Source organism: Theropithecus gelada, chromosome 13 (genome assembly GCF_003255815.1).
Source record: "Theropithecus gelada isolate Dixy chromosome 13, Tgel_1.0, whole genome shotgun sequence".
NCBI lineage: Eukaryota > Metazoa > Chordata > Mammalia > Primates > Cercopithecidae > Theropithecus > Theropithecus gelada.
The window spans coordinates 89006724-89078812 of NC_037681.1; the positions used below are offsets into that span (position 1 = coordinate 89006724).

The 72089-nt window shown below is 41.7% G+C and overlaps 1 protein-coding gene and 1 long non-coding RNA gene across 2 annotated transcripts; one reads left to right on the forward strand and one right to left on the reverse strand.

Annotated features, from left to right (window-relative positions):
* Positions 1 to 16983: 16983 nt before the first annotated feature.
* Positions 16984 to 21348, reverse strand: LOC112605022. Its single transcript, XR_003115333.1, has 2 exons — positions 21180 to 21348; positions 16984 to 18230 (listed from the first exon to the last, which is right to left on the reverse strand). It is a non-coding gene; the product is annotated as an uncharacterized LOC112605022 (long non-coding RNA).
* Positions 20172 to 54336, forward strand: PLEK (pleckstrin). Its single transcript, XM_025354589.1, has 9 exons — positions 20172 to 21158; positions 35972 to 36127; positions 36367 to 36548; positions 39160 to 39251; positions 42988 to 43172; positions 44880 to 44984; positions 50023 to 50106; positions 50963 to 51032; positions 52573 to 54336. Exons 1-9 carry the CDS (start codon positions 21117 to 21119, stop codon positions 52707 to 52709), a joined length of 1053 nt encoding a protein of 350 aa, XP_025210374.1. The 5' UTR covers positions 20172 to 21116; the 3' UTR covers positions 52710 to 54336.
* Positions 54337 to 72089: the final 17753 nt, after the last annotated feature.

The window sequence follows — 72089 nt, forward strand, 5'->3', positions numbered from 1 at the left end:
CCCAGTCTGGGCCTTTTTCAAGTTGAGCGTTTACTTCTTTACTTAGGATCTGTTGAGAGATTTTTTTAAATGGCTATACAAAATCTAAGACTGCATTTATTATAGAGGTATTTTATTCAGTGCCTTCTGTATGAAATACACAGGAAGCGATTTTTTTCCCTAAAAATCAAGAGTCAAAGAAGCTTTGTTTATCCCGTGGAAATGTGGCTCTTTTGGCGAGTTGATGTTAATTTAATGACTGATTTCTTTTGGCTGCCAAATAACACAATCTAGGGTCATAGGCATGCTGGGTGTTGTTTGAAGCTTGCAGGCTCTAGAGTGGGGCAGACCTGGATCAAGTCCCTTCTGTTGCCCAGATAAGCTGAGTTGCTTTGGGCAAGTTATTTAACTTCTCTGTCCTAGCTGCCTTATGTGTAAGACAGGAATAATAATAATGACAGATGCCTTATTAAATTGGGAGGATTAGATGGGATTAAAAATAAGTAAAAGGTTTAGCACAATGCTAATACATAGTAAGCATTAAATATACACTAGCTGTTACTATTACTGTGGATTTATTTTGATCGAAGTGTTAAGAATCATACCATTTTTTAAAATGTTGATAGCATTTGGAAGATTAACAAAAGCCTTAGATGCATTGACATCTGTCCCTCCCAAGAGGAAGTGAATTATTTCTGTTTTGCTATTATTCTCAATAGCCTATAAACTATGCACTTGAAAAAGATTAAACTATCCAAAAATAAACAAAGTGTGAATGAATCCTATTTATTTTATAGAATTTCAGAATCTAGATGTTGGACTTGAACTTAGATATTATCTAGTCCAATCTCCCTTTCCAAAGTTATTTGGTAAATATGTAAATAAACTCAGAGTTTAACTTTTTCCCCTATGCATGAGATTAAAGTATCTTTTAAAGAAATGTGAAGTCTACTTGAATCAGAATAAAATATATACATATTATTCATATTACTTCTAAACTTTAGAATGTCAAAATATTCTCAGAACTGAATTGTGATCTGATATTTCATTTGATCTAAATGCCATTGGGAAGCAGTTTCCTCCACTTTTTATGGGGGGTGGGAAGTGACAGGGCATGAGATCTCACCACGTGGGGGCACCACATCTAGCTCCATGCCCTGTGCAGCGCAGCCAGGCAGTAGCCAGCGAGGACTGCCGCTGCTGCAGACAGGAGGTTGTGCTGACCCAGGAATAACAGCTATGAGCTGATGATGTCAGTAACTTTTAAAATAGCTTATTTAAAAATCTTTTCAGTGACCTCAGCTACACTTAATGCTAGTTAGCTCATCTGGACATAGGCAGGAAATGTAAGAAGGATAGGTGACAACTGGAACTCGAAGCAGCTGTTATCTTAAGAAGCTCATTTTAGGAAAGAACTTGTCTGAACAAGTTGGAGATTGAAGACACCCTCGGGATCTAGTGACCATGATGTAGTTATAGATCCAGTGTGTCTCCAGCCGTGCAAGTCTACGGAAAATCTAGCATCACAAGAACAGTTACACATGTGTTTCTATCGCTCTGCCCATATCTTCTGTGATGGTGACTCTGGTGCCCTTTCTGGGTCTCCTGTATATTTTGGAGATTCTGTGGATAACTCACATGGACTCATGGGCTTAATTCTATCTAATAGGGTTTCCTCTATTGCCCCTCCTTACGATTCTCTCCTGCAGTCGTGCAGTCAACACAAATGAAAGAGAGATAAAGGGTAAAGGAACACGTTGAGGGAAGATGGGATGGGTAAGTAATCCTCCAACCCTTGATTTAGATTTTCGAATGAAAAATAGATTAAGTTCCACTCCAGAACATACATTTAAAGAAGATGAATAATCCCGTGGTGGATTTTGAAGAGGAGTCAGAGTATTGCATTTGAGGTGCAGATCACAAGTGAAATCTTGAAGAATGAATGGACTTTTCTTACAAGGATCAATGCAATGATTCTTTCAGGGACAAGCAAATATGGGAAGTATATGACTCTTGAGATATATAGTTGATCTGTCTCATAGCATGCATTTAATTTTTTTTTTTTTTTTTTTTTGAGACAGAGTCTCGCTCTGCCGCCCAGGCTGGAGTGCAGTGGCGCCATCTCTGCTCACTGCAAGCTCCGCCTCCCAAGTTCACGCCATTCTCCTGCCTCAGCCTCCTGAGTAGCTGGGACTACAGGCACCCGCCATTACGCCAGGCTAATTTTTTTGTATTTTTAGTAGAGATGGGGTTTCACTGTGTCAGCCAGGATGGTCTCGATCTCCTGACCTCGTGATCCACCCGCCTCGGCCTCCCAAAGTGCTGGGATTACAGGCGTGAGCCACCGCGCCCGGCGCATTTAAAATTTTGAAAGGTACTAACACATTGCTCTCCAAACAGATTTTTACTAATTCATATTCTCACTATAGTATATGAGAGTGCCTGTGGGCTCTCGCCAATATGAAAAAATTTCCAAGCCTGAAGAGCAACAAATAACATATCCTCATTGTTTTAAGTTGCATTTAAAAAATTACTAGTGAAATCACAACAAACAGTCTCTCAGACCACAGTGCAATCAAATTAGAACTCAGGATTAAGCAACTCACTCAAAACCACACAATTACATGGAAATTGAACAACCTGATCCTGAATGACTCCTGGGTTAATAATGAAATTAAGGCAAAAATCAAGAAGTTTTTTGAAACCAATGAGAACAAAGAGACAGCATACCAGAATCTCTGGGACACAGCTAAAGCAGTGTTAAGAGGGAAATGTATAGCACTAAACGCCCACATGAGAAAGCTAGAAAGATCTCAAGTTGACATACTAACATCACAATTAGAAGAGCTAGAGAGGCAACAGCAAACTAATCCAACATCTGGCAGAAGACAAGAGATAACTAAGATCAGAGCAGAATCGAAGGAGATAGAGATACAAAAACCTACAAAAAATTAATGAATCCAGAAGCTGTTTTTTTGAAAAAATTAACAAAATAGATAGACTGCTAGCTAGACTAATGAAGAAGAAAAGAGAGAAGAATCAAATAGAATAAAAAATGATAAAGGGGATATCACCACCGACTCCACAGAAATACAAATTACCATCAGAGAATACTGTAAACACCTCTATGCAAATAAACTAGAAAATTTAGAAGAAATGGATAAATTCCTGGACACATAACACCCTCCCAAGACTAAACCAGGAAGAAGTTGCATACCTGAATAGACCAATAACAAGTTTTGAATTTGAGGCAGTAATTAATAGTCTACCAATAAAAAAAAAAAGTCCAGGACCAGGCAGATTCACAGCCAAATTCTACCAGAGGTACAAAGAGGAGCTGGTCCCATTCCTTCTGAAACTATGCCAAAAAATTGAAAAGGAGGGACGCCTCCTTAACTCATTTTCTGAAGTCAGCATCAACCTAATACCAAAACCTGGCAGTAACACAACAAAAAAAGAAAACTTCAGGCCAATATCTCTGATGAACATTGATGCGAAAATACTCAATAAAATACTGGCAAACTGAATCCAACAGCACATCCAAAAACTTGTCTACCAAGATCAACCCAGCTTCACCCAAGGCTGGCTCAACATACGTGAATCAACAAATGTAATCCATCACATAAACAGAACCAAAGAAAAAACCACAAGATTTTCTCAATAAATGCAGAAAAGGCCTTTGATAAAATTCAACATCACTTCATATTAAAAACTCTCAATAAACCAGCTATTGATGGAACATATCTCAAAATAACAAGAGCTATTTATGACAAATCCACAGCAAATATCATATTGAATGGGCAGAAGCTTGAAACATTCTCTTTGAAAACCAGTACAAGACAAGGGTGCCCTCTCACCACTCCTATTCAACATAATATTGGAAGTTCTGGCCAGGGCAATCAGGCGAGAGAAAGAAATAATGGGCATTCAAATAGGAAGAGAGGAAGTAAAATTGACTCTGTTTGCAAACGACCTGATTCTATGTTTAGAAAATCCCATCATCTCAGCCCAGAAACTCCTTAAGTTGATAAGCAACTTCAGCAGTCTCAGGATACAAAATCAATGTGCAAAAATCACAAGCATTCCTTTACACCAACAATAGACAAGCAGAGAGCCAAATCATGAATGAATTCCCATTCACAATTGCTACAAAGAGAATAAAATAGCTAGGAATACAGCTAACGAGGGATGTAAAGGACCTCTTCAAGGAGAACTACAAACTACTGCTCAAGGAAATAAGAGAGAATACAAATAAATGGAAAAACATTCCATCCTCATGGACAGAAAGAATCAGTATCATGAAAATGGCCATACTGCCCAAAGTAATTTATAGATTCAATGCTATTCCCATCAAACTACCATCGACATGTTTCACAGAATTAGAAAAAAAAACACACTTTATGGCATCAGAGAAGACTCCATATAGCCAAGACAATCCTAAGCAAAAACAACAAAGCTGGAGGCATCATGCTACCTGACTTCAAACTATACTACAAGGCTACAGTAACCAAAACAGCATGGTACTGGTACCAAAAACAGACATATAAACCAATGGAACAGAACAGAGACCTCAAAAATAACACTACACGTCTACAACCGTCTGATCTTTGACAAATCTGACAAAAACAAGTAATGGGGAAAGGATCTCCTATTCAATAAATGGTGCTGGGAAAACTGGCTAGCCATATGCAGAAAACTGAAACTGGACCCCTTCCTTACACCTTATACAAAAATTAACTCAAGATGAATTAAAGACTTAAATGTAAAACCCCAAACCATAAAAATGCTAGGAGAAAACCTAGGCAATACCATTCAGGACATAGGCATGGACAAAGACTTCATGACAAACATACCAAAAGCAATTGCAACAAAAGTCAGAATTGACAAATGGAATCTAATTAAACTAAAGAGTTTCTGCACAGCAAAAGAAACTATCATCAGAGTGAAGAGGCAATGGGAGAACTTTTTTGCAATCCACCCATCTGACAAAGGTCGAATATCCAGAGTCTACAAGGAACTTAAACAAATTTACAAGAAAGAAACAACCCCATCAAAAAGTGGGCAAAGGATATGAACAGACATTTCTCAAAAGAAGACATTTACGCAGCCAACAAACATGAAAAAAGCTCAACATCACTGATCATTAGAGAAATGCAAATCAAAACCACAATGAAATACCATCTCACGCCAGTCAGAATGGTGATTATTAAAAAGCCGAGAAACAATAGATGCTGGGAAGGCTGTGGAGAAATAGAAACACTTCTACACTATTGGTGGGAATGTAAATTAGTTCAACCATTGTGGAAGACAGTATGGTGATTCCTCCGGGATCTAGAACCAGAAATACCATTTGACCCAGCAATCCCATTACTGGGAATATACCCAAAGGAATATAAATCATTCTACTATAAAGACACATGCACAAGTATGCTTATTGCAGCACTACTTACAATAGTGAAGTCGTGGAACCAACCTAAATACCTGTCACTGATAGACTGGATAAAGAAAATGTGGTATATATACACCATGGAATACTATGCAGCCATAAAAAGAAATGAGATCATGTCTTTTGCAGGGACATGGACAAAGCTGGAAGCTATCATCCTCTGCAAACTAACACAGGAACAGAAAACCAAACACTGCATATTCTCACTTATAAGTGCTAATTGAACAATGAGAACACATGGACACAGGGAGGGGAACAACACACACCAGGACCTGCTGGCAGTGGGGGGCAAGGGAAGGGAACTTAGAGGTCAGGTTAATGGGTGCAGCAAACCGCCATGACACACGTATACCTATGTAACAAACCTGCACATTCTGCTCATGTATCCTGGAAGTTAAAGTGAAAAAAAAAATTACTAGTTAGATGGGCATTTTTCATCATTATTGTCCATCTATATTTCTTTTGTAAAATATGTTTTCCTGTCTTTTGTCCCGTTTTTTCTCTTAGATTTTCTTTTCATATTAGATTTGTAGGAGTTTTCCTATGTTGTAAATAGTAGCTTTTTGTATTTTATACTTATTTCAAATATTTTTCTAGGCTGTCATTTGGGTTTTAACTTTAAAAAAACACAAATAATAGCTAATATTAACTAAGCCCTTACTATCCACCAGACATTCAGCTAAGAGTTGTACACAAATTACCTCATTTACTCTTTTTTTTTTTTTTTGGACAGAGTCTCACTCTGTTGCCCAGGCTGGAGTGTAGTGGTGCAATCTCAGCTCACTGCAACCTCTGCCTCCTGGGTTCAAGTGATTCTCCTGCCTCACTCAGCCTCCCGGGTAGCTGGGATTACAAGTGTGTGCCACCAGGCCCAGCTAATATTTGTATTTTTGATAGAGATGGGGTTTCACCATGTAAGTCAGGCTAATCTCGAACTCCTGACCTCAGGTGATTCACCCTTCTCAGGTGATTTGCCCTCCTCGACCTCCCAAAGTCCTGGGATTACAGGTGTGAGCCATCGTGCCCAACCTACCTCATTTACTTCTCATCGTAACTTTATGAGGTAGGGAACTATTATTGCCCTGGTGTTACAAACAAAGAAACTGTATCACAAAAAAGCCAAGTAACTTGCCCGAGGTCACATGGCTAGGAAATATCAGCGCTAGGGTTAGAACCCAGGCAAAATCTTCACCACTCTTCTATATTGCCTTCCTCACAGGCATTACTTAAGATCTCATTTAATCTTCACAATGACCCTAGAGGTGGCTACGATTGCGCTCTGTGGTAGATCTCATTTCACAGGTGAGGAATCTGAGACTCAGAGAGGTGAAAACCCTTTGCCCAGGGTAAGAGGTAGGGCTGGAATTTGAATGCAACTCTGTCTGAGTCGAAAACACGTGATGTTTCTCCATGTTACAATTCCAAGGCATCTTTCTTTTACCTTGAGGGCCTCTCTTGAAAGATAAAAGAAAGGTAAAAACTGAGGTGAGCTTGGGAAGACCCTGCTAGAAACTGCTAGAGTCATAGGGCTTTTTGTTCAGGACTTCTAAGCTCCTTTAGAGACCTGCCCAGTTTTCTGACTGCGCTGATATAGAATACTCCCTTCCTCTATCCTAAACCTGAACGTGCATCATAGTATGATATGCCATACTGCACTGGTCAGTGTCTAATGGGACACTGGAGTCTGTAGGCCACTTGCATCTAAGAGGACCTCTTTCCCCTTGTTCTGGACCACGGCTTGCCCCCTACCCACTTCTGCTTTTGGAAACATGAGTTGAGAGCATGGGGGAAGGTGGTGCTAGAATACATCATCTCTGTAAAAAGAGATTTCAGGGTCTTTATCATGGGCACCCTTCAAGAAAATTTACCTTATGGTGAGGACCAGGCATCCAGATTGAGGGGACCTGGCTCCAGAGATTGTACAGTGATCCTGGCCTTAGATAGTTTGTCACATGAGAGATGCATTTTGGGTAAGCCTGTGTTTTATTTAACGAATACACACTTTCATCTGAGACAGCTAATAAGCATATAACTATTGGTAATTCGAGAAAAGACAAGTTAAAAAACCATGAGATACCGTTTATATCCACTAGATTGGCAAAAATTGTAAAGTCTGACAATACTAATTGTTGATAGAATCCTGCCGATGTGAGAATAAATGTGTAAATTTTGTGAAACAATTTGGTGGTTGTTATCCTGTAAAATACGATGCTGTGGGCCGGGCACGGTAGCTCACGACTGTAATCCCAGCACTTTTGGTGGGTGGATCACTTGAGGTCAGGAGTTTGAGACTAGCCTGGCTAACATGGTGAAATCCCGTCTCCACTAAAAATACAAAAAATTAGCTGGAGGTGGTGGCAGGCACTTGTAATCCCAGCTACATGGGAGGCTGAGGCAGGAGAAAGGAGAATCATTTGAACCTGTGAGGCGGAGGTTGCAGTAAGCAGAGATCGTCTCACTGTACTCCAGCCTAGGCAGCAAGAGCGAAACTCCGTTCCAGTCCTCAGTATATCTGTGGTTCCAGTCCTCAGTATATCTCCAACATAAATGAGAGCACATAGGCACAAGAGGACAATACTCATAGAATGAACATTTGTAAAAACAAAGAACTGGAAATAACTCCAATGTCTATTTGCAGGAGAACTATAAATAATATCAGGTATATTCACAGAACAGAATGTTATACAGAGGTGTAAATGAGTGAATACATGTACAGCTATATGCATTAACATAATGCCTATGATGTTTGAACTTTAGGAATGTAATATTGGGTAACAAAAGCAAGTTACAAAAGAATATATATATATAATATTATGTTTCCAGTTCTTGTGCAATGTATTCTGTTCATTCTCTGAGGTTATTATGAGAAATAGATTTTTTTTCTTTTCCTCCTCGCATTGTTCTCTGACACAGTTCTTTGTGATTTGCTTGTTTTCATGTCTACCTTCATCTTAATGGTTTTCTTCCTGTGCCTAGTTATCTTTTGGTGCCATTCATGTTCAGAAATAAGGCACTAAAAGTCTTACTTGTGCTTGGGTGGTATTTTTCAACTTATCTTGCTCCCAGTGGCTGGCTGGGCAGAGACCTGGTCGTTCGTTGGAGACCTCCTCAGTGTTCATATCTGATAGTCGTTTACCCAGAGAGGTATACCCTAATCATCCCCTGGATGGGTGTTGACCTGGCTACCAACATCCCAGACCCAAGAAGAGGGGGTGAGCTGACTGTTATCTCACTGTCTGGCATGCAAACTTTTCTATCTGTTTTCATATGTGCTTTATCTCCATTTTTAGCTGTGATGGTTGTCTTAGAATCCTCTCGTCTTCCTTATTCATTATCTCTGAAATGAGCAGTTCTCAAAGTATGGTCTACAGGCTCCTGAGGGTCTCTGAGACTCTTTCAAGAGTCTAAGAGGTCAAAACTATTTTCATAGTAATACCAAGATGTTATTTGATTTTTTTTTTTTTTTTACTATGTTAACATTTGCACTGACAGTGCAAAAAAATGGTGAGTAAAATTGCTGACACCTTGGCATGAATCAAGGCAGAAACTGTGTAATTTTCACTGTGATTCAGTCAGGGTGGAAAAAAAAAGCAATCAAACTTCGAAATGTCCTTGAAGTTGCAGTAAAAGTTATTAGTTTCATGAAATCTTTACCCTTGAGTGCATGTCTTTATAATACTCTGTGTTATTATAATATCTAAAGGAAAAACATACATGTGTGATTCTTGGAGCTGTGAGCTGAACTAGCCACTTTTTTTGTGGAAACATAATTTTTGCTTGAAAGAAATGGCAATCTGGTTATTCAGACTTGGGTATTCGGTAGACATTTTCTTGAAAATGAATAAAATGATCCTGTCACTTCAGACAAAATGGTATTGGTTGCCAATGATATGATTCAAACTTTCAAGTGAAAATTAGAATCTTGAAAAGCTTGTTTGCTACCATAGCCTTGACAGTTTCCCAATAATTTAATATTATTGTGATGAAATTGGGGATGATATTTTCAAAAATATGATTTTTAAAAATATTGTGGAATGAGCCATCAATATTTAGAAGATTTGTGTAACTTGGTGAGCCAATATTTTTCAAATGAGCAATGCATCATGCTACAAAATGGTGCAAGGATAACATAAATCTATTTGAAGTGCAAGGCAGATCAATAAATAACAGCACACCAAAAGTTTATTGATATGGCTTTAAATTTTACATCATGACTAGAAGCTTTGAGTTTTGGTGTGTTTGTAAGAAGAATATGCACAATTATCTCAAAAGACTATTAAAATACTGTTTCCTTTTCCATACTGTGTGAGGTCAGATTTTCTTCATTTACTTCAACCATGACAACATATCACAACTGTTCAAACACAGAAGCAGCTATGAGAACCCAGCTGTTTTATTGAGCTAGACATTAACATGCTTTAAAAAATGTAAAACAATATCACTCATTATTGACCTTTTTTTTTTGTTTCAGAAAACACAACATTTTCACCAAGAAATGTTATTTGTGTTAACTTGTAATGGATTATTATTGTTATTTTAAAATGAATGAGTGAATACCTTTTAAATTTCTCAGTTTTTAATTTCTAATTGGTAAATGTCAATAAGTAGAATCCACATAACTCAAAGCTCCTTGGGAGTCCTCAACAGTTTTTAAGAGTATAGGCCAGGCGCCTGATACCCGAGTACTTTGGGAAGCTGAGGTGGGTGGATTGTCTGAGGTCAGGAGTTTGAGACCAACCCCATCTCTACTAAAAATACAAAAATTAGCAGTGTGTGGTCGTGGGCACCTATAATCCCAGCTACTTGGTGAGCTGAGGCAGGAGAATCGCTTGAACCCGAGAGGCGGATGTTGCAGCGAGCCGAGCTCACGCCACTGCACTCCAGCCTGGGAGACAGAATGAGACCTTGTCTCAAGAAAGAAGAAAAAAAAAAAAAAGAGTATGAAAGGGTCCTGAGACCAGTAATGTTTGAGAACCATTGCTCTACGAGGTAAACTTCTCCTCTCCTATTATAACAGAAGTGGGCCAATTATTGGGCTGTGGTCGTGAGAGAGTGGAAATCAACTTAACTCCCGTAAACAGGCTTTCCAATATATTCTTTCGCCAGAGCCCATTCTCTGGGCGTGAGGAAACAGGCTTCTTACTGATATTTCTTCCTCCAAATGATTAGGGTTATTCTGAGTAATTAATTTTTTGGTTAGCTCATATAGTTCGTCAAGTTCTTTTTCTAAAAAGTCAAAAAGGCATATGCGTGTATACTTTCCAAGCCCTTAAACACATGAAAATGTCTTTTTGAAAAGTCTTCAAATATATATGATAGACTGGCTGTGAGTCTGGGAAATTTCGTTGCTAGTTTTCTGATTTGTTAGTTTGGCTTTCTGCAGTTCCATTCTGCTCTGCTTTTGAACTATTGAATTTGTAGCCATTTATCGGACCAGATCTTGGAGTTTTGCCGGAAGCTCCATGCAAGAAAGGAACTCACTAGTGTCAAATACTTTTACATTCTGACTAAGTTTCTAGACCAGGGGTCAGCACACTTCTCCTGAGAAAAGCACAATAATAAATATTTTAGGCTTTCTAGGTCATATAATTGCTGTCACAACTACTCAACCCTGCTTTTGTAGTGTGAAAATGGCCATTGATGATATGGAGACAAATAAGCACGGCTGTGTTCCAAGAACACTTTTTATTTATTTATTTATTTATTTATTTAGAAACAGGGTCTTGCTCTGTTGCCCAGGCTGGAGTGCAGTGGCATGATCTCAGCTCTCTACAGCCTCTGCCTCTGAGGCTTAAGTGGTTCTCCTGCCTCAGCCTACCAAGTAGCTGGGACTACAGGTGTGTGCCACCACACATGGCTAACTTTTGTATTTTTAGTAAAGATGACAGAGGTTTCACTATGTTGGCCAGGCTGGTCTTAAGCTCCTGACCTCAAGTAATCCACCTGCCTTGGCCTTCCAAAGTACTGGGATTACAGACATGAGCCACTGCACCTGGCCCAGGAACACTATTTATGGCACTGAAATGTGAGTTTCATATAATTTTTGTGTGTCACAAAATGTTATTCTTCTGTTGATTTTTAAAACCATTTAATAATGGAAAAACCATTCTTTGCTCATGGACAAGAATTAACAAGAAAGGAAGAGTGGAGGGGAATGTCATCTCCAGGCCATGGTTTGCTGACAACTGTGTTAAGCCATTCACCATTCACGTAGGACTTGCTAAACGGGTAAAAAGGTTCTACTAGGTCAGCCAAGTGCTGGGCTACTGCTGTGTACTGAGATTGGGAAGATCGAGGAGAGGATTGCTCTGGAGCCTGGTCAGTGTGCTGGAGTCTCCACTCCTCTACTTCTCCCTATTTGGGAGGGAAGGACATGCTTCCCTTGCCTCAGAGCAAGGGAGGGAGGTTTCAGGGGGACCTTCAGTGTTCCAAACCTGAAAGGTTTAAAGACGGGAGGCACGGGAACAGGGCTGCACTCCCATTGCTGGAGGCCTGGGAGCTGGGATTCTGAGGCCAGATGCAGATCGCTTCAGGGAAGCATACCTGGGGTTGGCTTAAAAAGGATCCTGTCCAAGAGGACCAACAGGAAGGATGAGGGACTCGTCACAGTTTTCCTGCAGGGACTCGCTCCAGAGGCTGAGCAGGGAGTGGGAATCAAACCACTGAAAGGGCCACCTTGTCCACACTGAAAGGTTTGTCATCATCTGTGTCCAATGGCAGAACCAGCATGAACATCCCAGAAGAGAAGGAGCCAGCCATGGTACACCAGCCATGAAGGTCACCAGGCAAGACCTAGTGCAGGGAGGGCTGTCCCTAGTGGGGCATGGGCCTGGGGCAACCGAATGAGTGGGGCCACTTGAAGGGCTCCACTGTAGGGCATCTTGATGGTCCCTTAGGTTATCGTGAAAAACTGAATTTTTCAAATTAAGTTGTAGTGATGTGTAGGAATGAGGAGTTAAGGCCCAAAGCCTAATAGACTGTCCCCTTTCCTCAGGCACTGCGACTGCTCAAGAGACAAGCCTGATGATGTATCTTTCACCTTCTGCCTTGGATCCTGGAGAAATCATAAAATCAGATCTAGCAAATGGGGCTGGACAGGGAGCTAGGCTGTGGTGAAGATGCTGATCATTACCTTCTCCTTCTACTCCGGTTTTTAAGTTGGAGATGGGGAAACATGTAAATTAAAAAAAAAAAAAAAAGGTAGGCCGGGTGCGGTGGCTCAAGCCTGTAATCCCAGCACTTTGGGAGGCCGAGGCGGGCGGATCACGAGGTCAGGAGATCAAGACCATCCTGGCGAACACGGTGAAACCCCGTCTCTACTAAAAATATAAAAAAATTAGCTGGGTGTGGTGGCAGGCGCCTATAGTCCCAGCTTCTAGGGAGGCTGAGGCAGGAGAATGGCTTGAACCCGGGAGGCGGCAGAACTTGCAGTGAGCCAGGATCGCGCCACTGCACTCCAGCCTGGGCAACAGAGCGAGACTCCGTCTCAAAAAAAAAAAAAAAAAAAAAGGATTATAGTGTTTTATATTACACTGGACTACAGTTATATGGCAAATAGACTGATCTGGATTTTATTAAAGCTAGGAGCTATTAGGAAATCTGTGAAACCTGCCTACGATTTCATCCAAGGGACAGAGAAAAACCTGATTGTCAGAATGGGGAGTACTGAGAAAAAAAATATGATTTTATGATTGTACCCTACGGGGTTCAGCTCCTTTATGGATGTGCTGCATTTTCAGCTATCAGCTCTTTATATGGGCTAGTTGTTGTTGTTGTTGTTGTTTACTCTTTGTCCTTCAAGAGGTGGAGCTCTATATTTCAATGTTAGAATTGGTGCTAACTTCTGTTCCTGTTCCTATTGCTGTAGGAAAAAAACCTGATTCTTGTCACACGACCAGGAAAGTTTAGACATGCAGACACTTTGAAGGGTGAAGGGTTACAGAATTTATTAGGAGAAAAGGAAAAAGACTCTCTCAGCAAAGCAAGAGGGGTTCCTGTTAACATGCCCCCATCTCACAGACTGAATCCCAGGTTGCCACCCAGGAATTGGAGAGGTCAGGCTCCTCCCTGCTGCAAATGGTGTGAACCTCCCGAGGCCCCACCCCATCCTCCCAGTGCACAGGCCGGTCAGAGGTTCTCTGGGGAGCCCTTTCTCTCACTGTCTCACTATCATTCGAGCCCAAACAGAAAGTAGAGTAAATTTTAGATTCATTAAATCTGGGCAGGAGCAACCCCATGAGCACAGGGTTTAGCTGGGGGAGGGTACTACTGCACACAATAACAAGGTACCTCTTCCCCAGGGCAGCCTTGACTTGTGCTGGAGTGCAGCACTTGGGGGCTTGCTAGACACGGCTTGTATCTCAGCCTTCAATTGCCTTCATGGCCATCACTGTTCAGTAAACAAACTACAGGGTGCTCTGTAAACCTGCAGCTCCCCCTAGCATGCCCTTTCATGAGAGCAATTGCCCTCATTCGCAGGCATAGTAGCCACACTTCTTTAGGTGGTTGACTCTGTGCAAGAGTGAGCTGGCAGCCAGTGCCCGGCAGTACTGTTCCACGCACTGGGCCTGCTGCACTCCCCTGAATTTCCAGCAGGACTGGTATTTGGTCCTCATCGACCCTCAGCAGTTCACACCTCCAGTAGTTAGAGCTCTGGGCTCACCTGTATTAATGAGATTCTTCTAGAGGATTCATTCTCTTAGTTATTGGTTGTTAGTGGTGTAATGCCTCTGTTTAAGAATACTATAAAAAACCTGAAATCTGAATGCTTTCCAACCAGAGAGTTATACCCCGAATTAAAATCTTCAACTTAACAAAGCCACATCCTTTAAAAAGCAACCTTCTATAACTCCATAATCCTCAAGGGGAGAGGAAGAACTGATCAAATAAAGATCCCACTGCAAAAAGAATTCTTACTTAATTTAAAGCCTTTCTGAATGAAGAGAATGTGAACATAACAATATGAAAATAGTTGCATTGGAATCTCCATCTGTACATGATGAATATGAGAAAGTAGAGAAGAATTGGAAATGCTTTCTTTCTTTTTACTAAAATGACCTTTTTATTTTTTACTTTATTTTACTTTTATTTTTATTTTTTTGAGATAGAATGTTGCTCTGTTGCCCAGGCTGGAGTGCAGTGGCATGATTTCGGCTCACTGCAACCTCCACCTCCCAGGTTCAAGTGATTTTCCCACCTCAGCTTCCCAAGTGGCTGGGATTACAGGCACCCACCACCACGCCTGGCTAATTTTTGTATTTTTAGTAGAGACGGGGTTTCACCATGCTAACCGGGCTGTTCTCAAACTCCTGACCTCAGGTGATCCGCCTGCCTTGGCCTCCCAAAATGTTAGGATTACAGGCATGAGCCACCACTCTCAGCCCTTTTTTATTTTAGAATAATTTTAGTTTTACAGAACAATTAAGATACTACAGCATACCCATTTACCCTGCATCCAGTTTCTCCTATTATTAACATTTACATTAGCATGGCACATTAGTCATTACTAATTAACCAAAATTGATATGTTTATCATTTTAAAAGTTCATACTTTCTTCTTCTTCTTCTTCTTTTTTTTTTTTTTTTTTTTGAGACAGAGTTTTGCTCTTGTTGCCCAGGCTGGCATGCAATGGCGTGATCTCGGTTCACCATAACCTCTGCCTCCTGGGTTCAAGCGATTCTCCTGCCTCAGCCTCCGGAGTAGCTGGGATTAGAGGCATGCACCACCATGCCTGGCTAATTTTGTATTTTTAGTAAAGACGGGGTTTCTCCATGTTGGTCAGGCTGGTCTTGAACTCCCAACTTCTGGTGAAAGTTCATACTTTCTTTAGATATACTTAGTTTCCCCCTAATGTCCTTTTTCTGTTCTGGGATCCCATGTAGATATTATATGATATTTAGTTGGCATGTCTCCTTACGCTTCTCTTGGGAGTGACAGCTTCTCAGACTTCCCTTGGTTTTGATGACCTTGACAGTCTTAAGGGGCACTAGTCAGGTCTTTCATAGACTATCACTCAATTGAGGTTTGGTCTAGTGTTTTTCTCATGATTAGATACCAAGGGTATATACTATAATCTGATTTATGACCATGATGTTAACCTTGATCACCTGGCTCTGGCTGAGGTTGCATTTATCATGTTTCTCCATCATAAAGTTACTCCTTTTTTCTCCTTTCTGTACCATACTTTTTAAAAAGTCACTATACACAGCCTATAGTTAAGGAGCGAGGATTCATGCTCCACCTCTTTGAGGGTGGAAAATCTAGATAACTTATTTGGAATTCTTGGAATCTTGGAATAGATTCGTGTATTCTCTCTTATTTATTTACTCAATCATAAATTTATTTATTTTTAGACTTTGGCTATAATCCAATACTATTTTCTTTATTTTCTTGCTCCAAATTTTCTAGCTTTGGCCACTAGGAGTTCATTCAGTTGGCTCTTGGGTCCCTTTGATCACCATCCTGGTTTCAGTCTTTCGTGTTTTTAGCTAAACATTTTTAGCACTTTCTTACTTTCTGGTACTGCAGGATGCTTCGGGGTCATCTTTTACATTTCCTGCTGAAATCTTAGAGCCATCCATTTCTCCAAGGACCTCTAATTCCTTTTATTGGAGAGTCGTATTAGTAATCAAGATCTGGGAGCTAGATGTGCTTGACACTACCAGACTGTTGTTGCTTCTAGGCCTTCTCCGCTAACAGAGCAAGGAAATGTATGTGTGAAAGTGCTTTTTTTTGAGCAAGTGGGTATGTATATGTTCACACTTTTATATATTCTTAAATCATTTCCATATGAATTTGTGTATCTGTTGAAAGGGGATTACTCAGTCTGTGGGCTCAGCTCCCTCTCTTGAACTGGAAGCCCATTGGGCACCAACTAGATATTCTCTAATATGTTTAAGTGAATTAGACAACTTAATGGTTTCTTTTTGTTGGGAGAAAGTTCTCCATGGGTCTTTTGTGTATATATACAACTTGCAAGCAGAGGCACTCTATTTTATGGATGCTTGTACAGTGAACAACAGCTTTGAAGATAGAGGTTGTCTCCTTCCAGAGTAAAGGGCAGTTTCACTTACTGTCCAGTATAATAAAGATAAGGTCTGCCTCTGAGACAAAGTTTGGGCAGGTTTGCTTGCAGCGCATTACAAAAGATTCATGTTCCCTAAGCTCTGGGTCCTCAGTTATGATGCAAACCCTCCGTATGTGCAGCATCCGTCTAGGCTGCTCCACTTTGTCCTTGGTAGACTTAGGGCCAACAAGCATCAAGACCAATATGGAGCTCATTCTGTTTACTGTGCTGTGAGTAGCAAAGTCCTTTGTCTTACCCCAAACCCCAGAAGTCTTGTGTCTTCTGTGAGCATCCCTGAAACAGGCAGGCTGACTTGTTAGCTTACAAGTAGGGTAACATCTCGGACTCTTCTCACAGGTTTTGACACCTTTTACTTAATTTGTATTTGGCTCTAGAGGTGGTCTGATATTTCTCAGCTAAATTTAATGTCTCTTTTGAATTACCAATGCTAAAGAATAACTTTTAAAAAGATAAAACTATGACTCTTACATATAATAGAATGAAAACATGTCAAAATTTTATTTAACTCATGAATTAAAGGGGAAATTAGCCAGAGGTCACAACCGGTTCAAAGGAAAGGTCAAAGGCCAATTTATATAAAGCAACGTTGAAATTCATTTACCAGTGGACACAAAATTGACTTTTTCCATGGGAGGTGGGGTGGAGCGAGGGTGTGGGGTGAGGTGGAGTCTACTGAACTTCCATCAGTCAGAATTTATTTGCATGTTTATAGACAAGAATTATTCGTATTTATCCACAATCTACAGAGTTCTAAAATAACTCCAAGACAAGAAAAGACACAGACTCCATAGAAACAAATAACTTAGAAAGGTGTGCTGTAAAGAATGCATAGTTTTCCACTGGAGATGCTAAGTAATCATTTTTGCTTATTCAGAAGTCTTAACTTTCACTTACAGCAATAAAATGTACTACAAGAATAATGTTTCCAAGGTTATTGATCAAATGTGTGCAGAAAGAGATCTTAAAAAGGTCATTCTAGGCTGGGTGTGGTGGCTCACACCTGTAATCCCAGAATTTTGGAAGGCAGAGGCAGGCAGATCACCTGAGGTCAGGAGTTCAAGACCAGCCTGGCCAACATGGTGAAACTCTACTAAAAATACAAAAATAGCCGTGTGTGGTGGCATGTCCCTGTAATTCCAGCTACTCGGGAGGCTGAGGTGGGAGGATCACTTCAACCTGGGAGGCAGAGGTTGCAGTGAGCCGAGATCGGGGCCACGGCACTCCATCCTGGACGACAGAGCAAGACTCTGTCTCAAAAAAAAAAAAAAAAAAAGTCATTCTAGACACACATACATAAGATATTGGAAGAGGTTCTAATGATCTGATCTGGGAGAGGGATCTGACACAGCAGGAGAAAACTTGCTCAAACTCTGTTGAGAGGAAGTTCTAAATGGCGTCATTGATTCAGATAGTTCTCTTTACTGACCACTAGGTGTCGCTAAGCAGGCGCGATGACACGTGGCAGGAGGGGAAGGGGCAAAGGCAGCAGCATCTAATCCATCAATGGTGACGTTCAGCAGATTCACCAATGCGGGACGTTCCTTGGTGGCAAGACGTTTTTACCCCTGCACCTATTCAGGCCCCTGGCACATAGTAAGGACTTAATACCATGTTTCTTGAAATGAATTATTCGGAACGCAGGGGTGCTTTTACACGGTAAGCATCCAAAGATACTATGAGGTTTCTGAGTGAGGGTTCTTTAAAGCCTTCCGATCATGCTGGGACAGACGGTGAAGACATTCCAAATTAGAAGTCACTTGGTCAGTTAAACAAAGGGAGATACGTTTAACTATGAAATCAGACTTGGTAAATCTATGAGTGGTTTCCATTGACTGTACAGACGTAGCAAAATACTTGTTTGAGTGCAGATACAGAATATTACCCTTTTATTTGTTCCTGTTTTGCTCAGGTGACATCAAATGTTGATCCCTCTACTCTCAGCCCCCAACACTTTATAATAATTTCTAATTAATTTTGGTGCGATGAGAAACTGATAAGAAACCATCAACGATTTTATGTAATGGATATTAGCATAAAATGAAAAGTGAGAAATACGGGGGCAGTGACTGTTGGCTGGAAACACAGCTGGAGGGAAGAGGAGAGGGAATCAGGAAGCTCTCAGAAAACCCCAAGAACAGAACTTCTTTCCCCTAACTTTCCTGGCTCCTCAGATGCCCTCGTGGATGTCTGTCAGTTTTGCCTTTCTCGGGGCCATCACTTGTCTATTGTTAATAGCATCTTGGTTTTACTTTAGGGCACACCCTCCCTTCCCCCATTGAGCATGGTCTTGCGAGGGCTGTCGGTTCATATGTTCCCCCTCCAGATACCCAAGAGAGAAGCTGAGTTAGGCCAATCAGAGGCCTGATCCCTGGAGACTACTGCAGAGTCTGAAAACCACTGGCGTTCTTTCATCTTGGTGTCTTGCTTCCTGGAACCCTACAACTGCCCTGATTCCTGTCCTTTCAAAGACCCCAGTCTTCATTTTCCCTTCAGTCTGTGGGCCACCCCATTCTCTTCCAGTAAATTCCTATTCACCTCTATTAGCCAGAGTTGTTATCTGTTGATTGCAGTGAAAGAACACTGACGGGTGTAATGAGGAAATTCTAGCCCTACGATTGCTTTTATCATCTCTGTTGAAGTTATCATTGAAAAGGATCAGCTCTAGGATAACGGAGATTTGCCTTGAAGATGAGGAGTAACTAATATTTATGGATACTAGTTATGTTTCAGACACTCTTCTAAATACTTCCATGTGTATCTTATTTAATCTTCAGAATGACCTCATTGGATAAGTGTTATTATCCCCATTTTACAGATGAGAAAACTGAGGCACAAAGTAATTAATGAATTTGCTCATTTTCACAGGGCCAGATTAACGTATCTCAAAGTTTATTCTATGGAATATTGGTTTTTCAGGATTGTATTGGTTTCCTGGGGCTGCCATAACAAACTACCACAAACTGGTGGCTTAAAACAATGGAAATTCATTGTCTCACAGTTCTGGAGGCCATAAGTCTGAAATCAAGGTGTCGGGAGCACCATGTTCTCTATAGCAGCTCTAGGAGAATTGTTGCGTGCCTCTTCCAGCTTCTGGGGGTTGCCGGCCATCCTTGGCATTCCTTGGCTTGTAAATGCATCACTCTGTTGTCACATGGCTGTTTTCTGTGTGCCCTTTTCTTATAAGGACACCAGTCACATTGGATTAAGGGCCCACTTGCTTCAGTATGACCTCATCTTAACTAATTATATCTACAATATATCTACCCTGTTTCCAAACAAGGATGCATTCTGAAGTGCTAAGGGTTAGGACTTCTTTTTTGGGAGATCTAATCCAATCTATGACAAAAAATGTTATATAAATTGTGCAGAAAAGAATTCTACAGCCAAGTCAGTTTGGGAAACACCATTATAGGATTCTTTGCTATAGTACTTTGGCGGGGTGAGGGTCTTTAGTTTGTTCATCGTTTAGAGGAGTTGCCAACCTGGGATTATTATGTACAGTTTCTCAAAAACCTGTTTGATGATGAACTTCTTTTTACAGGCTGATTGTGGGATCAGCAGTCAATGTGGAACACCTGTTCGCATGCCTGACGCGAGGCAGTGGCACCCTAGCACGTCCCTCCCTGGTGTTCTGCTTTCCCCTGTGACCTGCAGCGTCAACTTGGGACAACTTTTCTTCTCTGAGCCTGTGTTTCCTTATCTCTAAGATAAGGAAAATAATATACTTTCCCTATGGGTTTCACGTGTGGACTCATTTTTGTTGTTGTTTGTTTTGAGACGGAGTCTTGCTCTGTCGCCCAAGCTGGAGTGCAGTGGCACGATCTCGGCTCACTGCAACCTCTGCCTCCCAGGTTCAAGTGATTCTCCTGCCTCAGCCTCCCGACTAGCTGGGACTACAGGCGCAAACCACCATGCCTGGCTAATTTTTATGTTTTTAGTAGAGACAAGGTTTCACCATGTTGGCCAGGCTGGTCTTGAACTCCTGATTCCAAGTGATCCATCTGCCTTGGCCTCCCAAAGTGCTGGGAATACAGGCGTGAGCTACCATGCCCAGCCTATGTGCAGACTAATGTAGTTTTAAGTAAGTAGGCTGAGAAACACTTGATACAGGGCTTGGCATAGAGAGAAGTAGGCATTCATTTAGTAGTTAACTTTGTTATGCTAACCAGATGGTTCTGAATTTCTTGGCATTTTTATTAAGCATTTCCAGGATCTCAAGACTAATCCCTAATCAGGACAATTTCCCCCAACAAGTTTTTCTTATTCATCTTCCTCTTCCTTTCATCACTTCTTTTTCTCTTTAAAAGAGTGAGTTTCTGTATAGTACTAAGAATTTCCCTTAGGTAAATATTCAACCCAATTGTGGTTTTAATAAGTCTCCAGGATTAGCAAGGAATGGGTAGTTTACTCTGCAGTTCCTTATTCTGATCTTCCACCCCAGTGAGGGGAAGAGGATGTGATCATGCGACCGCCAGCAGAAGGGAAATTGTGAAAGCGACCCACTGTAGAAAAGGCAGCCCACAGCCACCTCAGTATGCAGAGGAAGCCCAGCTGCTGAGAGGAGGTGCCGGAGAGTGACCTTTGCATCTGCCTGTCCAGCCAGCATGGAACCAAAGCGGATCAGAGAGGGCTACCTTGTGAAGAGGGTGAGCAGAGGTGCCACTTACCAGGGTGTCAGTGGACACGGACTGGGGAGGCTTGGGTCCAGCTCCACGGGCTACCTGCTCATTTAAGAGTGTTTCCTGCTCAACCAGTTGGGTTGAAATAGGGGAGCATGGTAGCACATAGAATGTTGGAGTGGGGTTAGGGGAGCGGGGATACTCATCCAGCCCCGGCTTCCTTCCAGTTTGATTTTATGGGTCTGAGAATTCCAGATGGCAGGGCCTGGAAGGTGGGGGTCTAAGCTAACTCCCTCCAGATTTAGAATATCCTTTTTAAGAGGCACACAGATGTGTTCTGTCAGAAGATATACTCCTCCTCTGTAGAGGTTACTTGGAGAGACTATCCATTTTTTATTGAAATCTCCCTTCCCCTCAGTTCTTTTTTTGGGAGGGAAGGGAGAAAAAGTGATTAAAAAGTTGATATAATGATAGAGTAATTACAGCTTGTTTATTGGGCCGTCTTCTTGGAATTGACAGGTAAAAAATCCTTAGCTTTTTAAAATTGGGCTGAAATCTCTTCACTCACAATTCTTAGTAAATTTGCATAATGTGGCATCGAGGTGGTAGATGCACCATTTTAAAGATTAGTGTACTGAAAAAGGCTTAGCCTCCCTGGCATGCATCAGGAAAATTGAATTTTCTTAGTGTTGGTCTTTCTTCAGATGCTGAGTGTGTGCTGTGTGGTTGTGAAAGCTCCCTGGGATGTGAATTCACACATAGACTTGGCGTCCTGTGGGCAACGCCTATGTACACAGATATGCTCACACTAACCTTAATGAGTGGATTGTTTCAGAAATGAGCTGAATGTAGTGCCTTCCTTCAGGTGCTTAGCTTTTTAATTGAATGAACAGCGAATGTGTGAGTCTATTTTAGGCTATTCATTTGTTTCATGTTTTAGCCTACAATGTTCTACCTGTGAGGAGGGTTAAATAGCACACATTGCTGCCTGCTTCCATTTTGACTTCAGGCTGGAGGGACCCTAGGTCATCTGGCCTAGTTCCTTCATTTGCAGAAGAGGAGACAGACCCTGAAGGCTTGGCGATTGCCCCAAGTCACATGGCTATGACAGTTGTGACCAGCCACTCCTCTGATGCTTAGGTTTCTGATTCATGGCACTGAACTTTGTTCATTACTCTAGCATTTTCTTAAAGCAAATTTATTCCAACTTAGGATTTGTGGTGTATTTGTGATGGTGAGAGCTGAGTTGGTACTGGAGAATAAGTGGGTCCTCAGCTGCTAATCTCTCTAGCCAGCTGTACTTTGAAACATCCTTTGGAAAAGACACACATATACATAGAGATGTAAAAGATTCCTTGCAATAGGCACCAATAATAATTGGTGAGACCTAGTAATAATTCATGTTGACTTACTCCTTTCCTGATCACTTGTGCTAGTATCCTGAGAAGAGCAAGTGAATGGAAACATTTCTGCAAGTTTTTGTTTGTTTGTTAAACAATTAAAAACATCTTGCAATGAAAATTGCTGTTATAAAGTTTGTATGCTCATATTTTAATCTCCCTAAATTACAAAAATATGAAGACTAAATTTCTAATAAGTGAAGCTGTCTCACTAAAAAATGGGGATGATAGAGTCAGGGTTGTCAAGCACATGGATTTAAATTAATAAATAGTTATTAATTAGTGAGAGTAGTTCTCTCAGATTGTAAAAGCCAATCTAGAAAATGGGCCTGGAATTAAATAGCGAAATTTTGTATTGATAGTTTTACAATTTATATCTTCCATAATTTTCATGTTTACAAGTTACATCTTCCATAATTACTGCATTTTTCTCTGGAACCTTTTGAACACTCTCTGATATAATGCATTAAGAGTCTCTTTTTTTTTTTTATTCTAAAACTTTTATTTTAGGTTCAGGGGTATCTGTGCAGGCTTGTTATATAGGTAAACTCCTGTGACAGGCATTTGTTGTACAGATTATTTTGTTACCCAAGCACTAAGCTTAGTATCCAATAGTTATTTTTTCTGATCCTCTCCTTTCTCTAACCCTCCACTCTTACATAGCCCCCAGCATCTCATTTGATATTTTTAAGAAATGTTTGGTTCAGAAATATTCCCTTTGTCAGCTGTAGAACTAAACCTAAAGACAGAATTTCCCAAGAAGATATTGAAGTTCTTAACTTCTGTAGACATTAAGTTTCCTTCAGTTACCTCATGTGTGGGTTAAAAACTGTGTATGTCAGGAATCTGACACATAATTGGTGTACACAAGCTGCATGAGACACTGATTATTTGTATCAGCATCAGTATACACTTCAGTAGGTGGTGGGGCCCCTCCTAGATGTTAATGGGGTCATGTACTGGTTCCTGGGTTGGTTGCCAAATTAATTATGAAGGAAGGGCCATAAAAATCTTTGAAAAGGCTCTTAGAAGCCTTGGCTATGGTTTTTGATGTTAAAGCATGAAAAATAATAATAGCGAATATTCCTTCATTCACCTTTTTCTCTTATGCAGTTCAAGATACCTGGGTAGTAACAGAGAACATCTTTGTCCTGTGTCTTGTTTTATGAAATAATTTTATTGCAGATAAGATGTTTTGGGTGGAAAAAATATAGCATTAGGAAATGCTGGTGCAGGAATTTTGTCAAGTTAGAAATCTTGGGGTCAATAGCGTTAACTGTAAAATGTTTCTGCTTTTCTTCTGTGCAAGATAACTGTTGACATTTCACAATCCAGGTTTCCTCTTTTGCCTCCTGAATAAGATTTCCAAATAAAGACAGTGGTTAAGAGGGGGAGGGAAAATACACGATTCTGTCATTTTCCAGCTTTTTCATTCCAAGTAATACCCATGTCTCTTTGCCTCAGACTCTTTCAATTTACTTTTTTTGTTTTAAAAAAGAGCCCTTCTAGCCAACCATGGAGCAGCAAGCTGCTATACAAACATGACTTCATTTAATCCTAACCACCCTCTGTGATCCTCATCTTACAGACAAGAAAACTGAGGCTCACAGAGAATAAGTGACTCGCCCACAGTCAAACATGTGGCAAGAGGATGACCTAGGATTCAAACCCAGGCCTGCCTAACAGCAAAGCCTACCATCTCATTAATCCCAGGCAGCATTCTGAAAGGCAGCTTACCCTGGCCCACAGAAGAAAGGTCAGATGAACTCACTAGAGCCAGAGCGAGGCATGAACAAATTGTTTTGTGCGCAAGATTGGGCTTAATAACCTCAGCCTCCCTTTCTCTCTGTTTAGGAGGTTTCTTTCTGGCCAATAAACATGTTTGGAAGGTCCTCAAATACTTGCTACTGAATTAGATATGTTCATCATCATAACTGGAAAAAAATGAGAGAGGAGCAAATTATATGCTCTGTATAACCTAGACTCCTCCAAGTCATGTCTCAAACCAGCCTCGTTCCTAGAGGTTTATGGAGCAAGGTGTTGTTGCCAGGACAACCAAGCTCACAAGCACTTGGTGCAGTGGCACTGACTCAGAAAGTGGCTGAGGGATCTGGATGTCCTTTGAGGCTGGGAGAAAGCAGAGGAATCAGGGTGATGGGAAAGGGAAGGGCAAGCGGCAGGGACAGGAAAGGAAAGGGCTGAAGAAAGTTGTGGTAGAAGTGGAAGAGAGCAGGAGAGTCAGGGTCCTGGCCCAGAAGTTCTTTCCTGCATCTACCTTGTCTTATAGGCAGGATGAAATAATCTCAAGCGATTTGCACCTACTGATTCATCATTGTAATAGCTAATGCATGTGGTGTTTACCCTGAAGCAGGAAGAGTTCCAAGCATTTCATGCCTTAATGCATTTATATAGCATACTTATGACAACTCAACAAAATAGGGACAATTATTATCCTTACTTAACAGATAAGGAGATTGAGGTACAGAGAGGCAAAGGACCTTGTCCAAAGTCACACAGTTAATAAGTGGGAGAGCTGGTTTGCAGTCCAGCAGTGTGGCCCCAGCATTATGCAGAACCTAACCACTTTCTATGTGGCCCTCATGGGCTCGTATTGTAGTGACATTCTTTTCCAAAGCACTGTCACGATGATGAGGGGTACCCAGGGGAACCTTATGCCAGAGCGACTCCACAGTGTTGCCTACAAAACTGTACTATTTTATTTTATTTTATTTTATTTTGAGACGGAGTTTCGCTCTTATTGCCCAGGCTGGAGTGCAATGGTGAGATCTCAGTTCACCGCAACCTCCTCCCCCAAAACCATACTCTTACCTGTCTCTGTGGTTGCCATTTTTCAAATGTATACTGCGTGCTGGCCACTGTGGTGAATGCTTTGTATATATTATCTCATTTAATCTTCACAACAATAGGAAGCAGGTACTTTGTTACTTTCATTTTACAGATGAGGAGACTAATGCTTGGAAAAATTAAGTAACTTGCCTAAGATTACAGAGCCTGGAAGAGGCAAAGTTGAGATCTGAACTTAGATCTAAGGCTCCAGAAATCATGCTGCTAAGCACTCTCGGTGCCATTTCTGTATTGCTTATTTAATATGTTTTCACTGATAAATTTTCCAACCTGGAAGAGTTCACTTATGTAAAAAATACGCTACTGAATAGACTAGTTCCTTTGCCTTCAGTGAGTTTATATAGGCACAACACAACCATTTGTTTGGGGTGCTATGTCAGTGATTTGATGGATCAGATTGGAAAATTAGATGATGTGATTTGTGTTGTAGCCAACATAAGGGCTTAATTGAATGCAACATCAACTTAAAATAACATGTCCCATGGGTGTGCAAGAATAGCTAATAGTAACTGACAGTTCTGCTTTAGATATGTAGTTTTGATCACAGTGTAATTTTCCTTTGAATTCCAGCCATACATCAGTATGTGAAAAGAGAAATTTGAGGGAAAGGGAAAGTTAAAAGAGATGTTTTCACTTTGTAAGGAGTGTCTGAGAGGGGTTCTAAACACAAATATCCGATTGCCCCAACCCTCAGCCATTGGTTGTGGCTTCTTTCTGTGATGCTGGGTGTACACAGGAAGGCACACTTCAATTTGTGCATTCATCACACTGACCTGGAGGTCACTGTCTCCCATGTGAGATTGTGAACTATTTGAGAGCTGAGACAGGGTCTTGTTTATTTTTGTTTTTATTTTTATTTTATTTATTTATGTATTTTGAGACAGAGTCTTGCTCTGTAGTCCAGGTTGGAGTGCAATGGTGCAATCTTGCCTCACTGTATCCTCCACCTCCAGGGTTCAAGTGATTCTCTTACCTCAGCCTCCTGAGTAGCTGGGACTATAGGCATGTGCCACCATGCCCGGCTAATTTTTATATTTTTAGAAGAGATGGGGTTTCACCATGTTGGCCAGGCTGGTCTTGAACTCTTGACCTCAAGTGATCCACCCACCCTGGCCTCCCAAAGTGCTAGGATTACAGGTGTGAGTCACTGCACCTGGAGTTGCTTAATTTTACACCCCAACAACCAGGCCAGTGTTGAAAGCATAAGAGCCATTCTATCATTATTTGTTGAATGAACATGTCCCAGATAAAGAAATTTGCCTAAAATAGACTTCATAGAGACCAAAGTAACTTCTTAAGTCTTAAGAAAAGTAATTTCAATGGGGGTAGTCAGTTTTAGATGATCATGTAGAATATATTTCAAGGATGTATTATTATTTTTTGGCTTTTAAGCAAACCCAAGGATTGGCAGGGACACCTGGAAATAGAAGAATAAAGGAGGAAAAGAGGGACAAAAGGTACCTTGGAATAGATGTGTAGGATCTCAGGGTAGAAGGAGATGTTACAGATTTAATCCAACTTCTCATCTGTGGCTTGCATTTCTTTTATTCATCTGTTAAGAAGCACGCTTGAATACTTCTCTTGTTAGAGAACTCACTAATTAAATTTTCTCCCTTAAGTTATGCAGAAAACTGTTTTCCTGAAACCTCCACCTGCTGGGACTTCAAAATTATCCAGGCGTTCACACCTGCTCTACCTGTTCCTTTATGGGCTAAAACCTAGTCAGTTTCTCCAACAGTTAGAGAGATGATACCATCTTGGTGTTCTGCTTTGAACAGGCTCTGGTTTCTCTGCAGCTTTGAGGTCCCTTGAACTCAGTGTAGGTCTCCAGGGGCATCTGATAAGCGTAGAACTGTAAGGAATAGGTACCATTTAACAAGTGATTACCATATGCCAATTATTGATTTAAGCAATTTACATGGATTGTTTTCATCTCCCAACAACGTTAAGAAGTAGATATCATCATATCTGCTTGCCAGATGGAGAAAATGAGGTTTAAAAACTTGCTCAAGGGCCGCATTACTAGAAAGTGGCAGAGTTGGGATTTGAGCCTGAGCCATCCAGCTCCAGACCCCATGGTCACGTGCAGGCTATGCTTTGTTTAAAGACAGAATTATCATTTTCCTTGCTTTCGATCTTACACTTCTATTTATACAACCACAATGAGTTTAGATTTTTTTTGACAGCCCACATCAAACTACTGACTCATAGAGCTCCTTTTTTTCCCACATGCTCATTTCCCACACCTTATAAGTCTTTAAAAAATATTATTAAAGACTATATCTTATTTAATTTCAATTTGCATTTCTTTGATTGCTGTTGAAGCAATCAATTATATTTTACTGGACCCAGGTATTTGTTCGTTTGAGAATGGCTTATTTATATTATTTGCCCATTTAAAAAATTGAAAGTGCTTTTATATTTCTTACTGGTTCTAAGGAGTTTAAAAATTTAAGGATATTAATTTTTAATCATATGATGATACAAATATCTATGCATTTTCATTTCCTTTTCAGTAGTTGCAGTTTTTTAAATATAGAGAAGTTCATTTTTTTTTTTTTTTTTCTTGAGACGAAGTCTCACTCTATTGCCCAGGCTGGAGTGCAGTGGTGTGATCTAGGCTCACCCCGATCTCCACCTCCTGGGTTCAAGTGATTCTCCTGCCTCAGCCTCCCAAGTAGCTGGGACTATAGGTGTGTACCACCACACCCAGCTACTTCCTGTATATTTTTAGTAGAGACTGGCTTTCACCATGTTGGCCAGGCTGGTCTCAAACTCCTGGCCTCAAGTGATCCACCCACCTCAGCCTCTTAAAGTGCTGGGATTACAGGCATGAGTCACTGCGCCCAGCCGAGTTTATTTTTAATATGGTTAAATCTCCCATTCTTTATGATTTCTTCTTTTGGTGTCATGCAATGTCAGACTCTTAGGTGCTAAATTATACCAGTCCCATGATGATGAACAACTATTTACCAGAAAACTTTAAATCTGACTCAGCATCCCATTGTAGAGATGCACAGGTTTTGGCATATAATGGGTGAAAACACACATATGCTACACACACACACACACACACACACACACACACACACAGCATATGGATATCTCTATCTCTATCTTTGTCTATATCTATATCTGTATCTATATCTCCATTAAAGTGAAATAACTAGCTAAGTGGTCTACAGAAATCGATTCAGATTCCAGAATGACTCAATGTTATGCAAGAACCAAAATGAAAATGACATCTGAGGGGAAGGGAAAGAGCATAAAACTGAGAATCAGGAGACCTGGATTCTACATTAACTGGTCAGATGTACTAGGTCAATCACTTAACATTAATTGGTCAGATGTACTAGGTCAATCACTTAACTGGGCCTCCACTTTTTTTTATCAATATGGTGACAGTGTTGGTAGATGATCCTAAATTCCTCTATCATTTGGACATTCCATAATCACACTTCCAGGTTTGCCCTTGGGTGAGCATCAAGTGGGTTGGGGCCAGAAAAGGGAAAATTTAGGGATGGTCAGGGAGAGGTGCTGCCAGGTTACCCGAGTGAGAAACTGGTAGCTGCAGTAGTGGTGAAGAGGAGAGAGAAACTTCCTCAAACTCCATCATCCTGACCTCAATCAGCACTATCAGGCGTGGAAGAATGTTTAAGCTTTATAAGTGGTCAGATTTCTCTTGTTTCATAAAGTATCGGCCTCTTCATTGTGCGTAATGACCCTGAATCCCAAACAACACATCCTCCTCAGAGTCAGACCCCTGAGGCTGCACTTGGATTAGAAAAGCACAGACTCATTTTGGACAGTTGACTCTGGAAGCTGTCTACTGAAGGAATGCAATGCTGGCTTATCGCTGCTGATGCATCCCAATTTCAAGGTCAAAAGCCCTGAGTGATGATGGCAGTTAATAATCTCAGCTAGTCCTGAGGTTGAATATTAAATATTAGGTTTAAAAGGGATTTTGGCAATCATCTAGTGCAACTTTTCATTTCTAGCTCTGAGAACATGTCTTTCTTTTCTTGTTTCCAGGCATTTTAAAAATTTTTTATTAAGTAGATTTGTCTATCCATTTCCCTAAAAGTATATTCTAAATTTTAATACATAGCAGAGTCATATGCTATTCATTCATTTAATAATTTTCCCAAATTATTTAAAAAAGTAAAACCCACAGAAAACTGAGGAAACTAGTACCATTATTCATATACCCTTGGCCTAGATTAATCAATTGATAATGGATGGGCGCATTTGCTTTGTCTCTCCCTATCTCTGTATTTTTATGTAAATATACACACCTATCATTTTAGGTTGAGATAGTTGAGAGTAATTTGCAGACATCATGCTATGCTACGTCACCCCAAAATGCTTCAACATACGTCTTCTAAGAAAAAGGACATTTTCCTATATAATCACAATGCCATTATGACACCTAAGAAATTTATTACTGATAAAATGCCATTATCTAATACACTTTTTACGTTCAAATGATGCCAGATCACTCAATAATATTCTGCATAGCGACTTTGAAAAGAATCCACAATTCAATCAAGGACAATTCATTGCATGAATATGCTGTTTTTCTAGTGATTAAGTGAGAGAAGTAACTAATGTGGAATAGTTTCCTTCTATAGAAGCAACTTGAAGGGTGGTGTTACTATAATCACTGTATACCCCTCCATGGAGTTAATTAACAGGACCTGGAGTTAACAACTTTGTTTTTTAATTGAAGGGTAACTTACATACAATAAGGTACACAAAGTGTGTCATAATTTTTTACATACCTATACCTCATGTAAACGACACACAGATAAAGATGGAGACATTTCTAATATGCCATAAAGTTCCATTGTTCCTTTCCTAGTCTATACTCCCATCCTCGGTAACCATTACTGTAACATTTTCTCATAAGCTATGCCTATTGTTGAACTTCATGTGAATGCAATCATACTCTGAGTACATGTTTTGCCTGTTTGCTTTTCACTCAACATCTATGATATTTATTTATAATATTCCAGGTACTAGCGGTTCATTTTTTAAAAATTGCTAAGTTTTTTTCCATAGTATACATTTACTGTGTTAATAATGGGTTCATATATTATATTATACAGTTTACTTATTCATTCTGTTGATGGGCATTTGGGTTAGTCTTTGTTTCTGGCTATGATGAATAAAGGTGTCATGAACATTCTTGCATGTCACCTTTGTGGCAATATGCATTCATTTCTCTCAGATCTTTGCCCAGGAGTGAAATTGCTGGTGCAAAGGACATATATGTGTTTAGCTTTAGTATAAAACCACCAGATATTTTTTCTGAATTGGATGTGATATTCTGCACTCCTGCCAGCTATATTTGGGACTTCCAGTTATTCTACCTCCTTGTCAAGTCTTATTTTTCTCTGTCTTTTAAAATGTTAGGCACTCCAGCAGGTGCGTACAGGTATCTCATTGTGATTTGAATCTGCATTTTCCTGATAAATAATGATGTTGAACAGCTTTTCATAAGTTTTGGATGTTTTCTTTACCAAAGTGCCTCCTTGATAATTTTTGCCCATTTAAAAACAGGGTTGTTTGTATTTTTCTTATGGATTTGCAGGAGCTCTTTGTATTCTAAGATATGTTTCCTTCAGATGCAAAACAGAAAGACCTTTGACTGGAATTATTTCATGTGTTGGCACAGTGTCTGATCTTGCTCATTTTTAAAAGGGGAAATAATCCAGTGTTGGTCTGGAATAGTTATTCTGCCCAGGCAGAAAAGAGATAGGGTATTTTAATTTAGAAAATTATTTTAGTAACTAGAGCAAAGGAAATGTTTGGACAAGCAAAGTGATAGTCCCACAAGTATTTATCTTTGCATAAATAGTCTTCCTTTTGGGCAACTAGACCTTTATATAGAGGCCCTTTGTATTTTGAGATAAGCAGTAGGGTCTCTTGGGAACTGGATGATAATTCTATTTTGTGGTAGTCATGACAGGGTGACACCATGGGTTAAAGAATAGGCCTTTGCCAAAATTCTCCCAAAATATAGACCAGAAATAGAGACTTCCCTGTTTTAATCAGAATGGTCAATTTATTGCTAAAGGGGCATGAACCCAAACTGAAAACATTTTCATTAAGGATTTTCTTAGGGGCTACATTGATGTGGAGATCCTCATTCTGGCATTATAGACCTTTTGCAAGTGATTTTCATACGACTAAGGCATGCCTGCCCACAAGGCTGCTGTCTGAGTTTCTTTTTGGCATTCATATTCAGATAAAATCTGATTAGCCCAAGAGATGGAAGCAACTGCAGGGTGCATGCCACCACTTATGGCTGCTTTGCCCATGGGAGACATGGCTGTTGGATCACGACACTTTTCCACTGAGTCCAGCCTCAAGCATCCACTACTACTCAGTCTGAATTGACAATTGAGATAGACTCTGCTTGCCACTCTTGAGTTGAACTGAACTCAATGGACAGGTTTGGGAGCAGAAAACAAACCACAGAAAGCCATCCTGAAATGCACCAGATGGAAAGTAGAGATCCATGAGGAGCTTATGGTCGACTGTCAATGTATATACATTTTATCTTAATTTTTAAAAAAATTCCGGTAGAATGACAGTCCTCCTCTCCCCTGAAGGCATCTTTCCTGCACAGCCTTGTTGTGCAAATGTGAACCACCTGCCTCCACACTGGCCAAAGCTGCGCTACATATTGTCCTGCAGAGGTCTATAGGATCATTTTAGGAAATATTGTCAGACTTATTGTGTCTATTCTTATGTTAATCATATCATTATGCCTTCTTTATTCAGTCCTATCTATTAATTAATACATAACGTGATCTTATTTTTTATTTTTAAGTTTTTTTAATTTTTAAAATGTAAATTTTTCTGGGTGCATAGTAGGTATATATATTTTTACAGTACATGAGATGTTTTGATACCGGCATGCAATGCGTCATAATCACATTATGGAGAATGCAGTATCCATCCCCACTAAGCATTTATCCTTTGTATTACTAACAATCCAATTACCCTCTTTTAGTTATTTTAAAATGTGCAATTAAGTTGGCAATAGTCACACTGTTGTGTTATGAAATCGTAGGTCTCATTTATTCTTTCTGTTGGCTTGTTGTTGATACCCATTAACCATCCACACTTCCCCTCAACTCCTCTACTTCCCTTCCTGGCCTCTGGTAACCATGCTTCTACTCTCTGTGTCCATGAGTTCAGTTGTTTTGATTTTTAGATCCCACAGATAAGTGAGAACATGTGATGTCTGTCTTTTTGTGCCTGGCTTATTTCACTCAACATAATGATCTTTGGGTCCATCCATGCTGTTGCAAATGACAGGATCTCATTCTTTTTTATGGCTAAGTAGCACTCCATTGTGTATATGTACTACACTTTCTTTACCCATTCATCTGTTGAGGGACACTTAGGTTGCTTCCAAATCTTATCTATTGTGAACAGTGCTGCAACCAACATGGGAGTGCAGATATCTCTTCCATATACTGATTTCCTTTCTTCTCAGGATATACCCCCCAGTGAGATTGCCGGGTCAAATAGTAGTTTTGTTTTTAGTTTTTTGAGGAACCTCCAAACTGTTCTTCATAGTGGTTTTACTAATTTACATTCCCACTGACAGTGTACAAGTATTGCCTTTTCTCCACATCCTCGTCAACATTTCTTATTGCCTGTCTTTTGGTTAAAAGCCATTTTAACTGAGATAAGCTAATATCTCATTGTAGTTTTGATTTGCATTTCTCTGATGATCAGTGATGATGAACACTTTTTCATATGCCCATTTGCCATTTGTATGTCTGCTTTTGCCCATGTTTTGAATGGATTATTAGAGTTTTTTCCTCTAGAGTTGTTTGAGCCCCTGATATATTCTGGCTATCAATCCTTTGTCAGATGGGTAGTTTGCAAATATTTTCTGTCATTCTGTGAGTTATCTCTTCACTTTCTTGACTGTTTCCTTTGCTGTGCAAAAACTTTTTACCTTGATGTGATCCTATTTGCTTATTTTTGCTTTGGTTGTCTGTGCTTGTAGGGTACTGCTCAAGAAATTTTTGGCCAGACCAAAGTCTTGTAGATTTTCCCCAATATTTTCTTATGGTCATAATGTGATTTTAATTACAACCATTCATTCCACAAATTATTGATTGAACACCTGGCAATATCATGGTGAAGTAAGTTCTTGCCCTCCTGGAACATATAGTTGGGTGGCAATAGTTGACAGAGTGATTTTACACACTTTATATATAAAACATATGTATACATATGTATTTTAAAATATATATAGTATAATGCATATGTACATTGTTCACATATAAGCATATCACATGCATTATATACTTATATATATATTTTATACATGATCTAAATCTAATACTTATTTTGCTTTAAGATGGAATTATTGTCTCCTTCTTAGAAAATAAAAAAACTATGGCTCAGAAATACTAAACATTTTACCCAAAGACATGTATAACTAATAAGTGATTGACATGAGGCTCAAATGTGGTTCAAGGTTTGACCCCAAATCATAGCATACATTGAAGCATCCTAAATACTTCAAGCATCATTGTATGACTTGTCATACAATAACGGAGGAGGCCTGCAAGTCTGAGGCAGGCTGGATTATTCACAACCCCAAACCTTATTCCACCAGAAGAGAAACCAAAGGGAGGTGTGTTTCCTCACAAATACATTCATGCAGATCCTCAGAGCCTTCAGCTTTCCCATTCATTACTCCACATGGCAACTGGCTAAATATTTTTGACTCTTCCTCATTGGGATGATAGTGATACCAGTTCATTATCATTTTTCTGGAAATAGGGAGGATGAAGGAGCAGCTGTTTATTGTGTTGGAAACTCAAAGCATGGAAGACATTCATACATGGCCATCTGTGAAGATATTTAATAATACAACCTCTCATTTGTAGAGCACATTTGAACTTATAAAGTCTTATCCAAATTATTTCATTTCATATGTGCTAGAAATCTCGGAGGTAGTCATTCTTATCATTTTAGTGCTGGGAACTGAGCCTTAGAGAGGGCAAGTGGCTTACACAAGTGTGGGCAGTAAGAAAGCAATAGAGCCAGCTGGGCGTGGTGGTTCACACCTGTAATCCCAGCACTCTGAGAGGCCGAGGCAGAAGCATCACTTGAGATCAGGAGTTCAAGACCAGCCTGGCCAACATGGTGAAACCTTGTCTCTACTAAAAAAAAAACCACAAATGTTAGCTGAGTGTGGTTGTGCATACCTGTAATCCCAGCTACCTGGGAGGCCGAGGTGGGAGAATCGCTTGAACCTGAGAGGCAGAGGTTGCAGTGAGCTGAGATTGTGCAATTGCACTCCAGCCTGGGTGACACAGAGAGGACATGTCTCAATAAAATAAAATAAAATAAAATAAAATAAAATAAAATAACAGAGAGACAGAGAGAGAGATAGTACTTGAGCTAGATCATCTAAGATTCAACCAGCCATCTCAGCAGTGTTGCCAGAGCTTATAAGTGAAGGCAGATTTGGGGTAAAACCAGCTTTTATTTTTACCTGTCTTCAGTGAGTCAGATTAGTTGGTTTGCAGGCCATATTTTGAAAACCACTAGGCTTTAGGATATTTAATTCTTTCTCCAATTCTGACTAACCCTCCCAAGAATTGAAATGTTCTAAAACCCTTAAAAATAAAACCCTTCCAACCAAACACCAATAATTATCATTTTTGTGATTTTTCTCCTCAAAGTAGGCAGTTAAACATGTAAAAATACATGATATCGTTCAAAAAAAGAACTATACTCTAAGATCATGTGTAAGATGTAGTTTCAGAAGCAAGATCTGCCGGCAGTTCTTACACATAGCGGGGGTGAGAATGTTACTATGAGGTGGCTCTTTTGTGGTTCTTAATGGTGTGAACCAGGCATGAAAAGGAAGGTGCAGGGGAAATCATAGCAGGAAAGGGTTTGGTTGGGGATGAAGTAGACAATAAGAAGGACTGGTTGCTCTTTTCAATGAAATGTGATAGCTGCTAGCATTTGGCAGTTTGGGAAATGATCTTCTTTTGTATTATTTTAATGAACATCCCCTGTGTGCTCAGTATCATCAGCTAAGGAAAGTACCTGATAGTGCAATTGCCACGGAGAAGGAAAGATCACCATACTGAAGACAACTGAAGAACTATATGAGGAAGTATATAACCAAGTTCCAGGACGTGTGGCACATTCAGTGAGAAAAGCGGGAGGCGCCCCTGAGATCAGGGTCGGTCTGTGCAGTTTGGGAAGCCTCATCCATGAGGTGGCTAAGCTGAGCCCTGAAGGATGGGGAGAGGTTAGGCAAGGGGAGAAAGAGGAGATGGCAGAGTTGGGAAGGAGTATTCCAGAGAGCAGGGTCAGCTTGGGCAAAGAACTGGGAGTAGAAATGAGAATGGCTCCCCAAGAAGCCACTGATTTCAGAGGATTTGTGGTGAAGGAACAGAGATGATGTCACAAAACATTTTAAAAACCAACTGTAAGTAAATATAGAATCTTTCCTGTTAGGAAGAAAATACAGTTTGCAAAGAGCCCTGCCCATCTCAGCTATTTTGGTTGTCATTACAGGGGAGCGTGTTCAATACGTGGAAACCCATGTGGGTTGTACTGTTAGAAGATGGAATTGAATTCTATAAGAAGAAAAGTGACAACAGCCCCAAAGGAATGATCCCACTGAAAGGGAGCACTCTGACTAGCCCTTGTCAGGACTTTGGCAAAAGGATGGTGAGTTGACATCAAGAGCTGCCGTGAACCCCTGGTCAGGCACTCACCTTTTGGTGCAAGCATCGCCTACAATGTGGGTGGTGCTCCTTGGGCTGGTCCCTCTCACCACCACCCACACCCCACCCTGGCATTTGGGTTTCTCTTGACCAGAACAGTTTTAGGCCAATGGCCTCTGCTTCATGAGGGGCCCCAAGCCCTTGAAATAAGTCATTCCTAATGGGACATGTTTTGATTTTCAGTTTGTGTTTAAGATCACTACGACCAAACAGCAGGACCACTTCTTCCAGGCAGCCTTCCTGGAGGAGAGAGACGCCTGGGTTCGGGATATCAAGAAGGCCATTAAATGCATTGAAGGAGGCCAGAAGTTTGCCAGGAAATCTACCAGGAGGTCCATTCGACTGCCAGAAACCATTGACTTAGGGTGATTTTCTGTGTTTACTTCTCTTTACCCGTTCCTTCTGATAGACACAAACATAGCAGATCCTGCTCCAAGGCTTGCTCTGGCCGCCTCTGATGTTGTATCCACTCTGCCAGGTCAATACTAGCACTTGGTGTATTAAAATGTTTACCTGGGTCTGAAGGAGTGATCCAAGGCCTACCAGCTGAGGAGAGGAGGCTAATGGAGTACAAATTCCCTCACACTGGGTATGAGAGAGAGAGAGAGAGAGAGAGAGAGAGAGAGAGAGAGAGAGAGAGAAACATAATGATTGCATTTATAAAGTAGCCGTAATAAGTCAGTCTTGAAATGAAGCTTTAGGATCTTCAGGTAGAAAGGAAAAGGCAGGGGCTATGCATCCAAGCAAGCAAGGTTTCAAGTTCAAGTTCACGCATTTACACACTCAGGAAGGGCCAGCCATCCTGGTGGAAGCCATTTATGCCCTGACCTGGTTTAATGGCCTCTGATGTTGGCTGACTTGGAATTGCAGGTGATAGTTGTAGCCTAAAGGTGGTCAGAGGCCAACAGGAAGATCTAGCCCCTGACAGAGGTTGGGAATGGGATTTCTTCCTTCCTGGATATCTCACATCTTTGTCACATGAGCCCCTTTCTTTAGGAATCCTTTTCTTCTAGGTGGTTTTGCTTTTTTGTTGAGCATTCCCTGAAACAGGAGACCTGTCAGGAAGAATTCCATGCTGGCTGCTTAAAATGTCCAACAAGAATTTTGTTTTTATGGAGGGCGGGGTGGGGAGAGGCACTGAGAGGAGCCTAAAGACACCCCTTCTGCACTTCTGCATGACGAACACAAGACTTGGCATGGCACAGGAGTTTGACAGAGTTTGTGAACTGAGCTGAGTGAGACTCAGCAGCCCCCCTCACCACAAAAGCTTTTTGGCAAAGAGCTCCAAGGAGGCACCCAGTATAGCTGCAGCTGCTGACGGGGGCCATCGAGTGACCACAGTCCTGGCCAGGGCTGTCAGAACTAAGTGGGAAAAATGCTGGGACTACAGGGAGCCACAGGCTACACGGAAGGGGCCTTCTGTTTTGTTGCTTAGAACTTCTCTCGTTAGGCTATCTTTGATGTATTACTTCAAGGACAAAAACGAGAACTTCTCACCGTTTTGCCTTATATCTCATCATTTTAAAGATAAGACATGCTTAGTGGAAGCATTCACTTTCTTAAAGGCAAATGTCTACCACAGATGGTCCCTTGAAGAGCATTAAAGAATTGGGATATGAGGTGAAGGGGTGGCCTGCCCCTCTATACCTGTGGGCATTTCTTGTTAGGTGGAACGAGAGACTTGAGAAAAGAAATGAGACACGGAGACAAAGTATAGAGAAAGAAAAAGTGGGCCCAGGGGACCAGTGCTCAGCATACAGAGGACCCACTCCGCACCGGTCTCTGAGTTCCCTCAGTATTTATTGATCATTATCTTTCCCATCTTAGAAAAAGGGAAGTGGCAGGATAATAGGATCATCGTAGGGAGAAGGTCAGCAGTAAGACATATGAATAAAGATCTCTGGACATGAATAAGTTTAAGGAAAAGTGCTGTGCCTTGATATGCATATGCAAACATCTCCATAAACCTTTTTAGTGCACAAAGAGCAGCATTGCCGCTAGCAAGTCCCACCTTCAGCCCTAAGACGTTTTTCTCCTTTCTCAGTAAACAGAACATACAATCGGGTTTTACACCGAGATGTTCCATTGCCCAGGGATGGGCAGGAGACAGATGCTTTTCTCTATCTCAACTGCCAAGAGGCCTTCTTTCCTCTTGTACTAGTCCTCCTCAGCACAGACCCTTCACGGGTGTCAGGCTGGGGGACGATCAGGTCTTTCCCTTCCCATGAGGCCATATTTCAGACTATCACATGGGGAGAAACATTGGACAATACCTAGCTTTCCTAGGCAGAGGTCCCTGCGACCTTTGGCAGTGTACGTGTCCCTGGGTACTTGAGATTAAGAGAATGGTGATGACTTTTCACAAGCATACTACCTTCAGGCACTTGTTTAACAAAGCACACCCTGCATAGCCCAAAATCCCTTAAACCTTGAGTCACCACAGCATATGTCTCTTTCAAGGACAAGGTTGAGGGTAGGGTCACAGATTAACAGCATCTCAAATACAGAACAAAATGGAGTCTCTTATGTCTACTTCTTTCTATATAGACACAGTAACAGTCTGATCTCTCTTTCTTTTCCCCACATGAGGATTGTGGGACATTAAAGATCTAGAATGTCTAGAAAATGGACCCTGAGAACCTTTCATCTTTGACCTCTAAATTGGGGCAACTTTCCATCCCAGGTGCCAATAATTAACTCAACAAAGAGCTGAATGAATTTAAGAGAATTTAGGAGACGTTAAGTACCTCCTAGCATTGCTAAACACTGTGCAGGCTACAGAGTCCTGCAGATATGAATGCTGCCCCTCCACTATTTATGATCTGATGGAGGGAGACTAAGCTCGGGGGATACCTGGGGATGGGGAGCTTGTGTTCACCTCCCAGACAGAACTTACCATTCTGAAATGTTCCCCACTCATCCAACTGGGTTTTCTTTTCTTTCTTTCTTCTTCTTTTTTTTTTAATCTCTGTGCAGTGCCTTATATTTGTCCATGAAAGACACTGAAAAAGGAATAAAAGAACTGAATCTAGAGAAGGACAAGAAGATTTTTAATCACTGCTTCACAGGTAAAAGCACTTGCGGGCCTGAAATAGGGCAACTGGGAAGGCAATATGGAGTCCTCCTTTGGCCTCGTCTGTGAGGTGGGGGTATGAGGTATGGGGGTTGGAAGGGGTCCCAGAATGCAGCCTGGTGAGCCTGAGAATGAAGCTCCTGCAGAGTGAAAATAGAAAGTTGTTGTTCAAGCTAACGATTTTGTTCAAGCTTTATTTGTTCAAGTTAACATTTGTTCAAGCTAACGTTCCAATCAAAGGATTTTTTTTTCTCAATAAATGGCATTATGTTGAGGCTTACTAAAAATAGACACATAATTGGATAAGATGCAACCCTTACTACGATAAACAGGGATTAAAGCATACAATGTAAGTTGTAAATGACAATATTAGGGCTATCAGAGGCTGCACAGGGTCAGGTATTAGGTGCTATGAGTTTAGGTAGTATGGTGTAGTGGTTAAAAACATGTCCTTTAGAGCCAGACTACCTGGGTTCAAATCCTGGCTCTGCAACTTACTAGTTACAAAACCTTGGCTCAATGACTTAGCCTCTCTGTGCTTCACTTTCTCTGTCTATTTAGTGGGGATAATCACAGTGCACCTACCTCACAGGCTTGCCATTATGTGTGTAGAGCAGTTCCTGGCACACACTCAGTGCTATATGGTGCAAGCTCAAGTGGTTATTGTGTTTTAAGGGGTCACATGTCTGTACAACCAATTCCAGGGGTTCAGAAAAAGAGAAAGAGCTCAGGGGTTGATGGGATGAATAGGATGTGGCACCCAAATTTGACCCTGAAAGATGGGTAGAATTTCATTAAATACTTTTGAAAGGATTTTTGATGAGGTGGCAGGGCAGAGGATGGGCAGAGGATGGTGAGGACAAAGTTATGAGACAGACATGTGCGGAATATGCATCTAGAAAAAGAAACTGACCAGCCTAGTAGGGCTGATGGTTCATCAGGGGGAGCAAAATGGGATGTATAATTTGGTACTAAGTTTGTCAGATACCAGGCTTGGCTTTCTTATGGTGACAAGAGAGATCAAAGGAAGAAAACTCCGAGCTGATACAGCAAATGTGGAATCTAAGAGGATGTGCCGTCAACAGATAATCCATGAAATTGGTCCAGGTCAGGATTGGCAAGGCTAAGGAGAAAAGGCTATGATCAGTCCTCCGGGGGAATGAGCCTCAGAGTTAAGGCAGCAGCCCATGAGCATCAGACAAGGCAGGGCTGAGATTTGGGATCAAGACACCAAGCTGTGGGTGGTGGTATGAGAAAGTGACAAGAGCAAGGCAAGGTCCTAACTCTAGCAGGACCGAGGTCACTGCAACCACCTTGGGCAAAGGGAACAGGAGGGGATCTCAGTGTCACCTCGGGCACACAATCCAGGTCAGATTGATTTCCTGTGTAATGTGTTACTGAGTCCCAGAGTATTGGGTGGCTTCTTCTCCTTCTCCTTCTCCTTCTCCTTCTCTTCCTTCCTCTTCCTCTTCTTTTTCTTTCTTCTTCTTCTTCCTCTTCCTCTTCTTTTTTTTTTGAGGCGGAGTTTCACTTTTGTTGTTCAGGCTGGTGTGCAGTGGCGCAATCTTGGCTCACTGCAACCTCTGCTGCCCAAGTTCAAGCGTGATTCTCGTGCCTCAGCCTCCTGAATAGCGGGATTACAGATGTGCACCACATCTGTAATTTTTGTGGCTAATTTTTGTATTTTTAGTAGAGATGGAGTTTCACCATGTTGGCCAGACTGGTCTCAAACTCGCAACCTCAGGTGATCTGCCCTCCTTGGCCTCTGAAAGTGGCCTGTAATCCGTAAGATTCCAGGTGGGCTAGTACCTCTTAAACCCCTCTTGTTGAAGATCAGAGTGGATTCTGGACATTTCTATGGGTGGAGCCTTCATGGGGGAGTCAGGTGGCCTCGGCTGGGAGATGAAGGCTGCAGCAGAGCCTGGGACCCAGCAGTGCTGACACGTGATGGGAGACCTTAAATGTCCGATGACTGGGAGACTAGACCAAACTTATCTTTCAGGCTTCAGCATGCCTCACCAAGTGGGCATGGATGCAAGGGTTGGAACACTTAAAAGTGACAGCCCAGGGTAGTTGTGACTTTGGTCTAAGATCACTCAAATTCCCTGAGCCTTAGTTTTCTCATCCTTAAAATGAGGACTGCACTTACTGCCCTGCCTCTTTACAGGCTGCTATGAAGATAGAAAGAAGAAATGCAGTGTCACTTAGTTTATCCTTGTACAGAAAGAAAAGTGAGCAAAAGCCTTTCATATATGAAATTCACGGAAGGCTCGCTATGCAACTGCTGTCACTCCTGTTCTGAGGGCGGCATCCCTACTGCTTTTGCCTGGATGACAGGACAGGCAGGCTGTCATGCTGACTCCCTTGTTGGCTACATTTGTAAGGAACACACTGCTTTTTATTTTTTAGTTTTTAAATTGACACATAATGGTACATGTTTATGGGGCACAATTATGTTCTGATACACATATACATTGTGCAATGATCAAATCATGGTAATTAGTGTATCCATCACCTCAAATATTTATCGTTTTTTTGTTGTAAGAACAAACATGCTGTTTTTAATAGAAAGCTTCATTGTAACCTGCTAATAATCCAAAGTATGGGTCAATTTCATTTTCTTCTCTTTGCAATCATCTCTTGAGGCAGAAGGTTGCTTAAATGATTTCTCAAGGTCCCTGCTAGACTCTGCAAAGGCATGACAATCAGTGCAGGTGATGTCATCAAATTTTAATTTAGGACATATAGCCATCACATTATTTCCTATTTAAAAACTTGCAATGATTTCCCATTAGTCAAATTTCTTACTGTGCCATCAAAGCTCTCCCCACCCACCCTTCACCTCCCTCCTCCTCTTGTTTCCTTTTGCCTTCTTTCCACCAACTCCTCCCCTGCCCCGTGGGGCTGCTTTGTGCCTGAGTGCATCTGTTCACACTGCTGCCCCCTCAGCCTGTGTTGGTTCCTCTGCATCCTGCCTCACATGCTTGGCAAACGCCTACTCATGTTTTAAGCCTCTGCCCAGTGTCACTTCCTGTATGAATCTTTTCCTGATGGTGCATGCACAACCCTCTTCTCTCACCTCCTCCACCTCTTTCACACCTTCAGATTAGACCCAGTAGTCTCACAACTGACTTATAGCAGAGTACTTGTTACAAGACTTATTTATTACACCCATCATGCCCTTTTACAGTCCTTGAGGGAATTTCTCCAACATCCAGTAGAGCACCTAGCATCTAGTAGGTACTCAGTAAATGTTTGTCCATTAATGGGATAAGTGAGTGGGTTAGTAAAACCCATTTCCTTGATGCATGTGTTGCTTTTTTTTTTGACAAAGACTTTTTTATTTTTTTATTTTTAAAGTTATTATATTTTGAGATGGAGTCTTGTTATGTTGCCTGGGCTGGTCTTGAACTCCTGGGCTCAAGTGATCCTCCTGCCTCAACTTCCAGAGTAGCTGGGACAACAGGTGTGCCACCATACCTGGTCGTGTGTTTCTTCTTAAGCAGCATGTAGATGTTCTTAAAAACCCTTTACAAAGTTTTGTTTGTTTGTTTGTTTGTTTGTTTCTAGTGGGTATCTATCCCACTGATTTTGTTTTCTCTTTCTTGAAATAACAGGGGAGACAAGACAAGTCAGACCTGTGGGTGCGCTGGAGTCAGTTCAGGGGTGATTGTCAGGGGCTTGTTCTTCCGTAAGGAAGAGTTAACCTTCCCTGTGCTTGTCCCATGTAGGTAACTGCGTCATTGATTGGCTAGTATCCAACCAGTCTGTTAGGAATCGCCAGGAAGGCCTCATGATCGCTTCATCACTGCTCAATGAGGGGTATCTGCAGCCTGCTGGAGACATGTCCAAGAGTGCAGTGGATGGAACTGCTGAAAACCCTTTCCTGGACAACCCTGATGCCTTCTACTACTTTGTAAGAAAAGCTCCCCATCTCTTCTTCCTGTAAGGCAGGCTGCCCTGAGCAGATTCTAGATTGATTTCAGGTCGTAGACGTCTACAGAGCGCTGTTAGGCAGCGGGTAGGGATGTCAGCCAGGAAGAACAAGGGAATACCTGAAGTTTCCAGGCCCATTTAGAGCTTCTGTTATACCAGCATTTCCCAACTCAACAGCTGCCCTCTCCACAACACTCGCCCTGTCCAAGTGAATTTGTTATTATAAAAGGATACTACTGTTTACTTGAAAAAAAAATTTTAATGGATATTTTAAAGTTTATTATTTCCTACCTATTTATTTATTTATTTTTTTTAGACATAGTCTTACTCTGTTACCCACGCTGGAGTGCAGTGGTGTCATCTCGGCTCACTGCAACCTCCAACTCCCGGGTTCCAGCGATTCTCCTGTCTCAGCTTCCCGAGTAGCTAGGATTACAGGCATGCACCATCACACCCAGCTAATTTTCCTATTTTTAGTAAAGACAGGGTTTCACCATGTTGGCCAGGCTGGTCTCGAACTCCTGACCTCAAGTGATCCACCCGCCTCTGCCTCCCAACTATCTATTCTTATTCTAAGCAGTAATTCATTTATAAAACTGTCTTAGACCCTAGTCCATGGCAAGCATTCTCTAAGACAAGAAGATACAGCCATATAGACAAGCATGCTGGGGGGACAGGCAAAAATCCCACCCTCCTGCAACTTCCTTTCCAGAGGGGAAGCTATAAATCACAGGTTTGATGTGTTAGGTGCATTGTTCCAAATGTACATTAAAACATGTGACTCTTAATTCAAAATGTGTCCATAGATGTCACTTCCTGCAGTCATCTTGTGTACCTCCCATAGTATGCTTACCCAGGATTGGGAAACACTGTATTATACAATGTCAGCCTATTCTTAGGCCACCTGAGAAATTCAGCAATGGTGGATTTCTTGGGGGATTTTGGCAGTTTTGTTTCTATTTTGGATCAGAGCACAGAAGTTAGGAAGTTGCCTAAGAGAACCATCCTTCTTATAAACATGAAGTGAACACCCTAGAGAGTTTCATTTCACTTTAGGGGAAGTTCCACAGTCTGTTTCTGTTTTTTTTTCTTCAGTCCTTTGATCTGGCCATTTATAGCCATTTCAATGCAGGATTCTAAAAATACCCATCACAGTGGCTCCTCTTCCTCGGTCTGATTCATCATCCACTTTTGCTGAGCAAGTCCCAATTCCCTCATAACCTCAGGGGAAGAGGCTGGACACGTGCTTTCACTTTTCTCCAAGAGGGGCCTCAGTGGCTAATGTTGAGCTGGTGATAGTATTGTGAATGAGAAATTAGCCTGTCCTGCTTTCAAGGATGTGACTGTGATATCCCAAGAGAAGGAAGGCTTTGAAGGCAGACATGTGCCTGGTTAGGAAGATGGAGCTAAAGTTAGTATACAGCTTGGGAAACCCTCCAGAATAAAAGGATATTGACAAAATCACACCTGAGTGGAGGCAAGAAAGGAACAACCCCTGAAACAAGTAAAAGGAGGAGGAGAAACTCGCTTATCAAGGACCTTTGAAGTTCAGATTGGGATGTACACAGGAATGGAGGAAAATGAGGAGGCTGCCCTTATGGCTGGAGGGGAGGGGGAAATAGAGATGGCACAAGTCGCAATGTGCCAAAGACTGGCGACGTCAGCTTGCTGTTTGATTTCCCAACAGCCAGACAGTGGGTTCTTCTGTGAAGAGAATTCCAGTGATGACGACGTGATTCTGAAAGAAGAATTCAGAGGGGTCATTATCAAGCAGGGATGTTTACTGAAGCAGGTGAGTGGCCACCACTGCTCCCGTCTAGCCTTCTCCCTTTACAAAGTCCTTTTTGTTTCTAAGTTACCCAGTGACTTTTGGTTTGTTTGGTTAATAGTCAAGCAGAAAATGAAACTCATGGAGTGAAGGACGGATGAGTAGCTCTGTAGATATGAAAGTGGCTTTAGGTCAGGAAGATTGAATTTGACAGGGCAGAAGATGTCCCTGCAAGTAGGAAAATGCCTCTTTTATCCATATCATAGTGAAAAAAAGATGTTTCAAGAAAAATATGGCCGGAGGAGATAAATTGTCTAAGAGATGGCATCCAAAAGACAAAGCTGTCCCATGGTAAAAGTACTTCCATTTTACCTGTCCCTCCTCCCTTCAAAACAACCAGGAAAACAGGAACAGGCCATGCCCAGAAGAGGAACAGAGTACACCACTGAGAGCAAAGAAGAGTCATTCCAGTCTGTGGGTAGGGCACGGCAAGACCGAAACCTGGGCATGCAGAGGCCAGTTCACAGGAACAGCAGGCAAAAGTCAAATGCAGATTGAGGGCATGAACAGAGTCCTGGGGGGATGTCCAGGTGTCCAAAGGTACAGGCCACCATCAGTCTTGGAGGCAAGGGCTGGGGAGTGCTGAGGAGCCCCAGTCGGTTACCAGGTGCCAGAGCCTATGATGCCAAGAGGTAAGAGATAGACAGGGGCCGAGATGACTGAGGAAGCCAGGGCCAGCACCTGGTGGAGGAAGTCGCAGGAAGACATGAGAATATTCAGGGGGAAGCTAGTTGATACTAGTACAAGGCATCTTAGAGGCCAAGGCTGCTTTGCAGGACCAAGGTCTTGCCTTCCTGGCTGCACTGTGAGCTGCCTTAAAAGCGCTGCTCAGTATATAATGGAGAGAATCGGTTACCATCAGGAGATTTCCACGTACTGTCTATAGGCTCCATGGGACTGGGGGATTTGATTTACTTCATGTTAGGACCCTGAATGTCCATCTTAGTGATTAATGGAATGGGCAAGGAGGGAAGAACCAGAGAAGAGCCCATATTTACATTTATAAAGAGGGACTCTGGGCTGGGCTAGCTGAAAGGAGGTATAGGTATGGATTTTGAGTTTCACTGGGGGAAGTGGGACATTCGAATGGAAAAATTACCTTCACATCAGGTTTTAAGAGAACAGTATCCTAAGAAATATATGGCAAGGATTTATAAAGAATTCATGGACTATTGTAATATTTTTGATGACGGTGACCAGCGGGCTAGATTAAAGGAAAGGCATGGGGCAGGGCCAGCCTTACACCGGGAAGGCTCGGGCAGTTGCCCATGGACAGTTTGCCTGCTGTTGCTTTCTCGTTGGTTCTGACAAACATTCCTATGTTCCTGGTTCTTTGATTGCAGGTGCTGGAATGTGGCTATTAAGCAAGAACAGTAACTTGGGAGGGAATTTCCTTATTTTGTTGGTTTCTTCCATCATTCTATATTGTTATCAGCTATTTCTTGAATTAGTTGATTGGACAAGCCCTAATCTAGAATGGGGCTCTTGGAAAGCCAAGGAAGAAGGTTAATAAAGAGTAGATAAAGTTGGACTGGAGCCATGTCTCAGTGAAGCAGCCCAGTAGGAGACCTGGGATGGTCAAAACTTGTGTGTGGGTAATGGTGGCTCGAGGTATTTTGAAGACAATAGGGACAAGGATCGAACTTACGTGTTTTCCTTTGCCTTCCTTTGCCTGGCCTTTGATAGGTACAATTTCGCCTTAGCTAGCTTAGTTGGTGCACATTTGAATATCCCAGGGAACTGTTAAAACTGCATGCCAGGCCAATTAAATCAGAGCCTCTGGATTTTTACAGCTCCCAGTTGATTCTGATGTGCAGCCAAGGCTGAGAACCACTGAGCCAGCCTTTTTCTTAAAAGCGAATTTATTCTATTATCAGTGTGCAAGTTAAATAGTCTTTCTTAGAAGCTTCCTTTTTATGTGAAGAAAACAGAAATCTATGTGCATGCAGGAATTTTGTTCTTTTCCAATATTCTTTCCTCTGAATTTTATTTTTTTTTTCAGGGAATGGGGAGCAAAAACCTTTTCAATTTGAATTGACACTTCCCCTTGATGTTTCTAATCTCTTAGCTCAGTGGTTAGTAACCATGGTTTACATCAAAATCACCCAAGGGAATTCTCAGAATTTTAAAACTTTGTTTTAAAATCCAAAAGTAAGCCTCCCTGGTGTTTGCTGCTGGGAGTTAGCCAGGATTAACCTTATAGAAGCCTTGTTATAATGAAAAAGGACACCTGTGCTCCACACCTCACAGATGGGAAGTAGCTGTGGCCAACTGGAGGCCATCACCCCGCCCCATTATTTCCACTTTTCTCACCCCAGGGTAAATAATCTTACTTGGCAACAAGCTTGAGGACGAATGATCTTAGATTACATTCAATATAATCCCTTTTTATGTAATTGCTTCTGCTATAACAATGAATAAAGTATCTGCTTGTTTAATTCTCAACCACATTTAGATTCCTTGAGGGAGAGGAACAATGTGTTATATATGCTTCTCTTGTATCTGCCGCAGAGTTCAGCATCCTGCTTGATTTATCATAGGCAATGAACACTTGGGGAGCTAGTTAAGTCAAATATAAGTAGATGACTTTGACAGTTCAGTGGCAACTCTTGGAAACCCGAGGCATACAAGCATTTCTTAATATTCCTTAGAAAATACTCATTAAGTGAAAGATGACCAGAAATGTACCACTAACATCCAACTCTTCAGTGTGTCACATTGTGATGTCAGTGAGGGCTTAAAGGGAATACGGTGGTTGGGCAACATGGGCTGATTTCACATCCTCTTGTTGCCTTCCTCTTCCATTGACTCTTAATAAGTTGGTGATTGTCCAGCAATTGCACAATACAGCACGATATGTGTGTCTGTCAGTGAAGAGGAAACGGTATGGGGTGGCAACTTTTGTGTCGTTATTCTGAAGGGCAACATTACTTAAGGCAAAGAGCAGCAATGTATACTTTTGGAAGTCTATGCTTTGCAAAAGCCATTTTGGACATGATATAGCAGGTAGGAATATTTTCTGTCCTTGCATATGACTCTGCAGGGGTTCCAGCTCCATCCTTCAGGAAGTAGAAAGTTCTTTGGAAATGAGTTCCTTCACCAAATGTTTCGCTAAAAAACTTAGGCCTATTTCTGAAAGCTTCCTTGAAGCGCCTCTGGATTTATAAAGGAGGCACTGTTTGCCAAAACCACACACGTTTTACTGCTTTCAGCACAAGTACAATGAAAAATGTTGGAAAATTTGTATACATGCTTGCCAATATGGGTGGTTTAAAAATTACAAATAAGGCCGGTCGCAGTGGCTCACGCCTGTAATCCCAACACTTTGGGAGGCTGAGGCGGGCGGATCACGAGGTCAGGAGATCGAGATCATCCTGGCTAACACGGTGAAACCCCGTCTCTGCTAAAAATACAAAAAATTAGCCGGGCGTGGTGGCGGGCGCCTGTAGTCCCAGCTACTCAGGAGGCTGAGACAGGAGAATGGCGTGAACCCGGGAGGCGGAGCTTGTAGTGAGCCGAGATCACGCCACTGCACTCCAGCCTGGGCGATGAGCAAGACTCCATCTCAAAAAAAAAAAAAAAAAAATTACAAATAATATTCCTTGTATTGGCAAGATAGAAACCATGTATCTTCTAATATAATATTATTTTTGGCTTCTGGAGTTAAGTTATTTGAATTTTCTGTGGGAAATCATAGAGTCAGGTTTACCGTGACAGTTTAAAATCTGCTGTACACTAATGGAAATAACTTGGTAACTCATGGCAAGTACAAACAGATATGAAGCAGCTGCTGTATGCCAGGCACTGTGGCCCTGGGGAGCAAAGATAAGCAAGACACAAATTCCGCCCTTAAAACTCAGTCTAGACAATGTCAGTGTTTAATTCTATTGGGAAAGGACAAGTCTTCACCTTCTTTCTTCTTCTTTCTTCCTTCCTCTTTCCTTCCTCCTACCTTCCTCCCCCTTTTCTCCTCCTCCTCCTCCTTCTTCTTTCTCCTCCTTCTCCTCTTCCTCCTCTTCTTCTTCCTTCTTTGTCATGTCTGTTATAGGAACATGCATTTCCACTCCTACTGCAACTACCTAAGATTTAGTTCCTAATAATTTTACGGCTGGATCGTTGTGATCCTTCCCTAATGAATTCTTTCTTACTTATTATCTTTTTTCCTGGCTTTCCTTTAATTTAGCCAGCTGGTCCATCCTGTGCTTTGTCACCGTATTAATCTTCTTAAATATAATTGTCATTCTTTCACTTCCTACTCAAAAGCCATCAACAACAAACCCTGCATTTTATTTCCACTGAATCCCTGTCCACTTTTCCCACCTTGCCTCTGTTGCTCTTCACAAACCCTACATTCTAGCCAGACTGGTCTAATTCAGCAATACCTGAGTATGTCTTTTGCATTCGCCCCTCTGCTCTTGTGTTGTCAATTGTCCTCCTACCCACCTTTTCTTGCCCATCTAAATCCTGCATCCCACATGGATAAGTGCAGATCTTTATGAGGCTTTCTTTGATATCCAAAACTCACAATCACACATTTCTTACTTAATGCCTTTGGAATCCATTATCTATACCAATTATTTGATTTGGGCATTCGCTACTTTATATTTCAATATAAGTCATAAACTCTTTAAAGGTTTTTTAAATCTTAAAAAATTTTTAAATCTTAAAAAATCATAAACTCATCTTAAGCCTCTTTATTCTCCCTACATTACCTAACGTAGTACATTGTACTCAATACTGCCTTATATCATACTAAAGCTGGAAGACAATAATTAGAAATAATTCAATCCACCTCTTTGATCTAATAACATCCAAATTATTAATTGGCTGTAGCACTATCTCCCTGACAAAGACCTAGGCTGGGGTATTGTTATCCTGGAGTTAGTATTTCATTTTCTCTTTCTTTTCTCAATTCAGCAAATAATTATCCTGTAGGTATTGTATGTGCAGAGTGATGCTGGGAATTCACCATCCTTTCTTTTGATGTTGATCCTGGACACAGGGGCATAGGAGGAAAAACTGGAAAGTGAGGAAGTTCATCCTGAGAGAAGACCCTGCCTACCTGCACTACTACGACCCTGCTGGGGTAAGATCCTGTGGTTCCTACATCCATTCAAGTAAATAAATCCACTTCATTTATAATCGGGGCTTCCTATTCCCCCTCTACTCTGTTGATATCCCCTTTTTCTCTTTACTGGCCCACTTTTTTTTTCTCCCATTCTCCTCTACCTTTTTCTATCTACTTTCAATGCAAAGATCTGAGATCTTGGGCCTCTGAGGTCAGTATAAGCTTAGGGATGGAACAAAATATCACTATATTGTAATTTATTTGGTCAACTCAACATATTGTTTCCCCAGTCTGATATTTTCAGGGGAATTAAATCAGTCCATGGTTTAATATGCATAAAGGTGATAATTCCTCATCCAGATCAACTTGGAAGAGGGTATGAAATCCAGCAATTTGGGCTGTTGATTGTTGAAGAGGGCTTTTTCCACTGTAAAATGAACCACTTTGAAAGCATGAAGACAACTCTGGGTAGGGTGCTCAGCCTCTGCTTGTAGCACTGGGCTATTTGACTTCCCCTTGATGGTTATATTGCTGCATCAGGTGCATGGGACCAAAGAGCTCTGGAAACATGTAGCTCTTTTTTGGTGGGATACAGTGACCTGAGCGTCTCCACCTCTCCTATCACTTTTCTCTAGATTGAAGTCCAGATTGACTTGCATTTTCTCATCCAGCCTCCTGGGCCCACGGAAGCAGGGTGTGGAGGATCTGGGAGGACCCTAGATTTGGAAGCAGTTTTCTTTAATCTCCTTCTACTCTTACTTATTTTGGGGACCCTCATGTATACCAGAGTGAGTCTGGCTTTTTCACCAAGAGGATGAGGTCTCTCTGTATGCTGTATTTTGGAAACATAACAAACAACTCCTTTCTTCTTTAGGCAGAAGATCCCCTGGGAGCAATTCACTTGAGAGGCTGTGTGGTGACTTCAGTGGAGAGCAACTCGAATGGTAAGGTGAATTTCTGTGTGAGAGAGGTGTGTCTGCTCAGACTCCCCTCCCACACCTGGACATCCTGGGCCAACATTAATCAATCAATTAATTAATCAGGATAAGCAGGAATGGACCAGGCGCGGTGGCTCACACCTGTAATCCTAGCACTTTGGGAGGCCGAGGAGGGCAGATAACTTGTAGTCAGGAGTTCAAGACCAGCCTGGCTAACCTGGTGAAACCCCGTCTCTACTAAAAATACAAAAATTAGCTGGGTGTGGTGGCACATGCCTGTGAATCGTTTGAACTTGGCAGGTTGCAGTGAGCTGAGATTGTGCTACTGCAATCCAGCCTGGGTGACAGAGCAGTACTCTGTCACCCTCCCCCACTGCCAAAAAAAAAAGAAAAGAAAAAAAGAAAAAAAAAAATAGCAGGAATGAATTTCCTGTCTGAAAACCTTGGAGAAACCAAGAGTTACTTTTTGTCTCCAAACTGCTGTCCAGGCTGTCCAGGCCTTGGGGAGTTGGATGGCTTTGTGGATGCCTCAAGCAAGTCCATAAGCAATGCTGGGAAAACTCCATCACTTCACAATGGCTTAGAAGAAGAGCAATGAAGGGGTTGTACTAGAGGACCCCAGACCACAAGGCTATGATTTGGTGCATGGAATAACCACGTGGGTGTAGTTTGACTTCTCAGGTGCTGAGGACAAATGGTATATCTGGGGAGATGTGGTTTTGACATCCCATACCCTGGTTTTGTCCTGACATTTTGGTTTGTAGTATGATAAAGGCTGACAGGAAAACATCATAATTGCAAATGCCTAGAGTTTAACTGTGCCTGAATTTGCCCACCTCCACTCCCACCACCTAGAATTATACTTTGGTTTTGGGGCAGAGAGCATGCTGGTTCTTTATTTGATTTGTGATGTTTTAAGCCTTGTCACAGTATTGACCAGGTTATTGCCTTTTAGTCTTCAGCAGAACTCTGACTTAGTCCTTGATGCAAAACAGTTCAGGTTATACTTGTGGTACTATTGGTAGGTCTGGCTTTGTGTATGTATGTAAACGTATACACACACACACACACATATATTATAAATATAAATATATAAATGTATATTATAAATATAAATCTATATTAACAGAAAGACAGTTAGATAGATAGATATCAGGAGCAACCCTTGATTTATATTATAAGCAGAGGGAAGGTACCCATTAGAAACTATTAGAGGTTACTCATTAAACACTGTTGCTATACCAAGGTGAGAAATTTAGTTTGCCTGTAAACTATGAAAGAAAATGTTTCTCCTTAAGTGTTTTACCTGTTTCTTAAAAATACATATACACACACAATCATACTGTGTATCTACTGTATCAATACTATACATATAACTGTGCAATGAATTATTCTATAATCACACCTTGTTTGTATGTTTGAAAGCCACATAGTCAATTTCCTTAGAACACAAAGAAAACAGAGATTTCTTGGCTTGCAGAGAAGGGTGGACCAAGTGGTCTTTCTGATGCCTGTGTGTGCTACCATTCTCCTTCTCTTTCCCCAGGCAGGAAGAGTGAGGAAGAGAACCTTTTTGAGATCATCACAGCAGATGAAGTGCACTATTTCTTGCAAGCGGCCAGTCCCAAAGAGCGCACAGAGTGGATCAAAGCCATCCAGGTGGCCTCCCGAACTGGGAAGTAAAGACACTCCTGCATTCCTCCTCCCCTCCTGTGGGAAGCCCATGGACAAGCTCAGTCCAGGACCTGTCCACTTCTGTGACAAATCAACGGGAAAGAGCCCAGGGGTGGGAAGTTTTCATGTGCAGGGGGGCTGAATGTAACTCACCACGTGGCGCACAAGCTTCCCCTGCATCCTATTGCTCACTGCAGCCCCTCCGCCCCTCTCCATGACCCCCAAGCAGATAGAACAAGCTGCGCAGCCTCAGTAGGCTGCTTGCCCTCTCCAGGCCTCAGGGCCTCTTCTGGAAAATGAAGAAATTCAACTAGGAAATTCCTGAGGTTCCCCCAGCTTAAAAAAAAAAAAAAAAAGTCTCCCCTGTGATTCTAACACTCACAGAAGTGAAAGCGTATCTAGTTGATCTGCTGGTGTCCTTCCTTGGCTAAGTCTTGGCCTTCGGTTATCTTCAAATGCACCAGAACCGGAGCCAAGGCTTCCCTCTGAAACTGTTGCTGATCTGTAGTACCAGGAAGAAACCTCTTTTGTTCTCTTCTACTTGCTCTTGGCCTCGAGATCGTGTAACAAAACGAAGGAGAGCTCTCTTCTTTCTTCCTCATCCTACTCAAAAACTTCCCGAGAGCAGTGGTGACTTTGAGGGTTTTGACTTCTGTTACTTTTTGCAGCCTGGAAAGTTGTGTCTTCTGGGAAAGAGACCCGGAGAGGCCAGGAGTAGCTGAGGGTCTTTTCTGTGCCCTGAAGCCGCCCAGAGGAGGCCTATTCCACCCTGGGTTGAGGCTGATCTGAGAGGGTCTCCCTTTGTTCCTTTCTGGAGCATTTCTCTAACGTTTATTACAATTAGGAGGGGGACCCCACATCTGTGAGATTCTGTTTCAGTTGAGGTTTACAGAAAAAAAAAAAGTGGTCAGATGGGTTCCCCCCATGGGTGAGAGGCCTGGGCAACTGCCTGGTGAGTGTGTCTCCCGGCAGCTGCAGGAAGTGGAGGGGCTGAACTACCAGCCAGCTCACTGGATGATGGGTTAATTCAACAACTGCACTGAAAGGACTCAGAGCCACGCAGAAGCTCTGAGAGGGGCTGTTAGCATTGCGCAGCATCTTCAGTTCTCCAGTTAATGATATTCTGTTTGTGCCTCAGCTTTAAGCACAAGTAGCAGCAGCTCCTGCTTGAGTTCTGAGGGCATCGTGGCCCTATGATTAACCAGAGTGATCTAACCTAGACTAAAATTGGGAACTTGTGTGCAATTTCTGACCTGACAACTAACTAGTGTGATTCTTCTCCAAGACTGAGAGAGGCAGCACCCATTGAAGCAGATATGTGTGTGAAAGTATATTTTTCAATTCCAGATTTTTAATTTTAAGGCCCCAGGAAAGAAAGGAGAGTAGAACCTTTTTCCTCATTTTATCAACTCCTCTCTTGCCCTCCCTCAATTCCCTTGTAACATTCCTGAGGCTGTTCCTACTCCCAGATGGTTTTATCAATAGCCTAGAGGTAAAGAACTGTCTTTTTCTCTGATTCTTTAATAAATTGTCTTTATAGAGTGTGCACAAGTTTTTCTACACTCAGTGTTAAAGTATTTATTAATGGGAAGTCAACTTAATGTTTTGAAATAAATATATGACTCTGTTTAATGCATTTTCGGTGTGATGACTCTGTTTTCCCTTCTATTGATAACTCTCCCCTCTGGCCGGGCATGGTGGCTCATGCCTGTAATCCCAACATTTGAGGGGTCAAAGCAGGTGGATCACTTGAGATCAGGAGTTCGAGATCAGCCTGGCCAACATGGTGAAACCCCATCTCTACTAAAAAAACCAACCAAACAAATAACTCTCCTTTCTTACAACTCAGTTTTATTTACTAAGGGTAACACTATCTTTTATTTTTCATCATCACAATAGCTTTATGATTCTTTTTTATTATTATACTTTAAGTTCTGGGATACATGTGCACAACATGCAGGTTTGTTACATAGGTATACATGTGCCTTGTTGATTTGCTGTACCCATCAACTCATCATTTACATTAGGTATTTCTCCTAATGCTATCCCTCCCCCAGTTCTCCACCCCCAAACAGACCCCAGTGTGTGATGTTCCCCTCCCTATGTCCATGTGTTCTCATTGTTCAATTCCCACTTATGAGTGAGAACACGTGGTGTTTGTTTTTCTCTTTTTGTATTAGTTTGCTGAGAATGATGGTTTGCAACTTCATCCATGTCCCTGCAAAGGACATGAACTCATCCTTTTTTATGACTACATGGTATTCCATGGTGTATATGTGCCACATTTTCTTTATCCAGTCTATCATTGATGGGCATTTGGGTTGGTTCCAAGACTTTGCTCTTGTGAAGACTGCTGCAATAAACCTATGTGTGCATGTGTCTTTATAGTAGAATTATTTATAATCTTTGGCTATATACCCAGTGATAAGATTGCTGTGTCAAATGGTATTTCTAGTTCTAGATCCGTGAGGAGTCGCCACAGTCTTCCACAATGGTTGAAGTAATTTACACTCCCACCAACAGTGTAAAAGTGTTCCTATTTCTCCACATCCTCTCCAGCCTCTGTTGTTTCCTGACTTTTTAATGATCAACATTCTAACTGGGGTGAGATGGTATCACATTGTGGTTTTGATTTGCTTTTCTCTAATGACCAGTGATGATGAGGATTTTTTCGTAAGTTTGTTGACTGCATAAATGTCTTCTTTTGAGAAGTGTCTCTTCATATCCTTTGCCCATTTTGTGATGGGATTGTTGGTTTTTTGCTTGTAAATTTAAGTTCTTTGTAGATTTTGGATATTAGCCCTTTGTCAGATCCATAGATTGCAAAAATTTTCTCCCAATCTGTAGGTTGCCTGTTCACTTTGATGTTAGTTTCTTTTGCTGTGCAGAAGCTCCTTAGTTTAATTAGATCCCATTTGTCTATTTTGACTTTTGTTGCCATTGCTTTTGGTGTTTTAGTCATGAAGTCTTAGCCCATGCTTATGTCCTGAATGGTATTGCCTAGGTTTTCTTCTAGGGATTTTATGGTTTTATGTCTTGCATTTAAGTCTTTAATCCATCTTGAGTTAATTTTTGTATAAGGTGTAAGGAAGGGATCCAGTTTCAGCTTTCTGCATATGGCTAGTCAGTTTTCCCAGCACAATTTATAAAATAGGGAATCCTTTTCCCATTGCTTGTTTTTGTCAGGTTTGTCAAAGAGCAGATGGTTGTAGATGTGTAGCGTTATTTCTGAGGCCTCTGTTCTGTTCCATTGGTCTATATATCTGCTTTAGTAACAGTACCATGCTGTTTTGGTTACTGTAGCCTCGTAGTGTAGTTTGAAGTCTGGTAGCATGATGCCTCCAGCTTTGTTCTTTTTGCTTAGGATTGTCTTGGCTATGCAGGCCATTTTCTGGTTCCATATGAAATTTAAAGTAGTTATCCATCAAGCTGCTGTTGACTTTCTTCACATAATTAGAAAAACCTACTTTAAATTTCATATGGAACCAAAAAAGAGCCTGTATAGCCAAGACAATCCTAAGCAAAAAGAACAAAGCTGGAGGCATCAGGCTACCTGACTTCAAACTATACTACAAGGCTACAGTAACCAAAACAGCATGGTACTGGCACTAAAGCAGATATAGAGACCAATGGAACAGAACATAGGCCTCAAAAATAACACCACACATCTACAACCATCTGATCTTTGACAAACCTGATTAAAACAGTGAATGGGGGAAAGGATTCCCTATTTAATAAGTGGTGTTGGGAAAACTGACTAACCATATGCAGAAAGCTGAAACTGGATCCCTTCCTTACACCTTATACAAAAATTAACTCAAAATGGATTAAAGGCTTAAATGTAAGACATAAAACCATAAAAACCCTAGAAGAAAGCCTAGGCAATATCATTCAGGACATAGGCATGGGCAAAGACTTCAAGACTAAAACATCAAAAGCAATGGCAACAAAAGCCAAAATAGATAAATGGGATCTAGTTAAACTAAAGAACTTCTGCACAGCAAAAGAAACTATCATCAGAGTGAACAGGAAACCTACAGAATGGGAGAAAATTTCTGCAATCTATCCATCATGACACAGGGCTAATATCCAGAATCTACAAAGAAACAAATTTGGAATAAAAAACCAACAACTTTATCAAAAGTGGGTGAAAGATATGAAGAGACACTTCTCAAAAGAAGACACTTATGTGGCCAACAAACCTATGAAAAAAGGCTCCTCCTCACTGGTCATTAGAAAAATGCAAACCAAAACCACAATGTGATACCATCTCACCCCAGTTAGAATGTTGATCACTAAAAAGTCAGGAAACAATAGAGGCTGGAGAGGATGTGGAGAAAGAGGAATGCTTTTACACTGTTGGTGGGAGTGTAAATTAGTTCAACCTTTGTGGAAGACAGTGTGGTGATTCCTCAACGATCTAGAACTAAAAATGCCATTTGACACAGCAATCTTATTACTGTGTATATACCCAAAGGATTATAAATAATTAAAGACACATGCTAATGTATGTTTATAAAGACACATGCTAATGTATGTTTATGGCAGCACTGTTCACCATAGCAAAGACTTGGAACCAACCCAAATCCCTGTCAATGATAGACTGGATAAAGAAAATGTGGCACATATGCATCATGGAATACTATGCAACCTTTAAAAAAGGATGAGTTCATGTCCTTTGCAGGGACATAGATGAAGCTGGAAACCATCATTCTCAGCAAACACAGGAACAGAAAACCAAACACCGCATGTTCTCACTCATAAATGGGAGTTGAACAACGAGAACACATGGACACAGGGAGGGGAACATTACACACCAGAGCCTGTTGAGGAGTTGGGGGCTAGGGAGGGGACAGCATTAGGAGAAATACCTAATGTAGATGATGGGTTGTTGGGTGTAGCAAACCACCGTGGCACTTGTATCACTTGTATACCTATGTAACAAACCTGCACATTCTGCACATGTATCCCAGAACTTCAAGTATAAGAAAAAAACAGAAAATACATTACTGATTTAAGGAGAGATATTAAGCTTCTCTTGTAGATACACACAGAAATATACACACATACAGTGGCTAAAATTCTACCCACAGAGAATGGTTTCCAAAAGCAGAGAGAGGAACTTCCTTGGGTTAAAATAGCAACAGTGAGCCAGGCGAGGTGGTATACGCTTGTCAGCTTACTTGAGAGACTGAGATAGGAGGATCCCTTGAGACCAGAAGTTCAAGGCTATTGTACACAATCATCACGCCTATGAATAGTCAGTGCACTCCAGCCTGTGGACCATAGTGAGACCCCATCTCTAAAAAACAAGCAGACAAACAAAACCCCAGTCTCTTCATGTTTGTTTGTATCAAGCTAAACAGAGCGTCATCATCATTTCTTTTGGATGTTGTGTGAAGCCTGATATAGACAGTCCTCATCAGCCTTAGGGTAAAAAGAAAATCACTAAAGTAATTACTTAATATTTTGGATTTCATTGTGTGTTCTGCTTTAAATAAGGAATTTCGGAACTGCGAGGTGTATTGGGAGATGTCACAGAGGAAAGGGTAGAAGAAAGAGAAAGAAAATTATGAGGAAGTTAATTTAGCTTCTTTAAAAAAATAAACTTAGTGTGAAATTATAGCCCTCGGTGGTTTTGGCTCAGTTTCAGGGTAAACGGAAGGTAAAATTTAGCTGTCACTGAGGGAGAAAAAAGAGGATGGGAGGAGAAGTTTTCTAACACCACATTTGCTATTTAATTTGAGCTGTAGTAAGTTTCAAGGGGAAAATGCACAGGGCCATTAACGGGAGGTCAAGTGATAGAGTGAGAAAGGCAGTGGTCTTGGAGCCTGGAGCCTCAGTTTGAATCCCTGGTTTTACTGCATTTGTGACCTCTCTTGAGTATCAGTTTCTTTGTCTCTAAAATGAAAGTAATATTCCTCTCATAGGGTTGTTAGGTTTAAATGAAAGAATACCTGTAAGTCACCTGAAACAGGTGGGCACTCCACAAATTCTGGTTCCTTTCCTCTGACCCCTCTGCTGCAGAAGGTACTCGTGGCAATCTACACTCTGTAGCAGTGGCTTTCGACTTTTGGTCTGTGTCAGAATTGCCTGTGGAATTTTTTCATGGAACGTATGCCTGAGGCCCAAATTTAGGAATTCTGATTTCCTAAGCGTGCAGTAGGGTCTATATACTTTCACTACTGCTTTAAAAAAAAAAAATTGGTAATTTTCACCAAAATTAAAGTTAAAAACTACTGATAAATTGCTTGACTCTCCACTGCTTACAGTTCAGACACTGGTGCAATAGCCTGGCATCTAAGGCCTTCACAAACTGGCCCTGACTTCCCTTTCCAGAAGGATGTCCCCTCTGCCTTCCTTTCACTCCAGACATAGCGGCCTCTTCATGGTCCTTGGAGGGTTGTCAGCTTTTGCAACCTTGTCTTGGCTATATAACCCCATAGCCTAGAACATTCTCTGCTCCAGCTCTGTTTCTCTCATTCTTCTTTATTCTTGAAGGCTTAGCCCTCCCTGTTATTCATTGCACTTTTCCCCACTTCCATGGTAGACCCTCTGCCACAGAATTTCTCTACTATCTATTTGCACCAGGCATTTACAAATAGTCACATACCATGTTGGATGTTTTAGGGTTTGTGCTTTTTGGGGTCAGAAAAGTATTCATGCTTCATAATTGTTTCAATCCTTTCTAATGCTTTACACGGTGCTTATGCATAGTGGGTGCCTATCAATAGCTGTTGGAATGAAGTAATCACCGTCATCATGAGGAGGCTCCTTATGCAGGCATACCGTGTTTTACTGCGTGTTGCTTTATTGCGCTCCTCAGAGATTGCAGTTTTTACAAATGTCAGGTTTCTGGCAACCCTGCATGGAGCAGGTCTATCGGCACCGTTTTTCCAACAGCGTGTGGTCACTTTGTGTCTCTGTGGCACATTTTGGTAATTCTTGCAATATTTCAAACTTTTTCACGCTTATTCTATCTGTTATGGTGATCTTTGAGGTTACTATGTGATCGGTGATCTTTGAGGTTACTATTGTTATTGTGTTGGGACACTATGAACCATGCCCATCTAAGTCTGCAAACTTAATAAACGTCTGTTGACTGTTCCACTGACTGGCTGTTCCCCATCTCTCTCCCTTTCCTCAGGCCTCACTAGTCTTTGAAACACAACAATATTGAAATTAGGCCAATTAATAACTCCACAATGGCCTCTAAGTGTTCAAGTCACAGGAAGAGTCCCACATCTGTCACTTAAAATCAGAAGCTAGAGGTGATTACTCTCAGTGAGGAAGGCGTGCTGACAGTCGAGACAGGCTGAAAGCCAGGACTCGTGTGTCAGACAGTTAGCCAAGTTGGGAGTTCAGAGGAGGAGCTCCTGGAGGAAATTAAAAGTAAGTGTAACTTTGGTGAATGCATTAATGATAAGGAAGTGAAACAGCCTTATTGCTGCTATGGAGAAAGTTTCAGTGGCCTGAATAGAAAATCAGGCCTGGTGTGGTGGCTCACGCCTGTAATCCCAGCATTTTGGGAGGCCAAGGTGGGCTGATCGCCTGAGCTCAGGAGTTTGAGACCAGTCTGGGCAACATGGTGAAACTCCGTCTCTACCAAAAATACAAAAAATTAGCCAGCATGGTGGCATGAGCCTGTGGTCCTGGCTGCTTGGAAGGCTGAGGTGGGAGGATCTCTTTGGCCCGGAGGTCGAAGCTTCAGTGAGGCGAGATTGTGCCACTGCACTCCAGCCTGGGTGACAGAGGGAGACCCTGTCTCAAAAAAGAAAATCAAACCAGTCACGACATTCCCTTCAGCTAAAGCCTAATCCAGAGCAAGGCCCTCAACACTGAGGCAAGACTCTCCACCAGCAAAAAGATTATGACTCGCTGAAGGCTCAGATGATTGTTAGTATGTTTTTTTTTAGCAATAAAGTAATTTTAAATGAAGGTTTGTACATTGTTTTCCTAGACACAATGCTATTGCGTACTTCATAGACTACAGTGTAGTGTAAACATAACTTTTATATACACTGGGAAGCCAGAAAAATTGTGTGACTCCCTTTATTGTGATATTTCAGTGGTTGGAACTGAACCTGTAATATCTCCAAGGTATCCTGTGTATTGATGTGAGCTTAGGAAGATCACTGCAGCTGTGATAGAAAACCTGTCCTGTCTGCTACCGCCATCCTGCATACTTTATGTTAACTCAGTTAACTTTCATAACAACCTCAGGTTTTACCATATTATTCCCATTTTACAGATGAGGATATTGTGGCACAGAGAGGTGAATTGACTTGTTCAAGGTCACACAACTAGGAATTGACAGAGTCAGTGTTCTTGCTCATTTTGGCTGATCCCAGAGTTCATGCTTTTAATTCTCATTTTAAAATTTCCCTTCATTATATCAGCTAGAGTTTAGGTAGCACTCACTGTGACTGCCAGGGTCTTTGCTGTATACCATACAAATTTCTCACTTAATTTGCACAGCAATCACCTGAGGCAGCTTCATTCACATTTTACACATGAAGAAAATGAGGTTAATCAGCTTGCTCAAAAGCCCTAGGCCGGTAGTGGAAAGAGATTCAAATCCAGGTCCACCTGGCTTCTGAATCCATGCACTGAAGCACTTGGCTCCGTCGTGGGTCTATTTAGTTCATGCCACCCTTTGGCTAGCTATCTTGTTGCCATGGGAACCCCTGGCTTATTGTACCCACCACTCATGTCCTATCAGCTGCGGCAACATTTCCCCTTAGGCCACAGCCAGCCATGACATTGTGTTCTAGGCTTTTCTTTGTTTAAAGGAAAACCTCTATGGTCAGATACAGCTAAGCAAGTAGCTCTGCCCTACTGATACTGGTTTTGAGGCTTCTGGGGATTTTATTCTCTAACATCATGCCACAAAACATTTTCCTGATAGCATGCACGTGTCTATTTATATATACATACTTGTGCATGTGTGTATGTACTTGCAACTTTTTAAGCCTAAGTCTACTGATGATAAACACTAGGTTTATGCCCTGTGAAGAACAGCTTGATAGTTTCTTGAAAAGTTAAACGCACAGCATTCACTTACTCATAGATATACACCCAAGAGAAAAAACTGCTGTGTGAGCAAAAGCCGTGTTTTGTCAATAGCATGAAAACAAAGAACGTAATAAAAAGGAGAGGTGCTTTACCAAATATATGTGATGGCAAATGAATACATGAAAAGATGCTCATTGTCATCAGTCTTTAGGGAAATGCAAATTAAACCTATAATGAGGTACTACTGCATGCTGATTAGAATGTCCAAAGTTATAAGGACTGACAACTCCAAGTGTTGACAAGAGTGTGGAGGAATTGAAGCTCTCATACACTGCTGGTGGGAAAGTAAAATGGTACAACCACTTTGGAGAACAGCTTGATAGTTTCTTAAAAAGCTAAACACACAGCACGTACTCTACTCCTAGATATATATCCAAGAGAAACGAATGCCTATGTCCATACAAGACTTGTACATTAATGTTCATTGCAGCCTTCTTTGTAATTATCAAAACAGGAAACAACCTGCATGTCAAACAACAGGTTAACAGAGAAACAAATTCTGTATATTCATACAATGGTATACTTCTCAGCAATGAAAATAAATGAACTATTGCTATGTGCAACATGGATGAATCTCAAAATGAGTATGGTAAGTGAAAAAGGTCAGATAAAAACGAGTACATTCTGTGTATCTTTGATGAAAATTTCTAGAAAATGCAAATAGTCTATAATAACGGAAAATAGATCAGTGGTTGCCTGGGTGTTACAGGATTCCTTTAGTGCTGCTTTGCCAGCCAGAAATCTCTGTGGCTGCTTTTGCCTCTGCCCAGGCCTTGCTTGGGGTCCGCTGGGCTCACTCTGTCTGCTCAGCCCGGCAAGCTGGGCTCAGCTCATGCTCAGGCTGGGATCCTGCACCCACTGTGGCTCCGCTGTCAGCCCATGGTTGAATAGGGTGTGCCACAAGCGGCTTCCACCTTGGACACCAGAATCTAGACAAGGGGAACGTGGTGGTGCCCAAAAACTCAGAGATGGCAGAATTCACGGAGCCCCAAAGGGTGTTACAGCTCTTGCTCGGGGAGTCCCGCGGTCTGAGCCCCTAAGAGATGTTGCAGCTCTTCACTCCCCTAGCTTGGCAAGTGGGAGCATGTCACAGCTCTGTTTCTCCTATAGTCTGGTGAGCAGGTGTGTGTGTTACAAACCCTTTTATTCCCACTGCCTGCATCTCAGTGGGCAGAAGGATGGGTTACAGCTCATTCATTCCTGTCACCTGCAGCTAGGTGAACAGGAGGATTAGCGCCCATTTGCATCCACTGCCTGCAGCTTGATGAATGGGAGGGTGCAGCACCAGCAGCTGTTTTCAACTTTTTCATTCATCAGGTTCTGGGTTCTCATCCCACAACCAAGAGGAATGAGGTACATGGACACCGGAGAGTAAGTAAGGCAGAGAAGAATTTTATTGAGTGACAGTAGGAAAGCTCTCAGTTGTGAGGGGATCCTGAGTGGGTAGCTGTCTGTGTGGATAAGTCTGGGGTTTTCATGGTCTTAGAATGGGAGAATGCACGCTGATTGGTCCATGAGTGGTCTTTGGAAAAAGCACCATTCGATTGGTTAAAAAGCATCATCCAGAAGGAACCAATCAAGGAAGACAGGGTAAGATGGGGATAGGAGGTCTCACTCTGGTCATGGACCCTATCTGGAACAGGCGGCTCAGTTGATCAGACTTCAGGCCATCTTTGGCTTAATGGTTGGGTTTCACTGGGGACCTGTCCCTGTTTGCCTAGGAATTTGTCTGTCTCCTGTTGCTATCATGAGGATGAGGGGAAGGCAGTGAGGAATAATTGGTGGAAGGAATTAAAAAGGGAAAATAAGATTTTTGAGAGGAATGGATTTGTCCATATATCTTGATTGCAGTAATGGTTTTTACAGGTAGATACATATATAAAAACTTGACAAACTGTATACTTTAAATATATGTCGTTTACTGTATGCCAGTTATATCCCAATGAAGCCATGCTTTGCACATAGAAGGCTGTGAATCTGGGGACTGGCAGACACAGCGCCCTGTAGTGTGAGTAGCTGTCCAGGACTTTCTTTGCTAAGTTCCCCTGCTTCTCAGCCCAGAAGTCAGCAGGATTTAAAGCACCATCCCTCATGTCTGGTGAGGGGAGCAGCATCCAATGGCAGCAAGATCGTCTGTCAGCAGAGGGAATCTCAGGCAGCTTCACTCCAGTTCTTATGATGGCAGGAGCCTGGCCTTGCAGCTTTAGAAAGATTGCCAAGCTAAAGACTTAATATTAGGAGGGCGCCTGATTAATACTCAAAGAGTGAGAACTCTCAGCCTGAACAAAGCATTGTGGTATATCCAAATTTCGCTTGTGCAGGGATGGAGGAGGAAATGGGGGAATGTGGAAGGGAGTGAGGCGTGTCTGAGCAGAGTCAAGACATCACCAGGAAGTTGTTTTCCTAAACACCCCCAACCCCAAATCTCTCACATTGACCTGCTTTGCTGTAACTTGCCTCTTTTCTTTTAAAAATGAAATGTAGCTGAAAATTCCTGTTATTTTGGAGCTCTGATCAGTGGAGTTTTGCTTAGTTAAAAGTTTCTTGTAACTGGAGAAGTTCCCTCTGAATGACAGCTCAGAGGAAATAGTTTCTGAAGTGTGCAAACCCGTAAAGCCAAACAGCTTCCCAAACAAGACCAGAGTGACACAGAGGTGGTGAACCTAGCAGTGGAGAGCTCACACTGAGACAGAAGCACTGTTTGCTTTGTGTTCAGACAGGGAGCCTGTAGAAGACACTAACAGAGGATCATCTGCTGGAGTTGAATGATTTTAAATGATTCTGAATTTTTCTACCACTTCTACAGAAGGGTTTAATATCTCATAATCTGTAGACAGGTTAAATACCAGACCGGCTTCATCGGTTCCTAACTAACCTCTCTGAGCCTTGTATATGCATCTGTGATATGAAGATATTGATACTTAGCTTGCACTGTTGATGTGAGGATTAAATAAGATAATGTAAATAAAGCAACACTAACGTGGATGTTCAATATATGGTAGTTTAACAAGACGTTAAAATGAGATTCTTTTTGTCTCTATTCAGTTGAAGCTCTCAAAGAACCAGAACCAAATAGTAGGTGGCAAGTACTCCCACATCAAAGCAATGTAGGACTTGCAAAGGGATGGCTAAAAGCCAGTTCTGCAACTCTTAGCCCTTCTCCCATCTGGAAGATCTAAAAAGACTGAAGAACCTCAAAAGGCTAGGTGAAAATTAGAGAAGTAGTTTCTTTGGGGCAAACAGTTGCAGTGCAATGGAATTTTTCTTTCCCCTCCATGGGGTGGTGGGAGGGTGCTACGCTTTACCCCAAGCAGACTGTGAGGTGCTTCAAGAAGCCTCTGACTTTGACCTGTGTCAACCAGAATCTGTGTAGCCCAGAGGCTGGTGGCAGATCATGCCTGGAAACAGCCTAAAGGCCAGAGGCTGTGGCTGACTGGTGCCCTGGTGGCAGAGGAAATGGTTTCACTGGAATCGGCCTGTGCTCCTGTATTGCCAGGGTAATGGATGCCTGAGTGAGTGCTTCCCATTGCAGACAAGCAGAATAAGGCCCTACGGGATTGGTGAAAATCCTGCCAAAGAGGACTGCCTGAACAGCAGGGGTATGATCTCAACAAAGGGGATGACCACCCCAGAGGCTGAAAGAGAAAATGTAGGCAGCCAGCAACAGGAACACAGGTGGCTTGCCTCATGGGAAGTGCATCTGAATGCTGCTGGGGTGAGGGTGGGGGTGAGGGGTAGAATAAATGTTTCTAAGCCCTCCTCCAAAAAGCAGCTTTGAATACCTACAAGCTGACAGGAGACCAATACTAGGTTAGGTTGGCACCAAGAAAGTATGACCTTTCCTGCCCCTGGCTCCCATTTGCCCCCAGCCTGCCTCATTTCTGGAAGAGCTGAAGAAAGCAGGGACAGGCACAGGACAGGGAAATAGAGAGGACCTTGCCACACTGGCCACCCTGCCCACTACAGGCTTCTCCAGCCTCGCAGTCCCGACTTGAAAAAGGCAGATTTCTTAACCCTATATGAGATTCAGGGTATTGGATGGAATGTTATATTTTAATTACTGAGTCAAGATGGTTTTGGGACTCAAAGTGGCTGAAAGTCTTTTTATTCTCTAAGAGAGATGGGGAATATGATAGAACCTGCCTGAGAGTCCGTGCTGGGGTGGGGAAAGAACTGATTTGAGTGGGTTATGGGAGGAAAAAATTAAAGGCTTATTCTGATGGCCTCCTAGGAACCTGGCTTATTCAACATAATTGTTATAGTAGTTATTGTTATAGGGAGATCTTATTCACAAAGACGAACGTGGCAGTCTTGAAGGTTTGCTCACCGCATATTCCCAGCTCTCTGTCTTCCAGGGACATGATAGGGCTATACTTCCCAGCCCTTGGGTTTGGGAAGTACAATCAGTTCGCTGTTGAGCATTTCATTGTGGTGTAAGATCCTCTGGAGCTCTCTTTTCTCTATCAATGTACAGACCCACCCTACAGCCACTGTGTAGCCATATGTAGCCACTGAGCACTTGAAACTGGCTAGTCCAAATTGAGATGTGCTATAAGTGACAAGGACATACCAGATTTCAAAGACTTAGTACAAAAATGCATGTAAAATATCTCATCAATAATTTTTGTATTTTACAACTTGTTGAAAAGATGTTATTTTGAATATAGTGGGTAAATTAAAAATATTATTGAAATTAATTTTGCGTGCTTCTTTTTACAGTTTAAAATATGGCTATTACAAAAGTTAGAATCACACAGGTGACTCACATTCGTGCCTTGCGTTATGTTTTAATTGGACAATGTGGTTCCTGACAGTTATTCCTTTTTCAGTCTGCATGGTTCCTAAAGTGAGGCTGTCAAAAACATGGGTAGATACCACAGACAACCGACAATGGGTGCATAATGGAGCAATAATAAGTGTTTGCTGTTTTAAAGCACTGGGGCTTGAGGTTGCTTGTTATTGCATCATGCATACCCTGGCTATCTCAGTTGATTTAGCGGGGAGGAGAAATGCAGCAGAAGTGAACTCACTCACCATCCTATCCTCTGAAATCTCCACAAATGTCTACTTTTCTTATTTAGATCCCTCATCTCCATGCCCAACAACTGGAAATGACAGAATCATTTTAGAATTTTCTTCATCCTCTGTATTGGACTCTGGTTGAGTAGTAATTCAGGAGAATGGCAATCTAATATCACTGTGTGCGTTTTCCTTTACCATCAATGTCTGGACACACAAGGGAGATAACTTTGTGCTTGTCTTGGTTTTGGGTACCAGTGAGGCCATCGTAAGGCCAGAAGACTCACTGCCTTAGTTTGGCCATGTGTTTCCTGTTACAGTGAGTGACGCAGTTGGATAAAGCAGACACACTCTTTCTGTTGTGCCTCTTTTCCCATTTCCTGCAAAGTTGTAAGGTGCTGGGATTGCCACAGCAGATGTAGCTTCATTTGAGGAATTTGATATTTTCTTGAGAACATTCATAGGGAATTTTCCTTTGATTCTTAAGCAAACAGTGTTTCAATAGGGAAACAATGCACATTTGAAGACATTAGGGATGGCAGCATCTAGCCTTTATCTTGCTGCTTAAGGAATTCAGTATAAACAGTCACTTTTGCAATCTTCTGACTCTGAAAATCCTTGGTGGTTGGTTATGGATAGAATTGACTGGGTTGGAGTTCTCGGTTGCATTTAAGGCCTGGTGATAGACAATCAGTAGAGTTTCCTACTGTTATTAACCAATTGTGTGCTCTTGGGCAAGTCTCTGGCTCTTTGGGCCTCTCCATGGCATATTAACATTAGAGTTTTCTAAGCTCATTCTGACAACATTGTGGAGACTGTTTGGAGCTAGGCATCCCTGGGAGAATAACGGCAGTCACACCTGTTGTCATAATCCAGGTGAGAGGTGACTAGGTTTGAATCAGAGCAGGGAAGGTAGAGCAGGTGGGAGTTAAGTTTGATTGACAGCTCCACAAATATTTAGAGGTTCCACCCTACATCAGAACTGTGCTAAGATGGGAGGTAACCGAGCCTTGCTGTCTGCCCTCAAGAACCCCTCCTTCTTGGGGAGAGAAGAGCTCCTAAGTTAATGATTTCAGCATCCCCTGGTTGCTAAGTGCTATAATGGGCAGATGAGTGAGGACAAATGCACTGTTCAGAGAGGGCTTCCTAGAAATGATGGTAACAGAGCACAGCTTTAAAGGGTGAATAGGATGAAAAAGGTAAGAGAGATTCAAAAACCACCTAAGAGGAAGAACCAGCAATAGAGGAAAGACTCTAAGATGATTGCCAGTTTAGGACTTAGTGACCAGGATGATGGTCATTTCACTGATGAGCATAACAAATTCAAAAGAACAACTTTGTTAGGGGAAAGCATGATGCGTTTAGATAGGGAAATACTGAATTGAAAGTTCCATTTAGGGATCCAGGAGAGAACGCCCAGTAGCAGTTAGAGATCTACAGGACTGGAGCAAAGGAGAAAGGTCACAATGGAGTTTTACACTAAGGAGTCATTTCTGTGGGTATGAAGCGGTAAGAATGGGGGAAAATGCCCGGGGAAAACAAGAGCCCCTGCATTCATTCCCTCATGCGTTCAGTATACATTGAGAGTCCACTGTGTGGTGACTGAAGAAATGTGAGAGCAACCTGTAGAGTGCATTCCTTAAAGACAAGCAGGAGTGTAGACTCTTTTTTCAAGAAACCTGATTGTGCGGGGAAAGAAACAAATAAAGTGATAGTTAGGTGGAAAAGGAAACCAAGGGAGTACTTAAGGATAAAAGAAGCATGCTGGAATTGAAAATTTAGTTGAATTTTTAATCTACACTTGAAAGAAACTTTTCTGTCAATGAAAGAAAAAACATTTTCAGTTGATCATACACATAACTGTTAAAATTGTTAAAATTTGCAGTGATTTTATCGTATTTATTTATTTATATATTTGTTTTTTAAGACGAAGTCTTGCTTTGTCACCAGGCTGGAGTGCCGTGGTGTGATCTCAGCTCACTGCAAACTCCGCCTCCCAGGTTCAAGTGATTCTCCTGCCTCAGCCTCCCGAGCAGCTGGGACTACAGGCACCCGCCAACATGCCCAGCTAATTTTTGTATTTTTAGTAGGGACGGGGTTTTACCATGTTGGCCAGGATGGTCTTGATCTCTTGACCACATGATCCACCCGCCTTGGCCTCCCAAAGCACTGGGATTACAGGCATGAGCCACTGTGCCCAGCCCATCATACTTATTAATGTAATTGTTCACTTCTATCTATTATCTTATTCTTCTTTTCTGCAAATAATGGATGTAGAAGATTTATGTGTCAAAAGAAATTGATAGAACAAATGTTAATTGAACATCTCCTGAGCTGGATGTGTTACACAGGTGCGGAAAAGTGAAGACCCAATCCTGCCCTCTGGGGCTTAGCAGCTGTTTATAAAGATTAATGCCACGGGACCACATAGATGATCACTGTAATGAAATTATACCTTCACCTCTAGAAAATACCCTAAGAAGTAAGCAAATGGAAATGTTCAGGAAAGTCCAGAAAACTGACTTTAGGTGCTATTTGTGTTGAATGAATAACTAAAGAACTTGAGCTTTGCCTTTTTTCCTTGTAGGCAATGGGGAACCATTTATTAAAGGGGGCCTGGATATAGCCAACTTGGAGGAAAGTGTATTAGTTCGTTCTCGTGCTGCTATAAAAAACTTCCCAAGACTGGGTAATTTATAAAGAAAAGAGGTTTAAAAGTTCTGCAGGGGTAGATAGGCCTAAGGAAACTTACAATCATGGCAGAAGGGGAGGCAAACACATCCTTCTTCACCTGGTAGCAGGAAGGAGAAGAGTGAGAGGCATGCAAAGGGGGAAGCCCCTCATAAAACCATTAGATCTCATGAGAACTTACTATCATGAGAGTAGCATGGGGAAAACTGCCCCCTTGATTCAATTACCTCTCACCAGGTCCCTCCTATGACATGTGAGGATTATGGGAACTACAGTTCAAGATGAGACTACAGCCAAACCATATCAGAAGGTGACTCAAGAGATGGGGAAATTAATTAGTGGACTACTGTAGTATATCTCTATGGGAGGTGAGAACAATGTCAGTACTAGAAAGAAGGATGAACAGAACCATTTCAAAGGAAGAATTTACAGATTGCAGTAAGTAAGATGGTGAGAGTTAAGAGGTGTTCTCCATTCTTTGGGAAGAGCAGTTCCTTAACAGAAAAAGGAAAGTCATAGCGTGAGGATGGGTTTGGAACATGAGTTTGAAGGTAAGGGGAGAGAGTGAGGATGCTGAGATTAACTTAGACTCATGAGCAAAGAAGTAACAGCTGAAGTTCTAGGAGATGTGTTCACCAAAAACGAATATGTAGAATTGAGAAACTGATACAGCTCTGTGTCAGGACACCTGAGAAGACTCATGAGTGGAGATCAGTAGTAGAAAGATGAGCCAGCAAAAGGGTTGGTAAAGATTTGTTCTGCAGAAGAAGTGACTCAGAAGCCTAAGGAGAGGAGAGATTCTTCAAAAAAAGGGAAGTGGTCACAATGTCAAGTGCACAAAGGTTAAGGTGGCCAAGATCTTAAAAAAGACAGTTTGGTTTGGTCATTAAAGCACTGTGGTGAGCTTCAGGGCAGAAGTTTCCAAAGAATGGTGAAGGGAGAAGTTACACTACAGAGAAAATGGGGAACAATGGTGAAAAAAGGAAAGCAATGGTCATAGATTATTCATTTCAGAAGTTTGCTACAGTGAATTATATAGTAGAGAACTGGCCTGTAGCTTCCAGGAGTAAGAGGTTAACTCATTCATTTACTTGTTCAAGAGGCCTGTATGTATTAGACCCCACTAGGTGCTTGTTCACTGCTAGGTGAGTAAGGCAGGCAGGATCCCCACTATTATGGAGCTTGCATTCTAGTGTGGGAGAGATAGTCTGTAAATGATGAAGACAATTGCAGATATTAAAAGTGCTCTGATGAAAATGAAACATGGCACACAATAAGCACATTCCAATCTATACAAAGAGAAAGTGCATAGATTGAGCACAGTACGTCTGGTGCTTGATAAACTATGGGGAAAGTGGTAGAAGACATCAGAGAGGCAGAGAAGGAGTTTATGTTTTACTCTACATGCAAGGGGATGCTATCAATAGATTTTAAGTAGAGAAGTAACGTGATTAGATTTATAACTTCTAAACTCTCTTAGGCTGCTTTGTGAAGAATGGACTGTATAGGGCAAGGCTTGAAGTTGGAAACATGATGGGAAGATGCTGAATAATTCATTCAAGGAATAAAAGTGGTTTAGATCCAGTTGGTACACCACAAATGGCAACAAGGGGTCAGCTTTGGACTATATTATGGTGGTAGAAACATTAATAGGATGTGCAAAATGATGTTGAAGGGAGAGGGTCTAAGAAGAAAGCCAAACGAAGGATGACTCATAGGTTTTTGGTCTGAGTGAAAGCTAGGACCATTTCCTGAGTTGGGAAGATGGGGTGAGGTGCAAGGGTATGGCCTGGCAGGGTGAGAAGAATCAGGGGTTTCATTTTGCTTGTATATGATGCACCCGGGTCATCTAAGTAGTGGTGGGGCTCAGAGAAGTGGTAAGAACCAAGTGAAAGGTGTTTCTCTTAGTGGAGAACTGAACATTTGTAGGTTGCAGATAGAGGATAGGAATATGCTAGAGATGGGAAGAGAAGAGGAAAATGAGGAAGGAGCATTTGGGAGGAGGTGGAGGAGGCAGAGGTGAAGAAGTATTGAACCAATGGCCCAGAGAGTGGATTGACTATGGAAAGCAGGGAGGATACACTCATGTGAACAAGGAAGTAGAGATGGATGTAGAAATAGAGTTCTATAGAGGTTGAGAGGAAGAAAGAGGACACCGCTGTGTCTAATGGCCCCAGACATGGCTCTAAATTAAAATAAAAAATGAGGTCATCTGTTGAGTGAGATTTGGGTGAGAAGAATTGTTGGGAGCTTGAGAAGAGAGGAGGTTTAGAACAGACCTGTGGGGCCCCTCAGCTGAGAATTGAGAGCATTTATCTCTACGCAGTGCAGAGGTAGAAAAGCCCTTGACCTTCGGAAGTCCTTAGTGATCTGAAGACAAGAATGAGGAAGTCAGTGGGAATGGTCTCGGTGCCAGGGGCCAGTGTGGACTCTTTAGCAGCAGGTTAAGAGTGTGTCGGTAGATTAGGTTAAGGATATGTGTGGGATACCCTCCAGGGAGTCTGGAGGAGCCAGGGGGCTTTAGCATACTGAGTGGGGGTGAGGGGTTGGGCTTCTGGCATAGACAAAATGCTGGGTATCTGTGCCACAACATAGGGGTGTGAA

Bases quoted from the DNA above. Each gene is read 5' to 3' on its own strand.
- PLEK (XM_025354589.1), top strand. From the start codon at position 21,117: ATGGAACCAAAGCGGATCAGAGAGGGCTACCTTGTGAAGAGG. The intron at 36,549-39,159 runs GTGATTTTCTGT...ATCTCTGTGCAG, and splicing joins CCAGAAACCATTGACTTAGG to TGCCTTATATTTGTCCATGA. The intron at 39,252-42,987 runs GTAAAAGCACTT...TGTCCCATGTAG, and splicing joins TTTTAATCACTGCTTCACAG to GTAACTGCGTCATTGATTGG.